This window comes from Scyliorhinus torazame, chromosome 11 (genome assembly GCF_047496885.1).
Source record: "Scyliorhinus torazame isolate Kashiwa2021f chromosome 11, sScyTor2.1, whole genome shotgun sequence".
NCBI classification, from domain to species: domain Eukaryota; kingdom Metazoa; phylum Chordata; class Chondrichthyes; order Carcharhiniformes; family Scyliorhinidae; genus Scyliorhinus; species Scyliorhinus torazame.
The window spans coordinates 207,722,723-207,794,811 of NC_092717.1; positions in this window are offsets into that span (position 1 = coordinate 207,722,723).

Below are 72,089 nucleotides of genomic sequence, written 5' to 3' on the forward strand. Positions count from 1 at the left end.
GACCATCATAGAACTCAGCAATGTTTTGAAACTAATGGAATAAAAATTAGACAGGTCCATAAGAAACAAAAATACTCACTGCCCAACTACTAAGCAGATGGTGAAAAAGACAATCCATCCCCTTTTTTTCTGAGATTGACCCTTAAAATATCTTTCCAAATATTTGTAAAGATGGAGGCCGCTCTTCCACTTCCAACGCTTGAGCAAACAGCTCAACCTCTGCCTCATCTGTGCTGCAGGAGCTGTGCTCCTATGTGGAAGATAATGATGAATGCACCCTTCAAAATAACCCCATCAATACCACATATGTTATCAATGTTATGTTCTGCAGTCTCAGAACAAAAGAATGTGAAGTTGTAGTTTGTGGGGTTGAGTGCAAATAACCAACGCAGGTTTATTGATTTAGCTGTTAACTCTACAAATAATGTGGCGATGCTGATGTTTGACTGGGGTGGACACAATAAGAAGCCTTACAACACCAGGTCAAAGTCCAACAGGTTTATTTGGAATCCTGAGCTTTCAGAGCATAGCTCCTTCTTCAGGTGAGTCACCTGATGAAAGAGCTACACTCCGAAAGCTCAAGATTCCAAATAACTCTACAAATGTTCGATCTAGACTGAGGCAAAGTCCATGAAGCAGCCGATGACATCATGAACTATACACTTGACTAGACTTTTAAAGTGGCCATGCAACAACACAACAGCAACCCCAAATATATAAAGATCAATTCATGTTAAGTTTATTTTTTGCGTATTCCATTCTATCCAGAATATTTTTGTGAAAATTTATCTTTTCTATAATTTTTAGAAATGATCCTGGTCCTGCGAGTGTTTTAACCTCGACAAACTAGCAGGAGAGTTAAAATAACAGGTGATAAGTGCAGAATGTGCTGCCACTTATTTTTAAAAAAAGCTCACTATTCGAGTCTTCTGCCAAACCAGATGTTCCGATCGCAACACAGGAGAAGGAATTAGTTTTCGGAGCCTTTCTGAGAACATCAAAGCATAGATGCCCATAAGAACTTGAGAGAGACTCAAAGTCAGTTACCTGGAACTTCAATCATGTGTCATTCCCTTCAGAACTCCTGAACAGCAGGTGGCAAAAAATGTCAGAGGTATGCACAACAGCCTTGTACATTGCCACAACAGGCACATAAGAGCAGTAAAAAAAAGGTTTAATTTTGTGAGCGCTGTTGAAAACTATGTTGAAGGTTGCAATACCTGGTGGCTGCAAGTCCTTGAGTTTTTTTGAGCCTCTAAAGCTGAAGAATATAATCACTCCTCCAGAGAGATCAATCTGATGCTGTTCTGAAAGTTATGCATTTTATAGAGCTCTCATTCTTGGATGCCTGTCAGACCTATTGAGATATCTGAAGTGGAGCCTCAACATGCCAAAATGATGTTCAATAACTATGGACTACCAGTTTGCTGTTAATAACAAAACAGGCAAAATGCAAATGGTTCCTCATGCAATATGATATACAAACGCAATACAGGTGCATGTGATTTTGGAAACGATAATTTGAAAAATGTGATTCCTTTAGTGATTATGATGAATGGCAGCAGATCATAATGTACATGCAATAATGAACCTTTAATATTTCTAGAGAAGCTAATGAGCCATTTAGGCAGCATAATGCCATCTGATTTGACAGTGCAGTTGTGAAATGCTGGACAGGTTCCTCATTACAGAATCCCCTCTCACAAATTCCTAACCAACAAAAAATAGCACTTCACAGCAAAGGATCTTTAATCCATTTTTGGAGGAATAGTGGGTGGGATTCTCCGAAATGGAGGCAGAGTGTTCGCGCCGTCGTGAACGCCGTCGAAGTTCACGACAGCGCAAAACGGCCCCTATCCCGACCGATTCAGGGCCCGATAATGGGCTAGGAGCGGCGCCGAGTTACTGGCGCGCTTAAATGACTTGGCGCGCATGCGTGGTTGCCGTCCTCTCCGAGTCCGCCCCGCAAGAAGATGTCAGACGGATATTGCGGGGCTGCGGAAGAAAGAAGGTCCTCCTTCAGAGAGGCCGGCCCGATGATCGGTGGGCACCTATCGCGGGCCAGACCCCATTTCAGGCCTCCCCCGGTGCAGGATCCCCCCTCCCCCCGCCGCAGGCTGCCCCCCCAGCGTTCACGCGCTGTTCCCGCCGGCAGCAACCAGGTGTGGACGGCCCCGGGGGGAACCCGCCGTTTTGGGCTGGCCGCTCGGCCCATCCGGGCCTGAGAATAGCAGGGGTGCCGGGGTATCACCATTTTGGGTGTCTCGGGCGATTCTCCGGCCTGCGCCGCGCGGAACTCGACGGGGCTGTTCTCGCCGCTTGGGCGTAGGACCGGCGTCGCCGGAAAATTTGGCGACCCAGGCGATTCTCCCAACCGGCGCGGGAGTGGAGAATCACGCCCAGTGTGAGGTTGCCAAGAATTCACCTTCCCCCATTTGAATGTTTTTTCAATTTATAAATTATTCTTTTTGTTCAATACCCCATGTTTAATATGTAATTGGTTGCAAATAAACCTTCTGTTAGCTTTTTTCTCTGAAAAGTCAATTCACAACCAAACATCACCAATGTGACAATGGACTAATCCACTATCAAACACCCCCATAGAGACATTGGACTAATCCACTATCAAACACCCCCATAGAGACAATGGAGCAGGAAATACTGTGCCTTCAGTAGCAATTTTTGCCACTCTCTTAGACTACGTTAGGTAAAGGTAAAGTCACCATAGTCCTAGATGACCGTAGGTTGCTTTCCCTTTCTTTTTTTAAATAAATTTAGAGTACCCATTTCATTTTTTCCAATTAAGGGGCAATTTAGCATGGCCAATCCACCTAACCTGCACATCTTTTGGGTTGTGAGGGCGAAACCCACACAAACACAGGGAGAATATTGCAAACTCCACACGGACAGTGACCCAGAGCCAGGATCAAACCTGGGACCTCAGCGCCATGAGGCAACAGGGCTAACCCACTGCGCCACCGTGCTGCCTAGGTTGCTTTCCCCTTTGAGGGGGAGAGCTGACTGGTGGTGATTTAACCTGAAGATCACCACACCGCAGGCAAGGGACAAGGTTGAGAAGGCAGGGCCTTCATGAATAATCTTAAAACTACTTTAGCATCCATGCAAAGTCTCTTTTTATTTCTTTTGTTTTTAACAAGAAATATGTTTCTATTTATAAATTGTTGTATAGTAATCAACAGTGCTTCCTCCAGGTTTGTTTAAGATGTTCTGGACAGTTTTTAATTTACGATTCACATTGACTTTACTTAGACAAGCTAATATATTCCATGCATTGAAGCAAGTTATGAATTTATTATTTCCAATGACTGGGAATAGCCACAGCACATGTAGTAAAAGTTCAATACTGGAATATTTGTTCAGTTTTTAACAAATTATAGTTAATCCTTACGATCGATTGGATGTAGTTTTAAGGTGGAATGATTGGTTTGGTATCAACAACAACAGAAGTTTATAACCTTCAAGTTATTTGAAGCCAGGCTTACCATTGCAGTTTAGAATATTTGGCTTATTAGAGAGATGTGTAAAATCATACTACCGCCATGAATTTGTATTACTGTATCCAATTAGTTGTTTAATGAGCATGTACTTCATGAATGATTGCACTTGTGCACATTAAATCAAGGCTGATTATGCTATTTCAATCTCTACATGTGTTTCTTGTTTATTCTTTTCTTTCAGGCAAATACGACTTCCCTCTGCCCCCCTTTTTGCAGGTTCAACAATAGGAAGCCTCAGAACAGCATTAGTAGGTGGGTTTAAACATACAAACATTGAAAATGGGACAGGCAGAGGCCTGTGGCAGTATCCACTTATATTAAAGGCTATTCAGAACTGATTTTATATTAAATCATATATTCACTTTATATTAAAAGCTGATCAGAGCTGATGTTATATTAAATCACGTATTTAACCCGATATTAAAAACTGATGGCTGATGAGTCCATTATCAATGTAAACCATTACTTATCGCAATAATATTTTACAATATGTATTATCTTTGTAAGAGTCCAGATGCAGTGAACTCATTAAGTCTTGTGGCCTTGTCTGGAAATAAGCCTTGCCACTAAGGGAGGCTACTGCTTGGCAAGAGACCCTGCCAAGAAGGGAGGCTGGTGTTTTTCTGGAGATAGCTACCGGAGGTATCAACCTCGTATCTTTAGAAACAGGTGCCCTGACAGGTCCCCCTGAAATTAAGGCCTTGTCAACCAAGAGAGAGATTGTTCTTGTCTCGAAATAACTGTGGGGAGTTAACTTGTTTTTCAAAAGAAGGGGCTATGCTAAAACTCCCCTCGAACTCCCTAGCTCTCCCTGAGTGTAAAAACAACATAAATATTCAAGCAAAAGCTGCGAAAGTTAGAGTTTCACTTGGAGAGCTGTTTAGGATATTACTGGGTGTTAAACTGCAATCTCGACTCGTAGAATTCTGCTTGTGATTGAGCATCGAATTCCGAGACAACTAGTCGTTGTGAGTATGAAATGTTTGTAGCTTAATCAATGATGTAGTTAAGAAGGTCACAGGCTAACTCATCACGTATCCTGTATCTGTCAAACTGTATCATTTATCAAAACACTTGTATTACCCTTTTTTCTTTAAATAAATTATGTATATATTTTACCACAGAGATCCGTGTCTATTTCAATACATAAGAGTGACATTTAACTAAGACTCATCATAATCTCACCCTCTGAGGCTATCTGGAGGGTCACTTGCCCATGCCCAGCTCTCAAGAATTAGAAATATTTAGTCACGTTAAGGATAAGATAGTCATCTAAGGCACAGTCTCTCCTGTACACTGAAGGTAGTGAACGCAAGGTACATTGTGTGTACTATAATTAGATCTCCCATATAAGGAGTCTTACTTTAGATATTCACAAGACCTTGTCTAGTAGCTTACAACCTCGACTACTCAGGCAGATCTTAGATAAATACTCCTCAACCATCACATCTGGCGCCACAGCGTAAGGCCGAGATTTAATCTTGGGTCTTAACAAATAGACACAATAACTCTGTTGCTAAGATATAGGTAATTTATAACCTAAACTAAAACAGTGCACTTTGACCCTTAAGTAAGGTCAGAACAATATACAATGAAGTGCTAATACCAGCAAAATCAAACCGAATATATTTTTTAAATACTTTGCCTATGGCAGCTCAAGGCTATAACAGAATGTTTCCTGGGGAAAAACTATAGACAGGATTGTCAGTTAGAACAGCAGCCAAAAGCCTTCGACTGCAAACCAGTGCTTATCAGACAGGCTTTTGAGATAACAAACAGCCTGTACTGTAATTCAACACTTTTCTTTCGAGTCAGAAAAATTCCAGCGTTTTAAATTACTCAAAAGGAAACTAGAGAATTGTTCAATTCTCTACCTCCCTGATAAATGTTAATTATTTTAAACAAGCTGTTGATTGGAATTGCCAGAATCTTAAGTTTGAATTACTTGAAATAAGTTTCATTTCATTCTATTTGTAAATTAATAGAAACTTAAAGAAACACCATTACATTATTTTAAAAGTGTAAATCGGGAAATGAAGTTGGTTTTACTACGGTATAAATCACCGCAGCTAACTCCTACCTCCCAAAAACTGCCAACAGTTTTGTGAATGTAAGAAAACTTGTGAAAAGACAAATTGTTAAGATAAAGAAATTAATTAAGTTGCAAAAGGAAGTTATATAAGCTCTTGCTAAGCAAATCATAAATTAAGTTCTGAGTTAAGATCAGAACTAAACTTGCATTTTGCCAATAATTAAATTTGAATTTTCAAACATTTTAAGTTTTAAAAGAAAACTGTTAAAACCTTTTTCAAACTTTGCCAAGTAACAAAAAATTGCCATTGGTTATAAATAGGCAAATAGTTATTCTTAAGTGACTTTAATATCAGTCACTGACTCAGCCCACCATCTGCGCCTGCTGGATGCAGCACACAGGTCAACAAACCCCGGCTGCTAAATACCACGCAGTTATTCAGGATTGCGGAGACCTTGAGGAACTTTGCCAGCTGTCGGCTACTGACCTAGGAGGACATAGGGATGTCCCCTCCACCTCTGGGACACAACCCAGGGGGGGAACAGGAGCACCAGTTGCCCTTTGTACCCCAGGCAGGAAACAAACGTCTGCCGGAAGATCCCCAGGAACTCCTGCACGAGTTCCAGCCCCAGGTTCCAGACAGCAGCCTTTTAGACAAACCCCCTGGAAGATACCAGGATGATAGAAATCCACAAAGGCAACAGCAGCAATACCAGGATCGGCCTAGAACTAATGGCAGTACTGGATAAAACAGAGGCCAAGGTAGAAATTCTAAAGGTGGCCGCGTTCCAGCCAACATCCGAGTGTATACCACCTTTAAGAATCACTATTGATTAACAGGCAGGTCCGCTCATAAATTCTCTCAAATTGCCCCCGCTCAATTCCCATACATAAATGCCACCCTGTATCTTAATCCAAAATTACTAACCGCTACAATAGGTACTGGGGCGGAAATGCCCCTCATAGATGAAGGATTTGCCCACAACCATTCCTTAAACAGACCGATAATAGGGACCAGAAGTGTAAAAGGCATAACTTCAGGAGTAAAACAAATACCATTGGTACAGATCACACTTCTTGCTAATAATCAAGTAATTAGATGTCAAGCCGGACTATGGCCAAATTTAGACAAAGATCAAGATTGTGACATTATGCTATCCCAAGACATAATTCAAAAGTACGACTTACTTCAATTAGCCCCTCAGGATAGCCCAGACAAGCAGACAAAAGCACAATTTTAAAACTTAGTTATCAGACACTGGGACTTATTCCAAAAACATCAGAATCACTACGGACTGCATAAAATTAACCCAGTCACAACCGGAGTCAACGACTTCCCAGTTCAGAAACAATGGTTCATCCGAGACCCGGAGTTCAGAGCCGCACTCCAAAAAACAATTGACTCCCTATGCCAACAAGGCGTTCTGGTTAAAAGATCATCTCCTTATAATTCCCCTATGTTTGGAATTCCCAAAGCTAAAGGAGGAATCAGACTTTTAGTTGACTACCGAGAACTAAACCGCATTACGATTCCAAACGCAGCCCAATCCGCTAGCATACAACAAGTTACACAACAAATTAGCAGAAAAAAGTACAAATCCACTTTAGACTTATCCAATGGCTTCTGGTCACACCCAATCCTCCCCGAGGAGTATGATTACACAGCATTCGCTGGTCCTAATGGCCACCAGTACATCTGGACCTGACTACCGCAGGGCTTCCACAATTCGCCTCAGCTCTTCACGGCAGGCGTCATTTCAGCAGTAGCGCCCATACGTCATAAGTACGATATCGACGTCTATGTAGACGACGTGTACGTGACAACTGACACCCGTGAACAACACTTAGAAGCCCTGGACGAAATCTTTACCCTTTAAAAATCCATGGATACATAGTCTGCCTTAAGAAATGACAATTGCTCAAAAAATCAGTTGAATAACTCGGTATCAATGTCACAGACACTGGCCGAGGCCTTACTGATTCTTTTTCCAAGAAACTCTCGGCTATTAAAAATCCTACTTCCCTTAAACAGCTACAATCTATACTGGGACTGCTTAATTTAGCACGGACGTTTGTACCAGCATTCGCTCCACTTTCAGCTCCCTTGTATGAGTACTGTACCCCGACAAATAAACCTTTCTGCTTCCCGGAGCATGCAAAGGGAGCTCTTACACAGCTAATTCTTGCAGTAAAAAATGCCACTGACCTGAGCTCAAGAGACCCATCCAGGGATATCTGTCTTATCCCTTGGATCGCTTCCCGAGCAGCCTGTGCCGCCTGCTTCGATGAGGGGGCCACGACGCCGTTCCAATACCTCTCCCTTAACTACTCCCCCTGTGAACAGAGATTGACCGCCATAGAACGCTGCATGGTCCTCATCCTACATGCCGTAAGATCCTTGCGGAAGGTTCAGGCTAATGCACGCATTATAATTAAAACGGGTTTTCCCAAACTAAGATCACAGGAAGGAATGCCAGGGAATGAGCGCAAGGCAACCCAGGCCAGATACACTAAGTGGCACCATCTTTTATACGATACCTCCCTGAGCTTTGAATATAATGAAAAATACTCGCAGGATATACTCCATTTTCCCGGTTTTGAAAAACTGGACAAAGAAGAGGACCCGGATATTCCGAGTCTCAAACTTACAGTAACTCCCCTAGAGGACTTTGACCTTGTCATTTACTGCGACGGATCGGCAATGCCCATCCCTGACAGACAAGGCAGTATGTGCACAATAGCTGGAACTGGGATAATTCTAGGTTCTCATTTAAATGGAACCTTTAACCCCACCAAATCAATTTCAAGGACCGTGGGTCCCCATAATGCCCAATATGCAGAAGCACAGGCATTATTATTAACCTTACAAGAAATACCTTCTAATAATACTAAAACATGAATCTGCACTGACAGTGCCTATTGCCAGAAGGCTGCTAATACTTTCTTACCAGTATGGAGAAAGAATACCTTTAACACAGATAAAGGAAAACCAATAGCTCATATATCTTTATGGCAAAACATTGCCCAGCAATTAGACAACAAGTGTCATGTTACTATTATGCATGTCCCAGGCCACACAAAAGGAGGCCCCACAGCATTGGCAACCAAATGGCAGACAACGCTGCAAAACAAGCAGTGACCCTAGAAGAAATAGAGATAGAACATGTAAAGGTCCTGGTAATTACAAGACAAATGTACAATGACAATCAGGATGATGAGTTACGCCTACTTATTTCCGGGAAAACCCCGCACGGGTACCTATCGAACTATAACTATCATTGCGCCGAAATGGGAAGAGCCTTGGTTACTATTCCAGGAAAGGAGGCTAAGGTTATCCCACCAGCAAAGAAATGCCTAAGTTTAATACAGGAGGCCCACGTTAGCCATGGCTCCGGCCATCCTGGAGCCAAGGCAACAATGGCTAAACTACTGCTCACCTATTGGTGGCCTTATATATGAACTGATTGCAAAAATTAGTGGCAAATTGTCCTCAGTGCCTCCAGACTTCGAAATGAGGAGGAGTCACCAGATCTAAATTCATTTCAAGAGCAAAACCAGACGACCCCCCGCCGTGTTGCAGGCTGATTATGTGGGACCCTTTACACCCTCTACTGGGCACCCTCCTCATACAGGACAAAACCAGTACATCTTAAGTAGTTGTTGACACCTTTACCTCCTACATGTGGTTGGCGCCCATTACTCGCTGTACGGAAAGCGCAACTGTCAATGCATTCAAAAACATCTTTTTTCCCTGTGCTGGTTACCCCCTCCATCTCCGCACAGATCGTGAATCTGCCTTTGTTGGAAAGGCGTTCCAGAATATGTGTACTGACAGAGGTATTAGATGGGAACACAGCACTCCTTTGCACCCGTAGTCAAGTTGGTCGGTGGAGCGGCGTAATCAAGATGTACAGCTTTGCATGGCTAAACTGCTAATGACACGAGGACGCAGTTGGGCCAAATTGGTGCCGGAAGTACAGCTGGCAGTCAACAATCCACCCCTGAGTCACGTAGGACCTAAAAAACATGTCACACCTTATTTTTTAATGTTCAAGGTACAAATGAATACCGCCCAGCAGGCATCTGAAGGAGTAATTCCTCAGTGCAACCCAGAATTAGCCCAAGAAATGATTGGCTTATTGTCTCAAATGCAGCCTCCTAAACCGCCAGAATCCAATGAGTGGTCACCTCAAGAAGGTGACTGGGTACAAGAAAAGAAAAATCCTCAGAATTCCTTACTTAGACCTAAATGGAACCCACCCATTTGTGTCAAACAGGTCCAAGGTCGGACGCTTCTAGTTGACCAAGGGACGAACGGTACCAAACTAATATCCATTGATAACTGTCGACCAGTTCCCAAAGCCTTTGAACCACAGGTAACAACAAAATGACAAGTTGGTATGCGCGATATGAGGTTAGATCCCATAACGAGCCAGAATTAGATGAACCTCCAGAGGAAATACCTCTGACTCCAGTTATTACTACACCTGGGAAGACCTGTTTTAAAGGTCACCCTCAACTTTTAAAGTTTAAGGCCAAAGTACAAAAGATCATACGTTCCCAAAAGAGATGGTCCAAAAAGCAGAAATGCCAATGTTGCTGCCTTTCCGCACTCGGCATTACTTTTTCACTTATCCTTTTTAGCCTCATATTAGGCACTATTACGGTCTCCCTCACTGCAACGCAAACTTTTGACCTAAACTCTAATACCGGTCAGGACCTTAACTATACGGAACTGAATGATAATGACAATAATAACAGGCAAAGCCGACACCTAATATCATTGGAAGAACCAAACTTCATGGTCTCCGTACCTTCAGAGATGCCGATTCAACAATCATGGGTCAAAGATGGTATTATTGCCGATACTGACCTCCATCCCACAGTAAGGGTGGCAGGAACTATCATAGTTCCACACACCTTAGTCCTAGACACAGATGTCATTACAGCCCAACTCTTGCTCAAAGAATATAGACATAAACTTGACTTCCAAAAAACAGTGGCATCTGCTATCAGACAGCTGAAATTAACCTCTCCCCAGCTGAAGCTTGCTCAATTCACTGACCCAGAAGAAGACATTCTTCAGTATGCACACTGTTATATCGTCACGCTGCCCGAAGCCCGACCACCGGTCACAGTAAAAGCGGACCAATGAACTCCGCTACTACCCTTAGATGAATACGCATTTTCAGACAATGGACGACGATCAGTCATAAATTTCTTCTCTCTCCACACAGAGAAGGTGCGGTGCCAAATGGCATATTTACGCAATTGTGGAATTAATTCCTACTGCTCCTCTCCAGGCTCTAATAGGGCCCACATTCAAAATTTCACCAATCACTCGACCCCTGACTATCATATGCCTCAACTCATGGCTGGTGAACATATTATTTGTTCCACTTCCTTCTAAGGACCCTGGTACAAAGAATCCAGAGACCCCATTAAAGATTCTATTAATTTCCTGAAGTCACTATCACGAAATTCGTCCAACAACAACCTTCCCGATACTTGCCTACATATCCTCCAAGGCACTAATCACTCAGGTTCATGCCAAGATTTCTTTCAACCTATCACTTTTCGTGATATTTGCAGGCACCCCTTATGGGTTGCCCTCCTCAATCAATCCTTATCAAACCAGACAATTGGCATGAGATTGAACAGAAAATGTATGGGAGCTTGTCCACTAGTAAACAGTACCATTACTAAACCCTATTGGCGTTGTACTAATAACCTCACAGCGTCTATCTCAATAGATAACAGTAACCAGAATATCACCTTCAGATCTCTCTATCTTGTCCTATTAGAAAACGAGACCCTCCTACACTCGCTTCACCAAGCATTAACTCTTATTCCCTTTTGGAACGCTACCCTGGCAGATAACGCAGGAAATTCAACTGCAGCAATTGACTGTGCCTGGCTCCAACAGCTTGATTGCCACCTCAGGAATAAACTTCCCTCTTTCATCTCTAACTTCAAACGTGACGTTGATCTTCTTGAACTTCCCTCAGGCCTCGCACATATCGCATACAATCTCACCGCGCCTCAGCCCATCGCCAGCCGCGAATGCGGATCTATTTCCGCTCAAATAGTTACGGGGCAACAAATCTCAGTCGACCTTTTCTCCAGGTTTTTATCCTGGAATAAGGAACTGATGAACAACCAGCAGAATATTGCTCACCATATTATTTCCCTTGGAAAACACTCGGCTCAGGGACTTGCCCTCTCAGCAGCAGCTATGTTACATTTAGGGGCCAAACTATCCATCACTAAAACTTATATGCAACTACTTAGAATTATTAATGCTTTCCAGATGGGCCATGTCCCCTGGGAAGAATTGGAACAATCAATCGATGAATATATGTCTTTAGACAAATACGTGGCTGGTTTACAAAGAGGAGGAACAACTGTAAAACTTTATAACGTCATTACTTTTAATCCCGAAGATCCGGCTGGGGATATATAAGGTGGTATGGTAACTAGATATTACCAAAGACATTGGTATAAGATTCAGCTTGTATTCTCAATACCTATGTTTCATGAAAATGGAGTGTCATTATTTACCTACTTTTTGGCAAGCATTGGCATTCTCCACTGTAGGGCCAAACACTGTACCCTGATACTGATAAAACCCGACTACAATGTTGGTGTAAGTGAGCTGCCCCTTAAAAACCAGACGGCCTTATTACACGCCTCAACTAACATTACCTGGCTCACGGCTAAATTACGCCCTCAGGGATCCTTCTACATCGCTGATGACTGGACACCAGTTAACCTCTGCGATACCAGTGCACATGGTTGCCCTGTAATAGCCACGCCCATTACACAGGCATTCCGCTCTTACTTCTCCATGGCCAACGGCTCAACCATTATAGCCACACCAAACTTTCGCAAGGATTGCTCACTTCCAGTCGGCACCTGACTAATTACCCCAACGATTAACCATACCAGGTGTTGTGGCTATTTATTACCGCCAGTCACACAACATAAGCAGTCTACCTACTGCCCCCCAGCGGTAGATCCATTCCTAAGGCTACTTATTTCACAAATGCTGGATGCCGCAATGGTCATCATACAGGAGCCATTAGTCCTTACATATACTAATTGGGACATTGAGAAACAGATAAAACACCTCCAGGCTCACTTGGAGTCAATAGACTCTTCCTATATGGGAGCCATGAGAGAATTCTTTACTGTATTAGGCCGGAATCATGAAAAACGCCTTCCCCAAACTACCACATGCATTCTCCTCTATTATTGATTTCGCCGTCAACACGGCCGCCAGAATGCTCAACTGGTTTGGTGATATGGTAGGAATGGGAAAATACCTAAAATATGGTTCGATTGGGGTTGCAGGCATAGTACTGATACGTTTCCTTCGCCCCAACAGATAATTGACACTTATGGATCAATACCAAAAGAGAGACGTGGACATAATTCAAGAATTCACTTTTCAATCCTACTTCTCTTCCCAGTCATTACCGGAATTTAATGAAGAAGCTCTTGTCAAGCTTCAATAAATACTGACGCCATCACAGGAGATATGTATCCACGATGTATGAGCTCCAATGGTTCCGTTCCAGGCACTCTTTACTTCCGAGTCAGGCTGTCATTGCGGTTCTCACTAAGCCTCTCACATCCAGATCTCCAGACTACAAGCAACCTGCTTGCAGTGAGACACTTGTGTATTCCCTCTGCCCTTATGGCCTCATGCCCATTTTGTGACTTTTGTTGCCCATCTTTTGATCCTTTCTCTTGCCACTCACGTCATATCCACTCCTGGTGCTACGCCTTGTGTTGCCAACCTCTGGACAACACTACGGTTATGGATTGGCTTCCTTATAAAATTCCCCTTAAATCTTTTTATCAGGGTACATCCTACACCCTTCCAGCCCCACTTGACCGTTTTGCATTAGAGAACTCACCTTTAATACAAAGGAGCATCCTTGGATATTACCTTACCCCTCCACGCGCTGTGCCTTTCATGCCACACGCCTCGCACGATGTGGCATCTACCTCTGCTTTATTGACAGATCATCGTGACTCTCCGCCGAGAGAAAAGCCTAGCAGTGGACTTAGACTGGATATACTTCCAAGACTACAAGACGTTGATGTCAATATGGCAGACAGTAACATCGATGTGTCACACTCTGACTAAAAATTATAAGATGAAAGAACAGTTTTTCTGACCCTACCACTTGCCCTTTTTGGATTCCTTGGGCACTAGTATTTCCACCGGTCTGCTCAGCAGCCTAGGTGGCCAAGAGGAGGATATGACCAGCAACTTGTGAATTATGACTTGCAGATTATTTCCCCCTGACTTGCAGATTATGTCCCCCTAGTCTGCCTCACCTTTCTGTAATACTTTCCCAATTTCCAAATATATAGTATTGACCTAACACTTTCTCAATTTTGTATTCTCCATTGCCATATGAACAAAGAACTTTGATGTTATTGAAGGAGGATATATTGTTTATAATGTGCCTTATTAATACTAGATTGGCCCAGATCACCTTGGAGCTCCAACCGCCAAAGCCAAAATTTGAACCAAAGCAGAAGACCAACCGAAAACAAATCTACAAACCATTATGTCTGACAATCCAACCTTCTGCTCCCCCTACTGCACCGTCCTCCAGCAATGGGGCTCAGCAAATCAATACTGCTCAATCCAAACCGATCAACAAAGCCAAGAGACCCTCTATACTCTGCAAAAGCTGCAACAATTATTGCTTGAGCATCGAGCCCCTTATGCGGAGAAATGATAGACCAATTCCTATACCCATGCTGGACCGAGGGCTGGACCTCTTGCCTCACCTTGATGACCACGCCAACTGATGGTCATCTAAATTTCAACTTGTATACACACCACCTGGAAAATTTGTAAAAAGACCCTGGACATAGAGACACATTAACCTTTTGCAGATCTAACAATGGCACCTTCACTTGCAATAAAGTGCAGTTCCATGTTGGAGTAACTAAAGGAGAAACTTCTAACTCCTTCCAGGGCGACCAGAAGAAACCTTTTTGCAAGGGCTTATGAGTAAGGCCTTCCTGAAAGCCCATACTAGCCATTGTAATCTAACCACAGGAATGCCTATCTTTGCCCACAATCATCCTGTGAAGGAAAGACACCTTACACAATCCCAGTGTGTAACCTGTTCCAACCAGAATATTTACTGGAACCAATGTCCTAGGGGGTGCTTTTGCTAACACTGTTGGGGAGGTTTTAAACTAATGTGTCAGGGGGAACCAGATTAGGAAGTTAGAGGTCAGTAAAGAGGCAGCAACTAAAGCCAGGAAGGTACAAGATAATAAACTCAATGTGACTAAGGGGAAGAGTAGACAGGGAAGAGATGATGAATGCAAAGGGACAGGTGGTCATGGGTGCATTTGTTTCAATGCGAGAAGTGTAGCAGGTAAGGCAGATGAACTAAGGGCTTGGATTAGTACCTGGGAATATGATGTTATTGGTATTACTGAGACTTGGTTGAGGGAAGGGCAAGACTGGCATCTAAATATCCCAGGATATAGATGCTTCAGGAGGGATAGAGAGGGAGGTAAATGGGGTGGAGGAGTTGCATTACTGGTCAGAGATGATATCACAGCTATGATTAAGGAGCACAGTAAGAAGTCTTACAACACCAGGTTAAAGTCCAACAGGTTTGTTTCGATGTCACTAGCTTTCGGAGCGCTGCTCCTTCCTCAGGTGAATGAAGAAGATACCTCTTCATTCACCTGAGGAAGGAGCAGCGCTCCGAAAGCTAGTGACATCGAAACAAACCTGTTGGACTTTAACCTGGTGTTGTAAAACTTCTCACTGTGCTCACCCCAGTCCAACGATGGCATCTCCACATCATGATTAAGTAGGGCACGATGGAGGATTCGAGCACTGAGGCAATATGGGTAGAGCTAAAAAATAGGAAGAGTGCAGTAACATTGTTGGGACTTTACTACAGGCCTCCCAAAAGCGAGCGGGAAGAAGAGGTACAAATATGTAGACAGATTATGGAAAAATGTAGGAGCAATAGGGTGGTCGTGATGGGAGATTTTAACTTCCCCAACATTGAATGGGACTCATGTAGTGTTGGAGGCGTAGATGGAGCAGAATTTCTAAGGAGCATCCAGGAGAGTTTTTTTTAGAGAAGTATGTAAATAGTCCAACTCGCGAAGGGGCCATACTGGACCTGGTATTGGGGAATGATCCCGGCCAGGTGGTTGAAGTTTCAGTTGGTGATTACTTTGGGAATAGCGATCACAATTCCGTAAGTTTTAGAATACTCATGGACAAAGACGAGAGTGGTCCTAAAGGAAGAGTGCTAAATTGGGGGAAGGCCAAGTATAACAAAATTCGGCAGGAGCTAGGGAATGTGGATTGGGAGTAGCTGTTTAAGGGTAAATCCACATTTGACATGTGGGAGTCTTTTAAGGAAAGATTGATTAGAGTGCAGGACAGACATATCCCTGTGAAAATGAGGGATAGAAATGGCAAGATTAGGGAACCATGGATGACGGGTGGAATTGTGAGACTAGCTGAGATGAAAAAGGAAGCATACATAAGATCTAGGCGACTTAAAACTGATGAAGCTTTGGAGGAATATCGGGAAAGTAGGACAAATCTCAAACGCGCAATTAGGAGGGCGAAACGGGGGTCATGAAATATCTTTGGCTAACAGGGTTGAGGAAAATCCCAAAGCCTTTTATTCGTATATAAAGAGCAAGAGGGTAACTGGAGAAAGGATTGGCCCATTCAAAGACAAAAGAGGGAATTTACGCGTGGAGTCGGAAGAAATGGGTGAGATTCTTAATGAGTATTCACCAAGGTGAGGGACATGACGGATGTTGAGGTTAGGGATGGATGTTTAAATACTCTACGTCAAGTCGGCATAAGGAAGGGGGAAGTTTTGGGTATTCTAAAAGGCATTAAGGTGGACAAGTCCCCAGGTCTGGATGGGATATATCCCAGGTTACTGAGGGAAGCGAGGGACAAAATAGCTGGGGCCTTAACCGATATCTTTGCAGCATCCTTGAGCACGGGTGAGGTCCCAGAGGACTGGAGAATTGCTAATGTTGTCCCTTTGTTTAAGAAGGGTAGCAGGGAAAATCCAGGGAATTATAGACCTGTGAGCTTGACGTCAGTGGTAGGCAAACTGTTGGTGAAGATACTGAGGGATAGGATCTATTCACATTTGGAAGAAAATAAACTTATCAGTGATAGGCAGCATGGTTTTGTGCAGGGAAGGTCATGTCTTACAAACCTAATAGAATTCTTTGAGGAAGTGACAAAGTTAATTGATGAGGGAAGGGCTGTAGGTGTCATATACATGGACTTCAGTAAGGCATTTGATAAAGTTTCCCATGACAGGTTGATGGAAAAAGTGAAGTCGTATGGGGTTCAGGGTGTACTAGCTAGATGGATAAAGAACTGGCAGGGCAACAGGAGACAGAGAGTAGTGGTGGAAGGGAGTGCCTCAAAATGGAGAAAGGTGACTAGTGGTGTTCCACATGGATCCGTGCTTGGACCACTGTTGTTTGTGATATACATAAATGATCTGGACGAAGGTATAGGTGGTCTGATACCTAGTCGGCATAAGGAAGGGGGAAGTTTTGGGTATTCTAAAAGGCATTAAGGTGGACAAGTCCCCAGGTCTGGATGGGATATATCCCAGGTTACTGAGGGAAGCGAGGGACAAAATACAAACTTGCAAAAAGTTTGCGGATGATAATAAGATTGATGGAGTTGCAGATAGCGAGGAGGACTGTCAGAGAATACAGCAAAATATAGCTAGATTGGAGAGTTGGGCAGAGAAATGGCAGATGGAGTTCAATCCAGGCAAATGCGAGGTGATGCATTTTGGAAGATCTAATTCAAGAGCGGACTATACGGTCAATGGAAGAGTCCTGGGGAAAATTGATGTGCAGAGAGATCTGGGAGTTCAGGTCCATTGTATCCTGAAGGTGGCAACGCAGGTCGATAGAGTGGTCAAGAAGGCATACAGCATGCTTGCCTTCATCGGACGGGGTATTGAGTACAAGAGTCGGCAGGTCATGTTGCAGTTGTATAGGACTTTGGTTAGGCCACATTTGGAATACTGCCTGCAGTTCTGGTCGCCACATTACCAGAAGGATGTGGATGCTTTAGAGAGGGTGCAGAGGAGGTTCACCAGGATGTTGCCTGGTATGGAGGGTGTTGCTATGAAGAAAGTTTGAGTAGATTAGGATTGTTTTCGTTGGAAAGACGGAGGTTGAGCGGGGACCTGATTGAGGTCTACAAAATTATGAGAGGTATGGACAGGGTGGATAGCAGCAAGCTTTTTCCAAGAGTGGGGGTATCAATTACAAGGGGTCTCGATTTCAAGGTGAGAGGGGGAAAGTTTAAGGGAGATGTGCGAGGAAAGTTTTTTACGCGGAGGGTGGTGGGTGCCTGGAACGCTTTGACAGCGGAGGTGGTAGAGGCGGGCACGTTAGCATCATTTAAGTTGCATCGAGACAGATATATGAATGGGCGGGGAACAGAGGGAAATAGATCATTGGAAAATAGAACACAGGTTTAGATAAAGGATCTGGATCGGCGCAGGCTGGGAGGGCTGCAGGGCCTGTTCCTGTGCTGTAATTTTCTTTGTTCTTTGTTCTTTGTGCCCTCCCATTTGTCTGCACTGTTTGATCCAAGCATGGGAATTTACTATGGAAATAGAAATTCGTTTTAACTACGACCCGAGATCCTCCGACCCAATAATTTCAGATCCCCAAGTACCAAACCTACCTGAACGACCCCAGGTCATCAACCCAGACTTTTGCTGATTGGGTAAAAAACAAAGAAAACTTGCTGCCAGGAACTGGCCAAATGGATTTAGAGCGCTGCAGAAAGCCGCACTAAGATAAGAAAGTAGTGATGTCCACCAGAGATAGGATAGATGGGAGTTACCCCACCTAGGAACTAACTCTAACTGACTAGACCTGCCTTATCTTTCCAGATTGACCAACCTAGCTATGTCTCCATATACTTGGAGGATACTCAGCCTATGGAGAAAGATCATGCTTATTACTCTTGTATAATCTATCATTTTAATTCTAATTAGCATTAGAGAACCTTAGGAATAGCTTGCCTTATAACAGGAAACTGTAACATTATTATTGAATGCATTAACCTTAGATTACAGATTTTCCTGAACAAAGTACCCACAGTCCATATGTTGCTAAAAGAAAACTGCCCATAACACTAATCCCAGAATCACACTCAACATGAGGACAACTTACAAAGTAAAACTCCTCTTGGGATTCTGTTGTTATCTTCTCTTATTATGGACCCTCAAAAGATGGACTGAACTGCCTATTTGGAAATCTGAAGCATATATCATGGGAAAAACACCCATGAAGGACTGGTAGCAGAATCAACCCTTTCCCAAACAGTTAGAAGGAAAAGAGAAATGCAACAAAGATGGACATTCATTCAATATGAACCATGACCATAAAAAGTGAAACTCAAGGACATTCATCAAGAAAACTATCCGAAGAAAATATTAGCCACTAGACTTATTTTGTTCAAGAGGAGGATGTGGTGGTATCCACTTATATTAAAGGCTGATCAGAATTGATTTTATATTGAATCATATATTAACTTTATATTAAAAGCTGATCAGAGCTGATGTTATATTAAATCATGTTTTTAACCCTATATTAAAAACTGATGGCTGCTGAGTCCATTATCAATGTAAACCATTACTTATCGCAATAATGTTTTACAATATGTATTATCTTTGTAAGAGTCCAGATGCAGTGAACTCATCAAGTCTTGTGGCCTTGTCTGAAAATAAGCTTTGCCACTAAGGGAGGCTACTGCTTGGCAAGAGACAGTGCCAAGAAGGGAGGCTGGTGTTTTTCTGGAGATAGCTACCTGAGGTATCAACCTCACATCTTTAAAAATAGGTGCCCTGATACGCCTCCCTGAAATTAAGGCCTTATCAACCAAGAGAGAGATTGTTCTTTGTCTCAAAATAACTGTGGGGAGTTAACTTGTTTTTCAAAAGAAGGGGCTATGCTAAAACCCGCTTGAACTCCCTAGCTCTCCCTGGGTGTAAAAACAACATAAATGTTCAAGCAAAGGCTGCAAAAGTTAGAGTTTCGCTTGGAGAGCTGTTTTGGATATTACTGGGTGTTTAAACTGCAATCTCGACTCGTAGAATTCTGCTTGTGATTGAGCATCGAATTCCGAGACAGCTAGTCGTTGTGAGTATGAAATGTTTGTAGCTTAATCAATGATGTAGTTAAGAAGGTCACAGGCTAACTCATCACGTATCCTGTATCTGTCAAACTGTATCATTTATCAAAACACTTGTATTACCCTTTTTTCTTTAAATAAATTGCGTATATATTTTACCATACAGATCCGTGTCTATTTCAATAAATAAGAGTGACATTTAACTAAGACTCATCATATTCTCACCCCCTGAGGCTATCTGGAGGGTCACTTGCCCATGCCTAGCTCTCAAGAATTAGAAATATTTAGTCACTTTAAGGATAAGATAGTCATCTAAGGCACAATCTCTCCTGTACACTTAAGGTAGTGAACGCAAGGCACGTTGTGTATACTATAATTAGATCTCCCATATAACGAGCCTTACTTTAGATATTCACAAGACCTTGTCTAGTAGCTTACAACCTCGACTACTCAGGCAGATCTTAGATAAATACTCCTCAATGGTCACAGGCCATTCAGCCCTTCGAGCCTGCTCCACCATTCAATATGATCATGGCTGATCCTGTGTCTCAACACTATACTCCTGCGCTCTCCCCATAACCACTTGACACCTTTAGAGTCTGTTTGTGCATGTGGCATGCATAAGATTGCTTCTTACTGACATCTCTCAATAAGTGAGAGTATAAAATATACCTTCTTATGAGTGCCCTGATTACAAATATTTGTCTGGATTATGTCCAGAGACCATAGTCACTATCACATATGAATGATGATGGTCTCTTTTGTTTGCAATCAATATTTGGATTGTTGAGTGAGACAGAATAAAACTATTTCCATCAAGTGGGAGGATTTTCAACTTGCCACCCAATCTTATTGCAGGTTGTAATCCATTCTCGTTTTGGTCACTCTTCCATTTGTTCGACCCCTTGCATATAAAGGCTGCCCACATCCATGCTTCATCTTAACATATTTATGAGCACCGTTTTAGGGCTTAACTACAATTTGACAGTGGCTGTTGTCCAACAGCTGAGCTTCTGCAAAGCATGATGGGAATAGTAGCCAAACGTACAGAACACAAGACCGGTGAAGCAGCTTGTTTTGCGGGTGATGCACTATCAATTATGACGAGACGAGAGTAGAATGTAATCGAGGCTTTATTACACTAGAGATGTGTGGCTTCCTACAGCAGCTTACGAAATGGCTGCTTTCAGAGAGCACACACATTTATACTCCGCCTCCTGGGCGAAGCCAGCAGGCAGGAATCTACCCCCGTACCTGTTAGTACAGGGGCCTTACCGTAATACCCATATATACAAAATAATACAACAGTGTGGACTACCACATTCACCCTCTGTTAAAAATGAGTCCAGCGGGGGTGGTGGAAAACTATATACATACAGATTGGTTTCAAAATTACAGCGAAGGTTACAAATTTAGACGATCGGGTGCCTTGATCTGTCGTTGAGAGCACCGCAGTGCTGGTGGCGACTCAGGCGTCTACTTGGTCTTCGGTGACTCCGGGAACGTGTCAAAATCCTCTTCATCCCCGGATGGGAGCAAGAGGAAGACGGATTGTCCTGGAGCAGGGGCTGCGGTGGGGTGCCCCGGGGAGGGGAGTGCGGCGCCAGGGCGGGGTGGGGGGGTGGGGTGCCCTGCTGGTGCCAGATCCCTGAGGGAGACTGTGTCTTGGCGGCCGTCGGGTTACGCGACCTAGGCGTACTGCGGGTTCGCATGGAGTAGCTGTACTCTCTCAACCAACAGGTCCACCTTGTGGGGCCGCACGTGCTTGCGGAGGAGAACGGGTCCTGGAGCTGCCAGCCACGTTGGGAGCAAAACCCCGGAGGTGGACTTCCTGGGGAAGGCAAAGGGACGTTCATGGGGGGTTTCGTTGGTCACGGTGCACAGGAGCGACCGAACGGAGTGAAGTGTGTTGGGGAGGAGCTCCTGCCAGCGGGAGGCTGGGAGATTTCTGGACCATAGGGCCAGCTGGACGGCCCTCCAGACCATCCCATTCTCCCGCTCCACCTGCCCGTTTCCCCTGGGGTTGTAGCAGGTCGTCCTGCTCGAGGCAATGCCCCTGTTGAGCCGGTACTGGCGCAGCTCCTCGCTCATAAATGAGGATCCCCGGTTGCTGTGGACGTAGGCGGGGAACCGAACAGAGCGAAGATGGTGTTGAGGGCTTTGATGACGGTGGCAGACGTCATATCAGGGCATGGGACGGCGAAGGGGAATCGGGAATACTCGTCGACCACATTAAGAAAGTACGTGTTGCGGTCGGTGGAGGGGAGGGGCCCTTTGAAGTCCACGCTGAGGCGTTCAAAGTGGTGGGAGGCCTTCACCAGGCATGCACGGTCTGGCCGGTAGAAGTGTGGTTTACATTCCGTGCAAACCTGGCAGTCTCTGGTGACAGCCCTGACTTCCTCGATGGAGTAGGATAGATTGCGGGACTTAATGAAGTGGTAAAAGCGGGTGACTCCCAGGTGACAGAGATCGTCGTGCAGGGTCTGGGGTCGGTCCATGTATGCGCAGGCACATGTACCTCGGGACAGGGCATCGGGGGATCGTTGAACTTACCAGGGCGATACAAAATCTCGTAATTATAGGTGGAGAGCTCGATCCTCCACCTCAAGATTTTATCATTTTTGACCTTACCCCGCTGTGCGTTGTTAAACATGAAGGCAACCGACCGATGGTCAGTGAGGAGAGTGAATCTCCTGCGGGCCAGATAATGCCTCCAATGTCGCACAGCTTCAACGATTGCTTGGGCCTCCTTTTCGACGGAGGAGTGCTGCATTTTGGAAGCATGGAGGGTGCGGGAAAAGAATGCCATGGGCCTGCCTGCCTGGTTGAGGGTGGAGGCCAGAGCGACGCCTGATGCATCGCTCTCGACTTGGAAGGGGAGCGTCTCGTCGACCGTGTGCATCGCGGCCTTGGCGATATCGGCCTTGATATGGTTGAAGGCCTGGTGAGCCTCGGCCGTCAGTGGGAAAGTGGTGGATTGATTGAGTGGGTGGGCCTTGTCCGCATACTTTGGGACCCACTGGGCATAATATGAAAAGAACCCCAGGCATTGTTTGAGGGCCATGGGGCAGTGGGGGAGGGGGAGTTCCATGAGGGGGCGCATGCGATCGGGGTCGGGCCCTAGAACTTCGTTCTGAACCACATAGCCGAGGATGGCTAATCGGTTCATGCTGAACACACGCTTCTGCTTGTTGTACGTTAGGTTGAGGAGCGTGGCAGTGTGGAAAAATTTGGAAAGGTTAGCGTCGTGGTCCTGCTGATCGTGGCCGCAGATGGTGACGTTGTCCAAAACGGGAAAGTGGCCCGCAGCCCGTACCGGTCAACTATTTGTTCCATCTCACGTTGGAAAACCGAGACCCCGTTGGTGATGCCGAAGGGAACCCTAAGGAAATGGTAAAGGCGGCCGTCTGCTTCAAACGTAGTGTATGGGCGGTCCACCTTACGGATGGGGAGCTGGTGGTAGGCAGATTTCAGGCCCACTGTCGAGAAGACCTGCTACTGTGCAATCTGATTGACCATATCAGATATGTGTGGGAGGGGGTTCGCGTCGAGCTGCATGTACTGATTGATGGTCTGACTGTAGTCAACGACCATCTTGTTTTTCTCCCCGGTTTTCACCGCTACCACTTGGGCTCTCCAGGGGCTGTTGCTGGCCTCGATGATACATTCCCGCACAGGGAGGGTGAGCCGTGCGGTCGGGGGCATAAGCCTGTACGTTGCATGAGGCGACCGTGAGCGAGAGCGCTAGTTTCTTGGTCGCCGCGAGGTCAAGCGTGGCCCCTTCTAAGAGGCGCTGGTAGATGTAGTCAGACCCTATGCCCGTAACAAACGCGTCTCCCATTAGCAGGTTCGAATGCTCAGTGGCCGAAATGGCCTGGTAGTCACAGTCTCTCACCAGGGCGAGCAGGGTACGCCAGAAATCTTCCACAGACTCACTGGGAAGTTGGTGCTGCGTGGATAGGAGGTGCCTGCCGTACATCTTGTTGGTCTGCTGAGCGTAATTCTCCTTCAGTAGCATCATGGCCTCTGCATATGTAGGCGCATCCTGGACGAGGGGATAAACGTTGGAGCTCAGCCGCTTGTCAGAATCTGGAGCTTCTGTGCTTCTGAGATTGGGTCTGGCGCAGACCCGATGTATGCTTCAAAATTGATGCACTATCAATTACGACGAGACGAGAGTAGAATGTAATCGAGGCTTTATTACCGCCAACCCCACGCCTGTGCTGCGCGGCAGCCAACCAACCCCGAGGGACCAAAGTGCTACTTCTGCGGACAGACAGAACACCCCCGGCAGCGCTGCCCGGTGCGGAGCGTGCTCTGCAAGGCCTGCGGCAAGAAGGGACATTTCACTGCAGTGTGCCAGGCCCGCTCAATCGCCGCTATTGTCCCGGCACCCCCACGTGCGGCCAGTGGGCGCCGCCATCTTCCTCTCCTCAGACCACGTGTGACCCGTGGGCACCGCCATCTTGCACCACTCACAACACGTACGACACGTGGGCGCCGCCATTTTGCCTGCCCCAGGACATGTGCGGCCTGTGGGCGCCGACATCTTACCCACCTCAGGACCCCTGCCCGTCGGGCACCTCATCGGGCTGCTCATCGCCTGCAACCGCCGGATTGCCTGCAGCTGCATCCTCAAGCAAACAACGGCAAAAAGGACTTTGAACATTGGCTTACGAAATGGCTGCTGTTCGGAGAGCACACATATTTATACTCCACCTCCTGGGCGGAGCCAGTAGGCAGGGATCGACCCCCGTATCTGTAGTACAGGGGCCTTCCTGTAATACCCATATATACAATATAATACAACAGTCGTGACTACCACAGTGAGCAGGTGTGATGATATGATACCTACTCAGCAGACAGATAAAGAAAGCAAGGCCAGTAGGTGTGAGCTATTTTTGCAAGCTGACATTGAGAAACACGGGTAACAGGTCATTGGTGTACATGGCAAAGGAACTTTCTCAATGCTGGAAGAAACTGGATAAAAGCGAGAAGTTAACACCCTCAGCGTCGAGACCTGCGGACCAAACATCGCTTAAGAAGACCGCCCTGAGTCCAGGATTCAGACAGGAAGATGACCAGTCCAACTTAAGAAGGGTGGTTGGTCACCTCACCTAGCAATGGGCAGTATTTGAGTCCAAGTCATGAGAGTTTTGCGGTTCATAGTAACAAGAAATCACTTCAACCAGTATATTAAAGACAAGTTCAGTGTTTACGTAGTGTTTTAAACAGTAACAAAGATTCAGTTGTACAAAATATCTTGTGTCAGTGTTTCTTTGTCCATCACGTCAGTTGATACCTCAATCTGAGGGCAACACAGTTTTCTCTTCATTTATAACTCCCTTTTTGAACATTTGAATCCCATATGACTTCATCCCAGATGGAGTTCTGTCCTGAGAGAGAGGACACCAGCTTGAGAAGTCTTATCAAGATCTTACCAATGACATTACGGATATCAACATCTAAAGACGTAAATAAATGCGGATTTCTCCGGCCATTGGAATTCTCTATTCCTGTCAGAAGTGCACCACTGCCTTGAATTCCACAGTGACATGAGGTGGCCGGAATGGGAAAACCACATTGACAAATGGCAGGGGTAGAGAATCCCACTGTCAGCGAACAGTGCACCGCTGAGAAACACGTGACTGGGTGAGGCACGATCAATTTGGCTGGAGACAAAATTGAATTCAAACTGAGGCTTTATTAGTCTCTGAAGTGTGGCCTCCTCCAGCAGCTGATGAAATGGCTGTGAGCTGAAGGCCACGCATATTTATAATCCGGCTCCTGGGCGGAGCTAGCATGCAGGGGCCCAGGTGAAACTGGAGTGCAGGTTCTACCGTACAACCCTTAATATAGGAACACAGTGGTTTACCACACTGGGGCATTGGAGAACGCAGCCCCGTGTTGTCAGACTACGGGAAAAATAATGCAGCAGTCAAGAATTATTTTTTTGACAGTATGCATCCAGTTATTATTCAAAATAGAACAAAGGCTTGGCTGTTATATTCAAAGGGATCAAAAATCTCCAAAGCAGCTCTTGTCTACCTGCCACTCCTTCAGTTCTCAAAAGGGATCAGTTGATTTGAGTACACATCATTATGGGCGGCACGGTAGCAAGTGGCTACACTGTTGTTTCACAGCGCCAGGGACCCGGGCTCGATTCCCGGCTTGGGTCACTATCTGTGTGGAGACTGCACGTTCTCCCCGTGTCTGCGTGGGTTTCCTCTGGGTGCTCCGGTTTCCTCCCACAAGTCCCGAAAGGCATGCTTGTTAGGTGAATTGGACATTCTGAATTCTCCCTCTGTGGACCCGAACAAGCGCCGGAGTGTGGCGACTAGAGGATGTTCACAGTAACTTTATTGCAGTGTTAATGTAAGCCGACTTGTGACACTAATAAAGATTATTAATATCATCACATCCAAGCCTCCTGTTCACACATTATAATTGATAATATTCCTTATGGTGAGCGGCGATTTGTGCTTTTACAGATTGAGCACCATTATTTCTTTTGGTGGGGGGAGCGTACAGAATCACAGAGTCTTTACAGTACAGAGGGAGGCCATTTGGTCCATCGAGACTGCGCCATCAAAGTTCTCTCAAGCTCCCCTCCCTCACCTTTTCAAGCCAGAAATGAGAGCCTCCTATAAATTAGATCCCCACGTCCCTGCAGTCACAGTATTCAGGGCGGGATTCTCCGACCCCCCTACCGGTCGGCAGGCCCCACCCCCGGTGATTCTCCGGCCCACGATGGGCCGAAGTCCCGCTGCTGGAATGCCTCTCCCGCTGGCGAGAATCAAACCACCTCTCTTACCGGCGGGACAAGGCAGCGGGAGTGGGCTCTGGGGTCCTGGGGGGGGGGCGTGGGGCGATCTGGCCCCGGGGGGTGCCCCCACGGTGGCCTGGCCAGCGATCAGGGCCCACCGATCCGCGGGCGGGCCTGTGCCATGGGGGCACTCTTTTCCCTCCGCCTCGGCCACAGCCTTCACCATGGCCGACGCGTAAGAGACATCCCCCTGCGCATGCGCGGGGATGACATCAGCAGCCACTGATACTCTCACGCATGCGCTGACTTCCGCTGCCCGGTGAAGTCCTTTCGGCCCCGGCTGACATGGCGCCAAAGGCCTTTCCCGCCGCCTGGCATCGTGCCAACCACTACGGCGCGGGTCTAGCCCCTCAAGATGAGGTCTTGGCCCCTAAAGGTGTGGAGAAATCCGCACCTTTGGGGCAGCCCGATGCCGGAGAGGTTCCCGCCACTCCACCCGCCGGGACCCCCCGCCCCGCCGTGTAGGGGAGAATCGCGGCCCAGGAGTGCAACTGCATTTTAAACTATGTTACTCAACCTTCAGATAAGCTGCTATTTCCATGATGGCTAACAGGTTTCTCACAGTACAACTTATGTTGCAGATGACACTGCCACTGAGTTTTCTGTAGGGAGCTCTGAAGTTTCTCAATGATGAGACTGCATGAAATGCTTCACCTTATTAATGAGCATCTGTCTGAGAGCCAATCCCATTAGGTAAACATTGGAGCAGAATAATGTCTGAGTTGGTCATCCATTCTGATTGTTGTGTGCTGCCAGCTCTAAGTGCTCCTCCTCACATGCTGTGTACTTCACAAAGAGCTCCATCCTCTAGCTGATTCTCTTATCTAACTTGGTGCAACCGTGTTCAGGAATTTGTGACAAGTGCCTTTAAGATGGCCCAGCTCTCTGCTCATTTCTGCTGGCAGATACATTATCTCAGGAATTAAGCCTTTTATCAAGAAAAAAATGAGTCCCCATGAAATGTTTGAGCACATAATGCTGATGACAATATTGTATCCCAAGCTGTGGCTACTGAATTCGAAGGAGGAATCATGGAGATGTTTTACAGGATAATTGCAATGATGTGCTACCACCAACAGCCAATTTCATCCTGGCCCGCACTCTCTATTGCTTTGATTCTTTGGCTTAAGGAGCCACCTCCTCGTGACAATTCAAGAATCGCAAATTGGCAGGTCGGCCACCAATCTATTTCCTCTCACTCTAGTTGTGTGGATCTATTCACCTTGACAAGCTTTTAGTGCTTATCTCAACATCGAGTGACACATTCACGTCTAGCCTACAGACCACCTGTGTGAGTGGAGAAATACTTGGAATTCAAAAAATTAACAGGGAATAGAGAAACCCAAGAACATAGGACCAACTGATAGATCTCTCATAGGGCCAGCATGAATGCCAGGTGCAAGGTGAGGTTTTTTAGTTCTGTTTAACTCTTTCATTTACCTTCATGATAAGCAAAAAGGGCCCCTCTTTCATTTCTGATTGCGTGAAAAGGGAACAATGAAATTACAGTGGAGGCAACATGATAATATTTGGAGAATTTCCACTTGTTGAATGGTTCACAAAGTTACAAGAAATAGGGAGGGGTGTGGCTCAGATCATGGCCGCCTGGATTCACCATAACTTGGGCCTACACAGTGCAAGATGACTGCGCGGCCAATCATAGTTTTGCTGAATGGGAGGAGGTGAAGTTAGCAGAGAGGGATAGGAGAAGTTGGCCAAATGGAGGAGACCCGGGCACTCAGAGAAATGTCACCTTGATGAGCGCTCTGCACCTAGGCACACTCACCAAATCACTCACCTCCACTCACCCTCATTCTCGGACTCCCTCTCCCTCAGCCCTCACCACTTGGTCAACCTTCACTCACTCACCTAACCCCCAATCACTCACTCAATCCTGATGGAAATGCATGCTCACCTCACTCACTCAATTTCACTTACTCAACCTCATTCACTCATGCACTCACTCACTCAACCATCACTCGTTCGACCATCTCTCGCTCGTCATGCACTCAGATCCTGCATGGACCAGCTGGCAGATGTATTCGCGGACATCTTCAACCTCTCCCTACTCCGTTCCGAGATCACCACCTGCTTCAAGAAGACCACCATCATACCGATGCCAAAGAAGAACCAGGCAATGTGCCTCAATGATTATCGCCTGGTGGCCTTGACATCGATCATTATGAAGAGCTTCGAAAGGTTGGTCATGAGGCACATCAACTCCATGCTCCCAGAATGCCTAGAACCACTGCAATTTGCACACCGCCGCAACTGGTCCAAAGCAGACGCCATCTCCATGGCCCTACATGCATCCTTGGAGCATCTCTAGAACAAGGCCTCTTACATCAGACTCCTATTTATTGACTCCAGCTCCGCCTTAATCATAATCCCAGCCAAGTTCATATCAAATCTCCAAAACCTAGGACTTGGCTCAGGAAGCTAAGGAGATTCGGCATGTCCGCATTCACTTTTACAGCACTTTTACAGGTGCACCATAGAAAACATCCTATCTGGCTGCATCATAGCCTGGTATGGCAAGTGCTTGGCCCAAGCCCTTAAGAAACTTCAGATCATCAACACCGCCCAGTCCATTAAACAAAACCGCCTCCCATCCATTGACGCTGTCCACACCTTTCGCTGCCTTGGGAAAGCGGACAGCATAGTCAAAGACTCCTCCCACCTGGCTTATTCACTCTTCCAACTTCTTCCATTATGCAGGAAATACAAAAGTCTGAGAACACGCACTAACAGATTCATAAACAGCTTCTTCCCCGTTCTTACCAGACTCTTAAACCACCCTCTTACGGACTGATCTGATCTCTTCACACATCTTCTCTGCCGAATAGTACTACACCTGATGCCTATGTCTATGTATTTACATTGTGTATTTTATGTTTGCCCTATTATTTATATACTTTTCATTTAACGAATGATCTGTCCGAGTTGCACGCAGAACAATACTTTTCACTGTACCTCGGTACACTTAACAATAAATAAATCCTATCCAATCCAATCCACTCACACTCACTGATTCATCCTTACTTGGGGTTACGGGTGATGCTTGGATGAGTGAGGCCTGAGGCTTACCGGCTCCTGAACATGAATTCTCCACTGCCAGGTGCAGTAAGACCTGGGAAGGAACGCGGAAGAGTAGGGAGGTGGACCTGGGAGAAGTGGGGAACAGCAGCATTAGCACATTTATTTTCTACCCTGCCACATGCGGAACCCCTCAGGCATCATCTCACCTCCCCACTTTTGAACCCCTCAGTAAGCCCCAGTAGTCCATCCTTCTCAAACTCAACACTCGTCTGACTTTGTTACAGGTGCGTTACCTCCACTCCTTTCATGCAGAATTGGCAGCCATGCCTTCTCCTGTCCCACACTCTTGAAATTGATCCATTGATCCAAGAAATCTGCACCTCCCTCTCTTCTATTGTGGACCGCTGAAAATTCAGCTCTTTGACCAAACTAATGCCTTAGATAAAGAAAGAGTCTATCCTCAGCCTCAGAATGAGCAATGCCAAAAAACACCCATTGTTTTTAGCTGCTGAGATTTAGCAATGACTGGTCTTATGGTTGAATGACCTCTCGTCTTATATCTTTCCTTGGCGCAGTTTCCATGGGCGTCATTCTCCGACCCCCCAGCGGGTCGGAGAATGGCCGTTGGCCGCCCTGAATCCCGCCCCCGCCGGTTGCCGAAGTCTCCGGTACCGGATATTCGGCGGGGGCGGGAATCGGGCCGCGACGGTTGGCGGGCCCCCTCGCTGGATTCTCCGGCCCGGATGGGCCGAAGTCCCGCCGATAAATTGCCTGTCCCACCGGTGTGGATTAAACCACCTTCTGAACGGCGGGACAAGGCGGCGTGGGCGGGCTCCGGGGTCCTGGGGGGGGCGCGGGGCGATCTGACCCCGGGGGGTGCCCCCACGGTGGCCTGGCCCGCGATCGGGCCCCACCGATCCGCGGGCGGGCCTGTGCCGTGGGGGCACCATGGCGGAGGCGGAAGAGACTCCCTCCACTGCGCATGCGCGGGAAACTGTCAGCGGCCGCTGACGCTCCCGCGCATGCGCCGCCCCGAGATGTCATTTCCGCGCCAGCTGGCGGGGCAACAAAGGCCATTTTCGCCAGCTGGCGGGGCAGAAATCCCTCCGGCGTCGGCCTAGCCCCTCAATGTTGGGGCTCGGCCCCCAACGATGCGGAGCATTCCGCACCTTTGGGGCGGCGCGATGCCCGTCTGATTGGCATCGTTTTGGGCGGACATCGCGCCATTTCGGGAGAATTTCGCCCCATATCTTTTTTTTTCCTGTAAAGCACCTTGAGACACTTGTCACAAAAATGACACTGCACAAGTACAAGCTATTGACATTTCCATTACCTTTATCAAATTGGAAAACAGTAAGTGAGAAGACTGCACTTTTCACCTGAGGCAATATTTGTATTACACTAGCTGCTGGCTGTTCAATTGCAGTCCATTTCGGGATACAGTGGTGGCTGTATTGTTACCAGTGCTTCAAATATATGTGCCTAGGATGGGTATAAGGCTATAATTCTGTCTGAAGTGCACCACTGCATTAAACACACGAGACAATAGATCAGCTCCAGGCAGACCCAATTAGAAATGGTGGTGGACAATCAAACAACTAATTAGAAGATGAAGCTCCACAAATACCACCCCCCCCCCCCCGCATCCTCAATGAAATGAAATCCGCTTATTGTCACAAGTAGGCTTCAAATGAAGTTACTGTGAAAAGCCCCAGTCGCCACATTCCGGCGCCTGTTCGGGGAGGCTGGTACGGGATGGTACGAGGCTGGTACAATGATGAGGGAACCGGAGACATACTGGGTGGCAGAGGGTGGGCTGGATGGCATCCAGTGAATTGGCATGTCAAGTGGCGGTGGGTGTCCAGTTTGTCAAGCCTTCTTCAATCCGTGTACCAACCAAGTACCTTCTAAACCTGTGACCTCTACCAGCTAGGAGGTGCTGCAAGGGCAGTGGAATGTTGAGAACACCAGCACCTTCAAGTTCCCCTCTCCACCGCAGACCATCATGACATGTGACTCCTTCAGAGTTGTTGCATCAAGAATCTGGAACTCCCTACCTCACGGCGCACTGGGTGTACCTACATCATATGACCGACAATGGTTCAAGGAGTTAGCTCATCACCTTCTCAAGGGCAACTTGGGATGGGCAACAAAGGTTGGGCAAGCTGGCAATGCCCAAATCCAAAGAATGAATTTTAAAAATCTCTGTTCATGTTCTTTTGTTTCTGATGGGCTCAACAGAGCAGAGAGGCTATGTAATGTTTGGAAATTCCAGAAATGCTACAAGATATTCAAAACCTCAACATGCCCCTCCAGTGTGACCAAAACCCAGGAGCCAAATTTTCAAATTGGACCTGGAATCTGACAACTCGATGAATTCCACGCCCTGACTCTGTGCCTGTGTCTGTCACGCAATGGTATTTTTAAATGTTAAAGCCTTAAATGCTAACAAACAGGAGGAGAGCACAGTGCACAATTATTGGTGCTGAGCACCTTAAGGAGGTGGGAACCACCTGCAGCATGTCAACAGCAAAATTAAGCAGCAGCCATGACTTACCCTTGAAAAGAATAGCAGTGCTAACTTGAAGGAAAATGGCCGTATAACCAAATTGAAGATAACTGAAAGCAAGATTGCCCATGCAGACATTTTTCATCCAGAGTAAAACAAATTGTGACTCTGATATTCACTAGACTGTTCACCGGAATCCTATTTGATATCTATTCTTGTGATTTTATACATAATGAAGTGATTTTTAACTCCTTCTGCCCCCTCCCCCAAGCAAGCACTTTGAAAATTTGAGACTGTCCCGGAGGTGTTAGCTTCCAGAGATGATATATTGCCTTTTCATCCTCAAGTTTGGCTGACAGCTATTAAAATACTAGAACTGCTGATCCCCAGCGAAAACATTGTTTGAATGTCAGCTCAAATTCTCTGATCTCTGCTGTCAATTTCACAGCTTTTGTTTACACGAGTCAATTGGTTTCAAGAGTTTGTAGTTAGCAATTTTTGAAACTTCAAAGGACTTGGATGATTGGCACTTTTATTTGCTTGAAGTGCAGACTTTCTTTTTCAAAATATAGGAGAGAATTATGAATGTATTCTTTTTTTTTCATTTCTTTACTACCAATTCAACTATATGCTAAAGGGTTTGTTGGTTCTACAAAGCGTACAGTGGGTCAATGGGCATTGAGGCACCATAGCTTGACATAGGTAGCACGAGGGGACATGGGGTGGGTGGAAGGGCAGAGCTGTGCATAGGTATATGAAGAGGACTTTGAACTTCTCTTTTAAAGGCGTTCATGGTTCTTCTGATGGTCTTTGAATCACAACTTTTTAAAAACGTAGTCCGACTCCATGATAATTGTGGAGGAGGAGAAGGAGCTGCCCATCGCCACAACGGTGCTTGGCCAGGTTGACAGTGACAAAAGTCTCACAGCTCAGGAATGGGGTTGGAAATCACGGAATTAGGACCGGTCCACCATTTTTAAAGAGCTCCTGAGCCAATGCGACTAATTGAAAATGCAGGCTGACATCTGGAACTGTGATTTTTAAAGTGCAATGGCATCAGGTCGAAGCCCTGAGAGTAATTGTAAAGCCGGTCACAGCAGTCTCAGCCCTTTAGTGTTACAGCTCAGGAAACTTGCAATGCTGCAAAAATCCACACATTGCAGGGTTTTGTCGGGGGTTAGGATGGGAATCAGGCTAGATTGAGCCGGGAGCTGCAAAATCCGAGCACATCCATCATGCCAAGTTCTTGAGTCAAACATCTAGCCCAAGTTCACCCACACAATCTGTCGCTAAGTCTCATAAACCCCTCCAATGTTTGGCAACTACATGCAAATTGCTAACACATTATAGTGCATCCTGCATTTTAAATATCTAAAAGATAAAAATTAATTGCTTAGATAAAGGAAGCAATGTACTTTCAGACTAACCAGTCCAAAAACACGGACATTCATCACTATACATTATGGAGAATGGCAGTGAGTTGAAGTCTTCAGTTCCAAGTCAAGGTTTCACTTGAATTTAGATTCAAAGTAAGTTTGGTTGTCACAATTTATGGCATCTTCTGATCCATTTAATTGAATTACCTGTAATTTATTGCCAGCCATCTGTTCTTGCACAATAATTACTGCTTCAGCAACATCAAAAGACTAGCAAAAACTATTTAGCTTGTATCATTCAAATCAAACAACCTCATTCTTTCATAATGTTGCACACAATCTGCTTCCCATTTTCTTTCATTTCAATCAAACACTGAGGCCCAAATTACTTGAGGTCTTAGTTGTCACGCATTAGAATGGACAGGCTCAAAGATGGAAGTAAATTTGTTCTTGGACTGCATGAGGACAAATCAGAAATGCTGTGGGGCCCAATGAGTAGGCCCGTCGCTGCCATCTGTTAATTTCTAATAAATGTAGGCCCTGAGAGAGATCAAGAGTTAATCCTTACACTCCTACATATGGCTGGAATTTTCTGCCAGTTCACACTGGCGGCGCACCTCCACTGCGGGTTTCCCGGTAGCAATTTATCATGGCCAATCCACCTAACCTGCACATCTTTGGACTGTGGGAAGAAACCGGAGCACCCGGAGGAAAGCCACGCAGACACAGGAAGAAAGTGCAGACTCTGCACAGACAGTGACCCAAGCTGGGAATCAAACCTGGGACCCTGGCACTGTGAAGCCATAGTGCTAACCACTATGCTACTGTGCTGCCCACATGATGCAGCACCTCGTGTGGGCCTCATGAAGGGAAATTATGCTTGACAAATCTATTGGAATTTTTCTAGGATGTAACTGGTAGATTTAATGAGGGGGATCCAGTGGGTGTGGTTTATTTGGACTTTCAGAAGGCTTTCAACAAAGTCCCACGTAAGAGATTAAAGTGTACAATTAAAGTGCATGGGATTGGGGGAAGTGTACTGAGATGGATAAAAAATTGATTCGCAGACTGGAAACAAAGAGGGCTGGATTCTCCCTTTCAGCGGCTAAGTGCTAGCTCGAACTGAGAATTCGCGGATGTTTTACGATAAGAAAAAATCGCTGCTGACCCCTCACCCATTCCAGGACTGGTGAGGGGCTAGCAGTGGCGCCGGGTGAAACTTCCGGTTCCCGTGCCGAAAATGGGGGAGAATGGTCATGTCCCTTGCCACGCATGCACACGGCGGCGACCTGCAGCGGTGCGCCATATAACATGAAGCCGGCCGTGCGTGGACCCGACCCACTATCTGCGAACCCACAAGCCAACCCCTGACCACCCTCAACCAGTACCCCCAGCCCTTGCAGAAGCACATCCGGCCAGCGGCGCGGATCCTGGCTGGGTGTGGCAGCGCAGGACACAGTTCGCAGACGCCATGTCGGGTTTCCGACTGCTGAGACCACACATGTCCCGCGGGGTCGGGAACTCGGCCCATCGGGGGCGGAGCATCGCAGGGGGCGCCGGCCGATGATGCTCCAATGCCGTTGCAACGGCGCATGACGTGATGATGGCTGACTGGCGTCAAACCGCCGCCGGCACGGGCCCCGATTTCGGCGTTGGATTCAATTCTCCGCCCGATCGCCGATTACGATATCGGTGTCGGGCAATGGAAAATCCCACCCAGAGTCTTTTTTCAAGTGGCAGGCAGTGACTATTGGGGTACCACAGGGAACGGTGCTAGGACCCCAACTATTCACAATATAAATTAATAATCTAGATAAGGGAACTAAATGTTCCCAAGTTGTGTGAGTGGGCAAGTGCATGGTGAATGCAGTATAAGGTGGATGAATGTGAGGTTATCCACATTGGTAGCAAAAGCACAATGGCAGATTATTTCTGAATGGCTCTAGATTGAGAGAGGGGAATATGCAATGAGACCTGGGTGTCCTTGTACACCAATCACTAAAATGCAAGTGAAATGAAATGAAATGAAAATCACTTATTGTCACGAATAGGCTTCAATGAAGTTACTGTGAAAAGCCCCTAGTCGCCACATTCCGGCGCCTGGTACGGGAATTGAACCATGCTGCTGGCCTGCCTTGGTCTGCTTTAAAAGCCAACAATTTAGCCCAGTGAGCTAAACCAGCCCCTGTGCAGCAGGAATTAAAGAAGGTAAATGGTACGTTGGTGTTCATAACAAGAAGATTTGAGTGCAGAAGCAGGAATATCTTGCTGAAATTATACAGGAGACCATATCTGATATATTGTGTGCAGTTTTAGTCTCCTTATCTGAGGACGGATGCTCTTGCTATGCAGGGAGTGTGCAGCAAAGTTTATCAGATTGATTCCTGGGATGAGGAGAGATTGAGTTGGATGGATTATATTCGCTGGAGTTTAGAAGATTGAGGGGGGATCTCATAGAGTCCTATAACATTCTAACAGGACTAGACAGGGTAGATGCAGGAAGAATGTCCCCAATGATGGGAGAGTCCAGTGTTACAGTCATGGGTGGAGTAGTGTGAATCACACCGGAGGAGGTCAGAAACCTCACTTTAATCCATTAGCAAGCACTCACTCCGGACCTTCCCCCCTCATTCAATATTCACCAAACACGGGCAGGATATCATATTGGCATCAATTACAACAGCTCAACATAAACGTGAACCTGGCTGCCTCACCTGCGAGGGGATATTGGAGGTGAGCATTCAGGCATACATGAATCTCCAAGATCTTCAATGCTCCAGGTGTACCGGACAAGAGGTACACAACAGTGAAAGGTTCAATTCGGAGTCGGGGCTGGGGTTCAGTCTCTCACGCTCGGGGGAGGGGTTGCTAGCAGCCTTAACTTCCCTCATTTTGGGGTGTCCCTTGCTTTAAGGATTTTGGAGGGTCACATATAGGTGTTCCTTCCTGCGCCCTCCTTGCTGGACTTGTGTTCAAATCACCTCTCAGGGGGTGCCCATCCTCAGTCAGAGCTGGAAGTGGGTGGGGAGAGGTGAATACTGAGGCTCACCACTGGGAGAAACTGGGAGTTTTTATGGATGCGGTTCCATGAGAGGCCAGGCTGCTAGAACAGACTGGGGGCTCAGGAATGGGTTGCATCCCTGCCTCATAAGGAATGAAGTCATGCTCACTTGGGGACGCATAACTGCAGCGTGAGGAGAACTCCACACTCAGGCAGCACTCTGAGGACAAACGGGTTAAGCTCTTTAGAATTTCGAATCCACTTGAAGGAGTGCCACATCCTCTCGGATAAGGAGGTCAGGGAGGACGGCGAGTAGGAGCTGCAACGGGTCTTTACTGAGTCATTAGTATCGCTGATGAGAGACTTGGCGCTGTCACTCTCATGCTGCACAGGGATGGGCACCAAGTGTACATCAGTGTTTGTGGAGCATTGCACAATGAAATGATAGGGTGGAATATCTGCTTGTGATAAAAGTGATGTTTATTTGTAAGTGGTATATTAAAGTGTTGACCTATATGAGCTAGTGCCTATGCTCACCCATGCTCACTAAGTGCCTACAGTTTCTTACTCTTCCTCACCCTCCTTCCGCATTGATGTGTTTCCCCATGATCTACAGCTGAGGCTGAGGTAGCCTGCTGCCTACCATGCCGTGTTTCTTGAGATGATCTTGGTGGGCATCCCCTGGAGTTTTGGAACTTGAGGGTCCTTGCCTACTTAATAATAATAATAATCTTTATTGTCTCAAGTAGACTTACATTATTAATGCAATGAAGTTACGGTGAAAAGCCCCTAGTCGCCACATTTTGGCACCTGTTCGGGTACACAGAGGGAGAATTCAGAATGCCCAAATTACCTAACAGCATGTCTTTTGGGATTAGTGGTAGGAAGCCGGAGAACCCGGAGGAAACCCACGCAAACACAGGGAGAAAATGCAGATGCCGCACAGACAGTGACCCAAGCCGGGAGTTGAACCTTGAGCTGAGAACCAACTGTGCTAACCACTGTGCTACCATGTTGCCCTCTCAAGCCTGTTGTTTTTTTTATTCGTTCGTGGGATGTGGGTGTCGCAAGCTGTGCCAGCATTTATTGCCCATCCCTAATTGCCCTTGAGTGGGAAATTAAGAGTCAACCACATTGCTTGTGGCCTGGAGTCACATGGTTTCATCATTAGACTTTTAACTCCAGATTTTTATTGTATTCAAATATCACCATCTGCAGTGGCGGGATTTGAACCTTGGACCCCAGAGCGTTACTCTGGGTCTCTGGTTTACTCGTCCAGTGAAAGGATTTCAGAGAAATTTACAAAATTCTGACAGGGTTAGACAGGGTAGATTAAGAAAGAATGTTCCCGATGGTGGGGGAGTCCAGACCCAGGAGTCACAGCTTGAGAATAAGGGGGAAACCTTTCAGGACTGAGGTGAGGAGAAATGTCTGCACCCAGAGAGTGGTGAATCTGTGGAATTCACTGGCACAGAAAGTAGTTGAATCCAAAATGTTGTGTGGTTTCAAGAAAGAATTAGATATAGCTCTTGGGGCTAAAGGGGTCAAGGGATATGGGGGGGAAGGCGGGATCAGGGTATTGAACTTGATGATCAGATATGATCATAATAAATGGTGGAGCTTGAAGGGCCGAATGGCCTCCGCCTTGTAATACTCTTTGATTGGGCTGATGTTGAATCTTGATATTGTAGTGTGAACAAAGAACATTTGTTTTATAAACAAAATTATTTATTCCAAACACTTCACTAATGAATTACTAAACTGTCTAAGATTAATACAGTTGGAAATAGTGGTCGAACACTAACTTAAACTAAGATACTACAGAGCTACTCTAATATGTGACTGCTACAAACACCTTACCAACACCTTCTCCTGGAACACATGGTGTGTCCGGGTCAGGTGTCTGCATACTCACACCACCTAGTGGCCGGATGCTGGAACTACAACAGTTATACATATATTATTATTTACATACAGATGATAATACAGATGACAGTCTACTTATCATCACACTCCTGCTTCTGTTTTCTATGTAATAATAATATTTATTCGTGTCACAAGTCAGCTTACATTAACACCTCAATGAAGTTACTGTGAAAATCCCCTAGTTGCCACACTACGGTGCCTGTTCGGGTACACAGAGAGAGAATTGAGAATGTCCAATTCACCCAACAAGCACATCTTTCAGGACTTGTGGGAGGAAACCGGAGCACCCGGAGGAAACTCATATGGACACAGGGAGAATGGGCAGACTACACAGACAGTGACCAAAACTGGGAATCAAACCCGGGTCCCTGGCGCTGTGAAGCAACAGTGTTAACCACTGTAGTACTATGTAACAAAAACTGCATAATTAAATTATCTTCATCTTCCAAGGTTGCTTGCTGACCTACAGAAGTTCTCACAATTAAGGGCAGATTGAATCTGAATAATCCTGTTACTAAAGTACAGTGTTCAATACTCTCAATTCCTTGAGGTAGTTTCTGATGGGAAGAAGTCAGTCAGTGAGTGAGAGGAGTTAGAGTAACAGATGTAATGGCATAGATAATCTTAACTGTAGCCTTGTAGCAAATCGTATGTCAATGGGGATCCAGCAGGTTAATGTTGAAATTGACAATCTAAAAATAAGCCAAGGGAGCATCATTAGGAATGGGTATATGGGATGCCAACGGTAATTGGAAGGAAATTGTTGTAATGGTGTTACAGAGAACAATGATGTTTGCAATACGGTGCAGAATCGGTCTGCAGAGAGATTAGGAGAAGGCAATTCACTGTCATTTTCTCCTTTTTAAAACCAAAGGCTTCAGCAACCATGATAGTGGCAATGTGCATACTCGTGAAACCTGTAGAATTGATTGTATTTAAGTTTTCAAAGCACACATTTAATTTTTATCGTGCGTAGCTGGGAAAATAACAAATGGTTCAATGTAAATTATTACAAAGCAAGGTTTAAATGTAGCCTCCTGACCTAACAATTACAAAGCTGGCTTCCCACACAATCGGATTAAGCTGTAGGGATCTCTCTGCCACCCACACCCTCTTGTCACTGCTGGTTTGTGTTCTGAAGCTTTCTTGTGTGGGGCAATATCAGTTGTGTGCCATATAAATTGTATAATTGACTATTTTTCAAGGATATACATTTAAGGCAATCCCAATCCTGTTTTAGCTTTGAGCAGTAATCCACAATTTATAATTTGCCATCAGCTCAAAAAACCTTGGCGTGTAGCCTTTTGGTTCAACGTTTTTGCCTCTTCCTACGAAGTAGTTTTAAACAGTAGTACTTTGCACTGCTTACTTCGGACTAGATTTTCTCCTCAAAAATTCTCTCAGCAATTTAGTTATGCCTTCTATTTAACTGATTCGGTGAATTTGCAGATTACTGCAGAAAGTTGGGTTTAGCTCGCACTCTTCCCTGGAGCCATATTTAACGTTATCCGTGTGGGGTTTTTTTTTGCTTAACATATAAAGTTCGGAAAAGTTCAAGCGGGTAACACAAGCCAGAATCTGTACACACTCAGTAATATCACTGGGGCTCGGAGACTCAGCAACCTACAATGGGTTGGCATCGCCTCCCAAGATCCAATAATTGCAAAGAGGAAACTGCTCCTGAATGAAACTGCACCATCCACCAAACTGGGTAAGGACAAGCAAGAGAAATCCTTCTCCCTTGCCTGAAATAAGCGTTCAGGTCATTTGCTAACTCATTTCTATGCCGAGGAGGTATGAAGCTCAACATTCAGGGCTCCTTGAATCTCACCATTTGTGCAGAAATAATTAAGCAGCAGAGGGGGAGTAGTGGAATCCAAGTGTCTATCACATTGCCACTGTAACACAAAGGCAAATGGGAATAGGCTGCCTGTTGCTCCTTTCATCATTCATTTCTCTCCGAAACTCATCTTGTCAATTTTGGGGAAAGGCAAAACTTAAGGAAGTTAGCCGCAATTACTAATGAGGTTCATTTCCAATCGTTCTGTTACATCTGACTCTCCAGAAGCTGCAATATTGAATATAAGTTATGCAGAGCAATGCTTTCATTCAGTATGCCAGGATCTGCTGCTCAAGTTATTTTATTGCTTTGTGAGGTTCATTAGTACTGAAGAACCAAATATCCAATCCTTTCCGCAGTAGGTTTTGCGCACAAATCCCAATTAAAAAACTTGTTGGTGTGAATCTGCATGAACTGAACGCCATCAAGATTGGCTGGTAGCACACACTCCAGTCAGCGCGAGTTTAGCTAGTTTCTGTCGGAAAACATTTATTTTCGAGCACTCATGCCTTTGAAAGTAAAATCATGATAAGTATCCTGTAAACATTATGAATGATAATGGTCATAAATAATTCAACACGCAGTATGTTTTCTATGCATCTAAATTGACTGAATTATTTTGAGTCAAATTTATATGGTAAAGTATTCACATCACAGATCTAATTCTCGTAGAGATTTAACATGCTAATAAGTGCAGATTTACATAGACTTTGAGGTTCTTTTTCTGTTCTTTTTCTGTTCGCTTTCTGGAAGACAAAAACCCAAACTAAGGTGCATGCTATCAGCATGTCCAACGTGTCTTTCTTTAAAGGTGAGTTCATACCAACAACTGGACTTTCCATTTTAGGTGGGATACGGGAGCCGAGTTTGTTTTGGTGTCAGAAACTGGTTGCTGGTTGTCTTGAGGGAGATAGTTTGTGCCAAAGCCTCCAACGTATCACAGGGGCCCGAAATGACGGAGGGCAGCTGAAGGCCCAGGACATATGAAGGGGAGAATGGATATTCTCCTCCGAAAGGCTGTCAGGAGGATGCCATTTCCCACTGCCTCCAATCCCTCCTCCTCTCTTACACCCTGCTCTTCCGCTAAAGATCTGTCCTCTTCTAAAGAGCTCACCGTCCTCAAGGTTCACAACTCTCTGGGGAGCCCTGTTGTGGCGAATGCAGCAGATCATTACATTCACCTGCAACCCTTGCAGCAGGGTATTGGAGGACACCACCTGACCACACCAGGCACTGGACTTATTGCCCTCCGAGCTGGCAATGCCCAGTCAGTGTGGTCCTGATCTGTTATCCAGCATCGGTAAAGAGGGCATCAGTCCTGGCGGCATGGTGGCGCAGTCAGTAGCACAGCAGCCTCATGGCGTCGAGGTCCCAGGTTCGATCCCGGCTCTGGGTCACTGCCTGTGTGGAGTTTGCACGTTCTCCCCGTGTTTGCGTGGGTTTCGCCCCCACAACCCAAAAGATGTGCAGGGTAGGTGAATTGGCCATGCTAAATCCCTTAATTGAAAAAATGAATTGGGTACTCCAAATTTATTTTTTAAAATGAGGGCATCAGTCACTCGAGCGATACACCAGTGTGTAGCCACTTGTTGGGTTCACAGAGGTGTGTGACCATCTGCCATTTGGCCATCAGCTTCAATTGGCCTGAATTTGCAGCTGCAGCCTTCCTGGTGCTTAGGTAGAGTAGTAACAGGAGGGACTGGAGAACCTAGTGGAGTGGTGTAATAACATCAATCTCTCCCTCAACGATAGCAAAACTAAGGAGCTGGTTATTGACTTCAAGAAGCAAAGTGTCGTACACACCCCTGTTAGCTTAGTGGGTTAGACAGCTGGTGTGTGATGCAGAACAAAGCCAGCAGTGCTGGTTCAATTCCCATACCGGCTTATAACAGGCGCCAAAATGTGGCGACAAGGGGCATTTCACAGTAACTTCATACTTGTGACAATAAAAGGTTATTATTATTAATGTATGGAACAATCAGTCTGGACAGTATGCAGAACAATACTCTTTACTGTACCTCAGTACACGTGACAATAAACAAAATCTAAATAACAGCTGTGCTCACTACTCCAAAGTCCATGTTAAGGCAGGTGATGCTGTTGCTCTTTTTAACCTTAGTCTATTTGCTCTGTTTACGTCACCTTTGCTCATGAGTCGCCAGGTATCTTTATGATACCGCCACATGGTTCAAGTTCAGGTTATGATTAATAACACAGCACACCGCTTAGTAAGGATTAAAACAACGGTCATTTATTATATACAACAAGCAATATTAATACCCTAATACTACTTTCTATATAATAAACCTATCACTACTGGCCAATACTTAACTTAGGAAGAGCCCACCAGGTCAGGGAAACGACTGGCTTGTCCAATCAGATCTGGCCCGCGGGATTCAAAAGGCTGCTACAGGTCAGTGGCTAGGTGTCTCTACCGGATAGCGATCGCTGGATTCAAACTTACAGTTGCCGGTTGCTGTTCCTGCGAAGGTCTCGAGCAGGCGAAGAGGAGAGAGAGCGAGATCTGAACTTGGACCCCCACTTTTATAGGGCCCAGGGGCTTCCCGCCTCCCGGGGCAGCCCTTGACCCTGAGTCCCAAGTGATTGGATCCGTCCCCAATCTCTGGGGTCGATGTGTCCAATGGTGAGGCGATTCCTCGATCGGGGGGTGGTCGCTCACCTGTCTTTGTTTCGGCCACTGCAGGCGCCGACAGGTCTGGCCCGGTATTCAATTGCTAATATGTTACAATTGTTCCCGGGGATAGCCGATTTAACTGTGGATGTCTGAATAGATGGGCTGCAAACAGTCCCGAATGCAACTGCGAATACCTGGGTTGATGGGCTGTTGATAGCCCTGAGTATCGATCTGGGCTACCTTCCCAGAGCCGAATATGCAAAACTGTCTGCAGCTGCCTGCTTGTGTCTTCTTGGCTGCTTTTCCCAGCAGTCTTTCGGGTTAGCCGTTTTAAACTGGGTTTTGGCCAGATTAATCGGAACGCAGCCATTTTACATGGCTACAATGTCAGGTAGGTGACAAATTCCTCAACTAGCAAACTTCTTAATTCAAATTTCTTTTGGATTTTGGATTTTGTTTATTGTCACGTGTACCGAGGTACAGTGAAAAGTATTTTTCTGCAAGCAGCTCAACAGATCATTAAGTACATGAAAAGAAAAGGAAACAAAAGAAAATACATAATAGAGCAACAGAAGGTACACAATGTAACTACATAAACACCGGCATCGGGTGAAGCATACAGGGGTGTAGTGTTAATGAGCTCAGTCCATAAGAGGGTCGTTTAGGAGTCTGGTAACAGCGGGGAAGAAGCTGTCGTTTCTGCCGTGATCTGCAATGTTGTAACTTTAACATCAAAGGATTTAGTCCTTTGAACTTTGCAAAGCATTTTAACGTACCATTTTAACCATGCCTTCCCATGCCTTGCCCCAGGCACAGCCTTTGCCTCTGTGAAGCTGGCCTGACGCAGACAGCTGCTAAACTCCATCTCCGCCTTGAATTTTAAGGGGGTTTCAGCACATCTACTTCTATTTAGCCCATATTGTTATTTATTGGCCTCATAATGGGCTTGGGTAGGTTCAGAGGCCCACACTCTCCCCTACCCTCAGGAAAATCTGGGAGTACAGAAACGGAGGCAGGAATTCTGGGATCAGGAAGAATTAAGTAAACAATATCATATCTCAGACATAAAGGGTGCGATCTAACGGAAAGGTTTCTAAGTGTGGTAGTGAGCAGGAACAGTGGGTGTTTCCCAATGGTTGGCTCGGTGAGGCTGTCACCGGTATCTAGCGTTAATTAGGTAATTTAATGATGTCCGACAGGCTTCACACTGGAAAAGACCATACCGCCAGCTGATTCCCCATCACCGCACTCGGCAGCTTCCCGCTAACAGGGGGGGACAAATCCCCCAGAGCAAACCCCAGAGAGCATGCAGCCATGCCAATGCACAGACCAGCACCACAACTTGGGGATGCTGACCTTGCCAGACTGATGGACACGGTGGAGTCCAGATGGGATACCCTGGTAGGATTCTCTGATCCTGAGGCTAAGCGTTGGCGCCATTGTAAACGCCGTTGCATTTTACGACGGCGTCAACAGGCCCCCAGGAGCAGCGATCCTGTGACCTACAGGGCGCCAGCACAGCACTGGAGTTACTCACGCAGCTCCAGCTACTGATACCAGCGTCAAACGGGTGCCACGGGTCTGCACATGTGCGCTGCGACCGGTGCAAACTCGCACATGCGGCTGCGACCGGCGCGAACCCGCGCATGCGCGCTAGTTGCCTTCTCCACGCCGGCCCTAACACAACATCACGTAGAGCTACAGGGGCCCGGCGCAGAGTAAAAGAGGCCCCCAACAGGAGGATCCGGCCCGCCGATTGGTAGGCCCCGATCGTGGGCCAGGCCACGGTGGAGACCAGGCCGCCCTCCGCGGGATGGACACAGGTCCTGCTGTGTAGGACCACATGTGAACGGCGCCAGCGGGACACGCCCTTTCTCGGCGGCCACTTGGCCCATCCCACGCGGAGAATCATTGGTGGGGGCACATAGAGCAGCCCCCGACCGGCACTGCACCAACTGCGCGGCGCCAGTGGCACCGATTATCTGGTCACCGGAGAATTGGCGGACCAGCGTCACGTGAATTGCGCCCCCCCCCCGCCCCGGCGATTCTGACCCGGCCCGGGGTCAGAGAATCCCGCCCCTTGTTTCCCCGAAGGAGTCAGTGGGTTAACCACAGGGCAACCAGTGCCGCCTGGGAGGCAGTGGCAGCAGGCCGTCAGCTCGGGGAGTGTCACCAGGAGGACCGCCACCCAGTGCCGCAAGAAGATAAATAAACTCCACCGGGCTACACGGTTGACATCGGCTTCATGACAGCGGTCCAGCTTGCCACCCCCCAGATGCCCCCCACTCCAACGACTCTGCGCTTGTCACCATCCCGCACCAGCAAGATAACGAAACCGTGGCCCCAGCACACCCTGGCACCCACCAATACACACCACCCATGCCCAGCGTCAGTACTCATGCTTGTCCCCTGCCATGCATCCCCCCCCCCCAGTGAAGCCTGCAGTGTGCAGCTCACAATGCACCCTCTAATGTTGCCACATGAGAATTTGACCTGTAACGGACAGGAGAGGGCCCAGATGGGTGGCAGGCTGCCGGACGTCAGAGTCCTCACTCAACGGGGGTCCTGAACGTTGCGGGGTTTGGCCGAGGACAGATTGGTCACCAACGTCGAGCTTGGCCTGTGCCGCAGGGGGTGTATCCACCATTCCCCACCCAGATGACATGTGAGTTGTTCATGCCAGCATCATGGGGCAACATGATAGCATAGCGGTTATCACTTCACAGGGTCACAGATTCAATTCCCGGCTTGGGTCACTGTCAGTACGGAGTCTGCACGTCTCCCTGTGTCTGCGTGGATTTCCTCCGGGTGCACCAGTTTCCAAAAAAATGATCCAATCCTCCCACTGACCAGGTGTGCCCCCCACCACTTTGTGTCACTGTCTAAGAGAACACCTGGGAGGAGAGCTTCGAGGATGTCACCATCAAAGTGTCACAGCTATCATCCCTATCCTGCACCAGCGCAGAGACACACAACCTGCTGGGCGTAACTGGTGGACAGGCTTCTGGGGCACTATCTGGTGAGCATCACACAGTTCCTGATTCACATCAAGAGGAAGCAGGAATGTCCAGGGGAGATAGAAGTCGGAGGTCTGCTGCATCCCAGGACCCAGCTGAGTCCCAGTCAGATGCTGAGCTTCTGGACCAGCCTATCGCAGAGCTGATGCAGTCCCGAGGCTGCGGCTGTGAGATTCAGAAGGAGAGGTCTGCGATGCCCCAGCAGGTCCGCAGCCGAATGGAGGAGTCCCAGAGGCTATGGACTCATGAGTTTGCGCCGGCAATGCGTGCCACTGAGGCCAACATTGCTAGGCTGGCAGTCCTGGCAGAAGCCGCAATGCCAGCGGTACAACTGTCAGCAAATTATGGCAATGTTGGACACCTTCCATACCCCCTGTCTCTCCCACAGCAGCCACCACACCAGTTTCACGATGTTTAAAAGCACAAGTGAACCATGCTGTCAGGAACTCGGCCCATCGAAGGTGGAGAATCGCGGAGGCCTTGGAGAATACCAGGTCAGGCCCACTGATGATATGCAAACAGCGTCCACTGTACGTGCAAAGTGAAACGCATTCATGTCGTTTTCGAAGTGATGGAAAATCGTGATTTGGCGTCAAATTGGCGCCTGCCGCGATTTTGTCATTGGAATATATTCTCTGTCCAATCGCATTTCCCGATTTCGGCGTCGGCTAATGGTTAATCCCGTCCATTATGTTTGCAGAGCCCTGAGATGCAAAAGGAAAAGGCTGTTTGAGTTAATGAATCTCAAAAGATTAGTATGGGGGTGAAGCAAGTAATTATGAAAGCTAATCGTATGTTATCATTTATTGTGAGGAGAATTGAAGATAAAAGTAGCGAGGGTATGCTTCGGTTGTACAGGGCATTGTAGAGCCCACAGCTGGGCTATTGTATACAGTATTGGCCTCATTATTTAAGGAAGGTTGTAAATGCGTTGGAAGCAGTTCAGAGGTATTTATTAGATAACACCTGGAATGGGTGGGGGAAGGTTGGACAGGCGAGTCTTGTATTTGTGGTGAACGTATTGTACTAACCATTCACCACTGTATTACATTGTATCACGCTGTGGGCTCCACCTATGGACCAGTGTACTGTACTGCACGGAATGTATCATGTTGGTGCCCTTGTGGGCTCTGCCCCTGGCACCGCCCCCTTGAGGGGAGGTATGAAGAGCAGCTGCTCTGTAGGCGGCTCTCAGTGCAGAGCAGTCGCAGGCAGGCACTGTTCTAGTTGATTAAAGCCACTGTTCACTTCAACTCTCTGTCTCGTGTGAATTGATGGTCGCATCAATTTAATCAACGACAACATCGCGATGGAAGCAGCCCTTAAACCTGACTAACTGGAACTCGACACACAGGCCGCGGAAACCAAAGGGATTTTTTTCACACTGTCTCCGATGTTTCGAGGCCTACCTCGCCGCCTCCTCCTGGCCCTCCGTCACCGACGAACAGAAGCTGAGCCTCCTCCACGCCCGGGTGAGCCATCGAATCTCTGTATAACTTCAGGAAGCCTCCATGTACGCAGACGCCCTCGCGATGCTGAAACGCCGATACGTAAGGCCGGTGAACGAAATGTACGCGCGGCATCTCCTCACCACACGCCACCAACGCCCCGGGGAATCGCTGGAGGAGTACCTATTTGATCTCAAAGTCCTTGCGCGAAGCTGCAACTACAAGGCCGTCACGGCCTCCCAACACATGGAACTCGCCGTCCGGGATGCCTACCTGGCTGGAGTTAGGTCTAACTACGTCAGACAGCGCCTGCTCGAGAAAGGCACCCTCGACCTAGAAGAGACGGTAAAACTAGCCACCTCCCTAGAAGTAGCGTTTCAGAGCCTCAACGCGTTCCCGTCTGATCATGCGACCCCCTCGTGGACCCCCCACCAAAGAGTACCCTAGGCCTTTGCCGCGTGGCTGCCCGCTCAACCCGGGGGGGGGGGGGTACCCTCCTATTTCTGTGGCCAGCACCAGCACCCTGCGGCAAAAAGGGACACTGCGCCAAAGTTTGCCTGGCCAGGTCCAAATCCTCTAAATCGCAGGCTCGACTCTCAGACTCACAGGCCCGACAGACCCTGCAGTGTGGCTGCGTGCCTGCCGGCTCCGCCCCCTCCGGACACGTCATCTGCCTCGTGTTATGCGTGGGGGCAGCCATCTTCAACCCCGCACAATACGTGCGACTCACGGGGGCCGCCATCTTGGCCGCCGTCTCCCACGCGGCCCTCCACGTGCGACTCATGGGGCCGCCATCTTGGATGCCATCTTCCTCGCCGCCCGACACATGCGACCAATGGGGGCAGCCAGCTTGGAACCCCCCCATCACCTCCGACCACGCCGGCTACCAGCAACTCTGTGCGGTCACCCTTGACCAGTCACGACCAAAACACCTGCGGAATGATGACCATCCGGGTCAATAGACACGAAACGCCTTGCCTGTTTGACTCCGGGAGCACGGAGAGCTTCATTCACCCAGACAATGTAAGGCGCTGTTCGCTCCAAATCTTCTCCGCACTTCAAGCAATCTCCCTCGCTTCCGGGTCGCACTCAGTGCAGATCCGGGGTGCATTGCCGCGAACCTCGCGATATAGGGTGCCGAGTACGCCAATTTTAAACTATATGTACTCCCCGATCTCTGCGCTCCTCTCCTGTTGGGACTGGACTTCCAGTGCAACCTCAGGAGCCTAACCCTGAAGTTCGGCGGGCCCCTACCCCCACTCACCGTATGTAGCCTCGCGACCCTGAAGGTCGACCCTCCCCTGCTCTTCGCAAATCTCACCACCGACTGTAAGCCAGTCACCACCAGAAGCAGGCGGTACAGCATCCAGGACAGGACTTTTATCAGGTCTGAGGTCCAGCGACTCTTGTGGGAAGGGATCATCGAGGCCAGTAATAGCCCCTGGAGAGCCCAGGTGGTGGTCGTCAGGACCGGGGAAAAGAACCGGATGGTTGTAGACTACAGCCAAACCATAAACTGGTATACGCACCTCGATGCGTCCCCCCTCCCCCGGATAGCGGATAGGCTAATCAGGTCGCACACTATCGAGTCTTCTCCATGGTGGGTCTGAAGTCTGCATCCCACCAGCTCCCAATCCGCCCGGAAGACCGACACTACACGGCCTTTGAGGCAGACGGCCGCCTCTTCCACTTCCTCCGGGTCCCCTTCGGCGTCACAAACAGGGTCTCGGTCTTCTAAAGAATGATGGACCAAATGGTGGACCAGTACTGGCTGCGGGCCACATTTCCGTACTTCGACAACGTCACCATCTGCGGCCACGACTAGCAGGACCACGACGCCAACCTCCAGAAATTTCTCCAAACCGCCCAAGCCCTCAACCTCACTTATAACACGGAGAAATGTGTTTTCTGCACAACCAGACTAGCCATCCTCGGCTACGTCATGGATAAAGGAGTTCTAGGGCCCGACCCCGACCGTATGCGCCCCCTCCTGCAACTCCCTCTTCCCCACTGCCTGAAAAGGTGCCTCGGGTTCTTTTCATATTATGCCCAGTGGGTTCCCAACTACGCGGACAAAGCCCGCCCACTGATCAAAGCTACCGTCATCCCACTGGCGGCTGAGGCCCGCCAGGCCTTCAGCCGCATCAAGGCAGATATTCCCAAAGCCGCGATGCGCGTGGTGGACGAGTCCGTCCCCTTCTAGGTGGAGAGCGACACGTCAGAGGTTGCCCTGGCCGCCACCCTCAATCAGTCGGGCAGGCCAGTAGCATTTTTCTCCTGTACCCTCAATGCCTCCGAAATTCGACACTGCTCAGTCGAAAAAGAAGCCCAAGCCATCGTGGAAGCTGTACGGCATTGGAGGCACTACCTCACTGGTAGGAGGTTCACCCTCGTCACCGACCAACGGTCGGTAGCCTTCATGTTCGACAATACACAGCGGGCAAGATCAAGAACGATAAGATCTTGAGGTGGAGGATCGAACTCTGCACCTATAATTACGATATATTTTATCGTCCTGGGAAGCTCAACGAGCCCCCAGATGCCCTGTCCCGCGGCATGTGCGCCAGCGCGCAAGATGACTGACTCCGGGCCATCCACGATGACCTCTGCCACCCGGGGGTCACCCGACTTCTCCACTACATCAAGGCCTGCAACCTGTCCTACTCCACTGAGGAGGTCAGGGCCATGACCAGGGATTGCCAAATCTGCGCGGAGTGTAAGCCGCACTTCTTTCGACCGGATAAGGCCCACTTGGTGACGGTATCCCGGCCCTTCGAGGGCCTCAGTATCGACTTCAAAGGGCCCCCCCCTCTACCAACTGCAACACGTATTTCCTCAACGTCATTGACGAGATCTCCTGCTTCCCCTTTGCAATCCCCTGCCCCGACATGACCACAGCCACCATCATTAAGGCCCTACATAGTATCTTTACTTGCTCGGTTTCCCCACTTACGTCCACAGTGACTGGGGCTCCTCGTTTACGTGCGTCGAACTGCGTCAGTACCTGCTCGGTAAGGGCATCGCCTCGAGCAGGACTACCAGTTACAACCCCCAGGGAAACGGACAGGTGGAGAGGGAGAACGCAACGGTATGGAAGGCCGTCCTCCTGGCCCTACGGTCTAGGAATCTCCCTGTTTCCCACTGGCAGGAGGTCCTCCCCGACGCGCTCCACTCCATTAAGACTCTCCTTTGCACAGCCACGAACGAGACCCCACATGACTGCCTGTTTGTTTTCCCCAGGAAATCCACCTCCGGGGTCTCGCTTCCGTCCTGGCTGAAGACACCGGGGCCCGACCTGCTCCGCAAACACGCAATGAGCCATAAGTCCGACCCCCTGGTCGAGAGGATCCAGCTCCTCCACACCAACCCCCCAGTACACATACACAGAACACCCCGACGGCCGACAGGATACGGTCTCCCTCCGGGACCTGGCACCCGCAGGTTCCCCTACCACCATCCCAACCTACCCCCCCACAACCTACACCGAACAGCGCCCCCGCCCCTACATGGCCTCCACACCCACTCCTATATTCCCCCCCCACCTTCGCCGACCCACAGAAATGAAACCCCTGAAGGCACGCTCCCAGAGTCCACGCCTGTGCCCGCACCGACGAGTTCACCACCCATGCCCGCACCGACGAGTTTGACACTCGTGCCCGATGCGAAACCAGAGCTCCGGTGATCGCAGCGCACGATCAGGGCGCCGGACAGACTGAACCTGTGAGCCCTTCACCCCCGCCGGACTTCAATTTTTTTAACAGGGGGTGAATGTGGTGAACGTATTGTACTAACCATCCACCACTGTATTACATTGTATCACGCTGTTGCCCATGTGGGCTCCACCTATGGACCATTGTACTGTACTACACGGAATGTATCATGTTGGTGCCCTTGTGGGCTCCGCCCCCTTGAGGGGTGGTATAAAGAGCAGCTGTAGGCGGCTCTCACTTGCAGAGCAGTGGCAGGCAGGCACTGCTTTAGTCGATTAAAGCCACTGTTCACTTCAACTCTCTGTCTCGCGTGAATTGATGGCCGCATCAGTATTCACTAGAGTTTTAAAGAGTAACAGTCAACTTGATTGGAACATGTAAGATCCTGAGGGGTCTTGACAGGTGGATGGGGATAGGATGTTTCCATTTGTGGCAGATTCTATAACCATAATCTATGACTGTTTAAAAATAGAGGGTTGGCCATAAGACAGAGGTGAGGAGATTTTTTTTTCTCTGAGCAGGTTGAATCTTTGGGATTCTTCTCAGAAAGGCGGTGGGAGTTAAATATAGGCAGAAGTAGCTACGTTCTTGAAAGGCAAGGGGGTGAAAGGTTATCGGGGGTAGGAGTTAAGGATACAGTCAGATCAGCCATGATCAGTTCAACTTGTTGGGGACTGTATGGCATACTCCTAACTTGTACCTATGTTCATTGCCGAATGGGTTGGATTTTCCTCAGGGTTTGCATTGCCACGGAAGGGGAGATATAGTTTGGAATATTTCAGTCCCATGACCTATATTTATTTCAATCCAATTATTTGAAAATTCCAAAGGCTGGAGGCTCACAACATATTTTATCCATTGAGAGGATCTCATGGGGGAAAACAGCACTGTTGTCTCCAATGCTGGTTTTGAAATGCACACTTGCCTCCGAGCGGGCGAAACAAAAACAAAGAAGAGAAATTAAAGGAGATTCTGAAACTTTGTTGTAATGACAAAGCTTGAAAATAATTTAGAACATTTAGCCATCAAGAGAACAATGGCAGCACGGTAGCATTGTGGATAGCACAATTGCTTCACAGCTCCAGGGTCCCAGGTTCGATTACGGCCTGGGTCACTGTCTGTGCGGAGTCTGCTCATCCTCCCCGTGTGTGCGTGGGTTTCCTCCGGGGGCTCCGGTTTCCTCTCACAGTCCAAAGATATGCAGGTTAGGTGAATTGGCCATGATAAATTGCCCTTAGTGTCCAAAATTTCCCTTAGTGTTGGGTGGGGTTACTGGGTTATGGGGATAGGGTGGAGGTGTTGACGTTGGGTAGGGTGCTCTTTCCAAGAACTGGTGCAGACTCGATGGGCCGAATGGCCTCCTTCTGCACTATAAATTCTTTGAAAAAAAAATAATAGGCAATAAAAATGATCGGCATACTTTGCAAGAAATGGAAGAACTGGGCTTGATTTCAAGTTTCAGAGGACACAATCTAACAATGGCTTCAGGCAACTATTATCCTTACAGGATTGTAGAAAACTGCAGTAAATTGGCATTTATCCTCAGCACAGTTGCAAGCTCATTAGATAAAAGCACATATACTCAGTGCCCAAGAGCTTGGAAAGGCCACAGTGGCATAACAAGGAAAATGTACACTGGAAAATATATTAATCGGCATAAAGGATTCGGATTGGTTAAGAAAAATGAGGAGAGTGTTAAAATATGTTTTTAAATGAAGAGGAGTGAGAAGGTGGAAGGGATGATGGGTCTTGTGGACATAAAGTCTGGGATTTTCTGCAAAGCAGGCGCTGTGTCTTCAGTGGAGGGCCCAGTGAGGTGAGTAGATGGAATTTCTGTCGTTTGATGTTATGGCAACCAATCAGGAAATTGTAGGAAAAAGTGTTTGAATATTTGAAATGGACTTTCAGTGTTTTAGTCATACATGTTTAATAATAGAGCAATGAAACTGTTTCTGCCAACGTAATGTACAGGCACTCTTGTCTCTACATCGGGAACATAAGAATTGCTGGAGAAGAAAAGGCAAAGGTCCGCCTCTTTCACCATCTACCGTCCTGGGAGTCTCATGGTACAACAAGAATGAAATTGTTGGTTGATCAGAGCAATCGATGGCTCGGATTGTCCAGCGTTGGTTGCATTCCCTCTCCCTGCCAATTTCTCTGTTCCCCGACAGAATTGCACTTTTTCAGCAGAGACGTCCGATGCTGACTGAAACAGAAATGGATCAGCGCGGTTTCTCCGGGGTAAGTCCAGTGAGCACAGGAGACAGTGAGCCTTTTTATTGCTGCCAAGTCTTTTAATGCATGAGTGTGGGTCAGGGAGTGGGTGTCTGAGTGAGTGGTTGAGTGCGACATTTGGTCTGGTTGGGTTGGTACAGTTGGTCGGGTCGAGGAAGGTAGTCGGGTTGGTGGGGTGGTTGAGTGAGTTTAAGGGGGTGATCAGTTTTGGGACAGGTCGGGGGGTTTTTCAGCTCAGGTTGGGGGCTGCGGTCACATGGGATTTGAGAGGATGGATGAGTCGGGAGTGGCTGGATGGGGGTGCTGGTGTGTAGTCACATCAGGTCCAAGGATGGTTGGGTGGGGGGTATAGTCAGGTCAGGGGAGTAATCGTGTTGGAACAGGGGCCCATGATCTAGGGTGTTGGGGGTGGGGTGCTGGGTAGTCAACTGTGGTTCTCAGTTCATTTACGCTGGCTAATCTTTGCGTTTCCTGGGAAAGTATCCAGGTAAGTCCCCCAAATCCAGCCCATATCTCTGACAATGAACTCATGGTGGGAGACTTCCATGAAGGGCCCTGGGTAGTGGAAATCAGTCCACCATGCACATCTTTGCCTGATTTGCAGGCAGCGTGCACAATGCATAACGTCCTGCCGCACTCGACGGTGCCCGATACCTTCGATGTGCCCCCTTGGGTTGGGTCCTGGGTGACAAGGGTTATATACGGGGTCGTGGCAAATGACACCTGTCTGGAGGGTGGGGACCGGGAGACCTGTTACAACACCACCCATGCAGCAACCAGGAGGGTCATTGAGTGGTGCATCGGTGTCCTGAAGATGCACTTCCAATGCCTGGACCGCTGTGGCGGGGCCCTCCAATATGGCCCTTGGGCCCTTGGAGGGTCTCCCTCATCATGCTGCCCTGCTGTACCTTGCATAACATTGTGCTGCAGAGGGAGTCATGCTGCATATCTCGCCCTGTGACCTTGGTAGATCCGGTTGCCTTCCAGGTGTTGCAAGTTGCCACCCTTTTCTGCAGGCTGCCCAGGTTGGTGGTGGAGGGGGGAAGCAGAGGTGTTGCGATCTTGCAGCACCTCCCTTGCGGGAGTCACATGGCCTGGGCCCCATTAACCTCCCCCTCCCTCGGGGTGCCTGATGAACACTGGGTTAGTCTTTGCGATGGTGGTGCAGCTGGAGTGAGCTCTGAAGGCTCCACCGTCCCCTGACGCTGCCATTACTGCCTGCTCTCATCTTGACCAGGGTCTCGATGCCCTCAGCCGTGGAACACAGGGCCTGGGCAATATCCCACTGGAACTGTCGCACATCCCTCTGCGACAATGCCATGTCACTCTGTGCCTGGTTCAGGTCAGCCATCACCCGGCCTGTGATGATATGCATAAGCGAACATGTAAATAGTAATGTAATGACCTCCGACCAGCAGGTGGCAGTGTAGAACTACCATGTAACTTTGTACCTCAGGGAGTCGGGGGATAGTCATGTCAGTGGATAGTCATACTTGCAGTAGCTCTAGGATAATTTATCATAATTAGTAGTTTGTAATATATTTCTCATAGGTATCTGAACCACGCATTTATTTTATAATAAAATATTTTAACTAGTCAAGTTCTATTCTGCATAATTCCTACCTGCCAAGCACCAGAACGTAACACGGGCAATGCTCTTGACACCTTCAGTGAAGGCTACGCTCTGGAGTACCGCACAATGTCCATGTGGGCCTGGTCTCGAACAGGGTCTCAATGCTTGCGGCCATGGAGCACAGCGACTGTGCCACGCCCCTCTGGGTCTGTGACACATCCTTCTGGTACTGTGCCACATCGCTCTGTGACTGTGCCAGGTCCCTCTGAGACTGGCTCAGGTCAGCCAGGGGCAGGCCAATGCCCTTGACGTCCGCAGCCACGGTCTACTGGACCACACTCTGGAATGCCGCAGCAATGTTCCTGTGGGTCTGGTACATGGCTGCCTGTGACAGGGCTGCTCTGTTCCACACCTCAGCCACCCTCACACAGTATACCCCAGACCTTGGGCATCTTTACCCATGGCCCTGACCCTCGCACCCAAGGATTCCACTGTGGACACCATCCATTCAGTGTTGGCCTGGGTAGCACACATTGTCGGCACCGCCTCCTGCTTCTGAAGCGGGTTGTACTCCTCCAACTGTACCTGCAGGCATTGGAAGGTTGCTGACACCCCCTCCTGCAGAACCTGCCTCTGAGTCTGCAACTCCAACATTGATGGGACCCTCTTCTGCCAAAGCTCGAGACCCATCTGGACTACAACTAGTTCCTGAGGTCAGGCCCCGCGCCGACTATCCGCCTCCTCATGGGTTCCAACCTTCACCTGATGTACCACAGCATGTGTGATGTGCACACCAGAGAGTATCCCAGGAGCCTCTTCACTAATATGACCCACCGAGGTGAGAATCTCTGGGATGGAGGAGGGTCCAGGTAGCAGCAGTGATGAAAAGTCGGTGTTGTCCCCGGACTGGTGTTCCAGGGTGTTGCGGGTTTGCGGCTGGGGGCAAGGTAGTCCGGACGGTCTGGCCTCGTCAGATGGTGATCCTGCAAGACAAAAAAACAAGGCACATGGTGAGATCTCGGGTCGGAATGGTGTGGGGGAAAGGGGTGACTCTCTTGCTATAGGAACATCTCAATGCATTAGGGGTTCACTTGGTTGTCCCATGCCAACCTCCGCCTGGGAGATTGCCCTCTCTCCCACCTCCCCTATCCAAGGCATAAAACCTCCTGCTGGCTCGCATCCTCTGTCTGTCCTCACAGGAGATAATTTAATTTCTGATGTTCACTGCATCCAACATGACCTCGAGGGATGCATCCAGGAAGCTGGGAGCAGCCTTCACACATCTTGATCCCATTTTGCAGTTGTTTCCTGCTTTCCCAGTGGTATATCTAATGCTGCACTCAGTGCTGATAATTGGGAGCCCTGCAAGGTTCCTGTAAATAGAAATATTGCAGTGCTAGTTTAGGTGTGTCTCCCTGCCCTCTTTGATTGGTCAAGATAATACCATCGTTCAGTAAAAGAGCCTCAGTAAAGCCTGTGTTAAGGTACCGGACCAGACCCCAACATTTGTCAGGATACTGGACAAGAACTCCAAACAATTTCTGTCTTCATCACACCCGCTAATTACTCCAATAGCTCTGACTGGAGAATGGGCCTGTAATTTCAGCAAAGACTAAGCCCAGAAAATCCCACCCTTGTGTGGTGAAACATTGCTGCAGTTTGGAGATGCTCTATTTCAGATAACGACATCGTTAAGTGCTTAAATTCAAGAAATAAAAAGTTATGGCACCTTGCCATGACATCCGGACTCCTCCAAACACTTTCTAGCCAATAAAGTACTGAAAATCGTACTGTGGCCACACTTGTAATGTAAGGAACACTGCAGAGAATGTGCTGCAGCAAGTTCCACAAACAACAATGAAATAAATTATTTTGGGAGTGTTGCGTGAAGGATCGATATTGTCCAGAACACCAGAAAAATTGCCTGCTTTTCTTTGAATGGTGATTTTCATCCACCTGCGACGCCAGGCGGGTCCCCATCAGCTTTGCTTCCGAAATGCGGTACTTTCGACACCGCAGGATTCCCACACTGAATTATCAGCTTGGATTGCGTGCTCAAGTCTCTTACAATGCGACATGAATACACCACCCTCTGAATCAGATGTGAGTGTGCGGCCACTGAGGTAGGGGTGACACTTAGTAAAATTTAATTCATGTCTCCCTGTTCAGAAGTAGATGAAAGACTCCACATCATCATACACACAAAAGCAGGAATTCTTCTGATGTTTGGGACAATGTTCCCATCTCAAACACAATCAGCGACACACATGTTAACACAAGTTATCATGATTATTTTTTCAGATAATGAGGAGACTGTGCTACCTCGCTCTGCACACAACGACCATTTAAGAACAACACATATTTTCTCCTCCGCACTGTGGTTTGTGGGCTCTAGGAATATGCAGTGCAAAGGTTAATCAAAGCACTGCACTGAAATAAAACATGGAAAAAAAAATCTGTTTTCTCATCCAATGGCTATGATTTAATTTTAACGATGTGAATGATTTCAGTTTTTTTTGCAGGAGAGAGTTTCGCTGCAGACTTCTTTTCATTTGCAGTTTATGTCACTTATCATTAATGTTTATGTTTTTCATGCATGTGGTAGTATGTATTAGGAGTCATGTGGGACTGGAAGCCCTAATGTCATTGGCTGACAGATCCCGGGTCCTGGTTGGCCGTTGACCTCTAGCTCCGCCCTGAAGGCGGAGTATAAGAAGCCGGAGTCCTCCCCCGCAGGCCATTCTACTATCGAGCTGCGGGGGAACAGACACGCTTAATAAAGCCTCATCGACTTCACTCTATTCGTCTCACGGAGTCTTTGTGCGCTACAATTTATTAAGCGTGCCTAAAAAGGACTATGGAGCTCAGGATCATCCCGGAATGCCTGAGGATCAGCCCCCATGCAGTGAACGCGGCAGCAGCCTTCAAGCACTGGCAGACTTGTTTCGAGGCCTACCTCAGAACGGCCACCGGCCGGGTCACAGAAGACCAAAAACTACAGGTCCTGCACTCGAGGTTAAGCACGGAGATTTTCTCCCTCATCGAAGACGCGGAGGATTTCCAGACGGCGTTCGCAGCACTGAAAAGTCTCTATGTCCGCCCAGTTAACCAAATCTACGCTCGCTACCAGCTCGAGACGAGACGGCAAGGTCCCGGAGAATCGATAGACGAATTCTACGCCGCGCTGCTGATTTTGGGACGAGCCTGCAGCTGCCCTTCGGTGAACGCAAATGAACACACGGACATGTTAATGCGCGATGCTTTTGTGGCAGGTATGAATTCCTCCCAAATCCGCCAAAGACTTCTAGAAAGAGAGTCGCTAGGACTCTCAGAGGCCCGGGCCCTAGCAGCCACCCTAGACGTGGCCGCGCGTAATACCCGCGCCTATGGCCCCGACCGCGCGGCAGCCCATTGGGCTCAGTACGCACCCGTCACGACAAACCCACCCCCCCCGGACACCCCACAGGCTTGCGCGGTCCAAACGCCAAGTCGCACCGGGAGCGCCCGCTGCTATTTCTGCGGCCAGGCGAAACACCCCCGGCAGCGCTGCCCGGCCCGCGCAGCAATCTGCAAGAGCTGCGGGAAAAAGGGCCATTTCGCGGTTGTGTGCCGGTCCCGCGAGGCCGCCGCTGTCCCGGGAGAACAGGGAGCCCTGCAAGCCGTTTACGCTCCCCAACCCTCCCCCCGCGCCCCATGTATGACCCGCCGGCGCTACCACTTTGGGTCCCGACCACCGCTCTCCCCGGAGAAGAGGGAGTTCTGCGCATCTCTAACGCCCCCCAAACCCCCCCCCCGCGCCCCACGTCTGACCCGCCGGCGCTACCAATTTGGGTCCCGACCACCGCTGTCCCCAGAGATGAGGGAGCCCCGCGCGGTTCTAACGCTCCCCAACCCCCCCAGCGCCCCATGTGCGACCTGCAGATGCTGCCATTTTGGGTCCCGGCCACCATGAGGGGAGGAAGGGCGCCGCCATCTTGGACCACCCCAGACCTGTACGACGCGTGGGGGCGGCCATTTTGTCCACCCCCGTCGCCATCTTGTGACCCCCAGCCATGTGCGATGTATGGGGGCAGCCATTTTGTTCATCCCCGACGCCATCTTGGACGGCAACAACGGACCCCACTCCACTACTACAACCACGTCTCGCTTCAATTACGCTCGATCAAGCTCGGCCCCGGACACTCCAGACGACGACGACAACGGTGCTAATAAACGGCCACGAGACACCATGCCTAGTCGACTCCGGGAGCACGGAGAGCATTATCCACCCCGACACGGTAAGACGCTGTTCCTTGACCACCTATCCCAGCGCACAAAAGATTTCCCTAGCTGCAGGATCCCACTCCGTACAGATCCAAGGTTTCTGCATAGTTACCCTAACGGTGCAGGGGAGGGAGTTCAAAAACTACAAACTACACGTCCTTCCCCAACTCTGCGCCCCCACTTTACTGGGATTAGATTTCCAGTGCAATCTACAGAGCCTTACGTTCAAATTCGGCGGCCCAATACCCCCACTCACTATCTGCGGCCTCGCAACCCTCAAGGTGCAACCCCCGTCCTTGTTTGCGAACCTCACCCCGGATTGCAAACCCGTCGCCACTAGGAGCAGACGGTACAGCGCCCAGGATCGGACCTTCATTCGGTCCGAAGTCCAGCGGCTACTAAAGGAAGGCATAATCCAGGCCAGCAATAGTCCCTGGAGAGCACAGGTGGTAGTAGTGAAGACAGGGGAGAAACAAAGGATGGTCATAGACTATAGCCAGACCATCAACAGGTACACACAACTAGAGCGTACCCTCTCCCCCGCATATCCAACATGGTCAATCGGATTGCCCAACATAAAGTCTTCTCCACCGTGGACCTCAAGTCCGCCTACCATCAGCTCCCCATCCGCCCAAGTGACCGCAAGTACACAGCCTTCGAGGCAGACGGGCGATTATACCATTTCCTAAGGGTCCCATTTGGCATCACAAGCGGGGTTTCGGTCTTCCAACGGGAGATGGACCGAATGGTTGATCAACATGGGTTGCGGGCCACGTTCCCGTATCTCGACAATGTAACCATCTGCGGCCACGACCAGCAGGACCACGACGCCAACCTCCAAAAATTCCTCCAGACCGCCAAAGCCTTGAACCTCACGTACAACGAGGACAAGTGCGTTTTTAGCACCAACCGGCTAGCCATTCTGGGCTACGTAGTGCGCAATGGGATAATAGGCCCCGACCCCGAACGTATGCGCGCCCTCATGGAATTTCCCCTCCCGCACTGCTCAAAAGCCCTGAAACGCTGCCTGGGGTTTTTTTCATACTACGCCCAGTGGGTCCCCCAGTACGCAGACAAGGCCCGCCCCCTAATACAGACCACGACCTTCCCTCTGTCGACAGAGGCTTGCCAGGCCTTCAGCCGCATCAAAGCGGATATCGCAAAGGCCATGATGCGCGCCATCGAAGAGTCCCTCCCCTTCCAGGTCGAGAGCGACGCCTCCGACGTAGCTCTAGCGGCCACCCTTAACCAAGCGGGCAGACCCGTGGCCTTTTTCTCTCGAACCCTCCACGCTTCAGAAATCCGCCACTCCTCAGTGGAAAAAGAAGCCCAAGCCATAGTGGAAGCTGTGCGACATTGGAGGCATTACCTGGCCGGCAGGAGATTCACTCTCCTCACCGACCAACGGTCGGTAGCCTTCATGTTCGATAATGCACTGCGGGGCAAAATCAAAAACGACAAGATCTTAAGGTGGAGGATCGAGCTCTCCACCTTCAACTACGAGATCTTGTATCGTCCCGGAAAGCTGAACGAGCCGTCCGATGCCCTATCCCGGCGCACATGTGCCAACGCACAAATTAACCGCCTCCAAACCCTCCACGAGGACCTCTGCCACCCGGGGGTCACTCGGTTTTTCCACTTTATCAAGTCCCGCAATCTCCCATACTCTTTAGAGGAGGTCCGTACAGTCACAAGGGACTGCCACATCTGCGCGGAATGCAAACCGCATTTTTTCAGGCCGGATGGTGCGCACCTGATTAAGGCTTCCCGCCACTTTGAACGCCTTAGTCTGGATTTCAAAGGGCCCCTCCCCTCCACCGACCGCAACACATACTTTCTTAATGTGGTGGACGAATACTCCCGTTTCCCATTCGCCATTCCCTGCTCTGACATGACCGCGGCCACAGTCATTAAAGCCCTGAACGCCATCTTCACACTGTTCGGTTGCCCCGCATACGTCCACAGCGACAGGGGGTCCTCTTTCATGAGTGACGAGCTGCGCCAGTTCCTGCTCAGCAAGGGCAAAGCCTCAAGCAGGACGACCAGCTACAACCCCCGGGGGAACGGGCAAGTAGAGAGGGAGAACGGCATGGTCTGGAAGACCGTCCTACTGGCCCTACGGTCCAGGGACCTCCCAGTTTCACGGTGGCAGGAGGTCCTCCCGGACGCTCTCCACTCCATCCGGTCGCTATTATGTACGAGCACTAATCAAACGCCTCATGAGCGTCTCCTTGTCTTCCCTAGGAGGTCCTCCTCTGGAACGTCGCTGCCAACCTGGCTGGCGGCCCCAGGACCCATCTTGCTCCGAAAGCATGTGCGGGCACACAAGGCGGACCCGTTGGTCGAAAGGGTTCACCTCCTCCACGCGAACCCGCAGTACGCTTACGTGGAGTACCCCGACGGCCGACAGGACACGGTCTCCCTGCGGGATCTGGTGCCCGCCGGCAACACACACCCCCCCCCCGACACCATTCACCCAACCCCCCCCCCTTCCTGCAACCGCCGCACCCCGCGACCGCCCCCTTCCCAGGAGGATCGGTTCCCCTTCCCTCAGGCCCGACCAAGAATAAAGCCCAAGCTGAAACCGTAAGGCTCCCGGAGACGACAATACTGGTACAAGCACCACCACCACCACCGGGGCCGAGGCGATCGACACGGACGACCAGACCGCCCGACCGACTCGTGGCGTCGATCTAAATCAATATATGGACTTTTCACAAGAACATTTTGCTTTTCTCCCGATACCTTCTGTAAATAGTTGAAACAGGACAAAATTGTACATACTGTATTGCTATATGAATGTTTTCCTCCCAGGACCAGCCCTGTAGACCCTTACCACCATGCGAAGCATCACCCCGCCGGGTTCATTTTTGACAAGGGGTGAATGTGGTAGTATGTATTAGGGGTCATGTGGGACTGGAAGCCCTAATGTCATTGGCTGACAGATCCCGGTTCCTGGTTGGCCGTTGACCTCTAGCTCCGCCCTGAAGGCGGAGTATAAGAGCCGGAGTCCTCCCCCGCAGGCCATTCTACTATCGAGCTGCCGGGGGAACAGACACGCTTAATAAATCCTCATCGACTTCACTCTATTCGTCTCACGGAGTCTTTGTGCGCTACAATGCACAAACGAAAAACTGAGGAAAAGATGTCTTCTAATATCAGCCATGGGCAATGTTTCTCACAAAATTGGTTTTCAGTCCTTAATTTATCAGTGGTTCTGATTTGCAATCACCTTGTATCTGCTTTGTTATCATTAGACACGTCAGGTTCTTTTATATGAAGTATTTAAATGTTAATGACCATTCCTGTCTTTATTCTAGGCATTGCTTTGTTGTCTCCTGTTGAATTTTTGATGTTGAATTTCGTATTGGGAGTGGGGGTGCCATCAGCAGCTCTGAAAACAGGAACAAATCCACTTTGGCTGTCAACAGGGACCCGCGGCCACATTTTTTGGCTTCTAGCCACTCCCACCTGGGCTGGTGTCCCTATTAAGGATGGTTGCCTGCCCTGAAATGCTGCCAGTCAGAGAACCAACGGCTTAGTGGTTTCAGCAGTGCCACCTGAACCGATGGCCATCGTTGGGATTACACCTGGATGGGATAAAGAATGTCTGAATATGAATGCCCATCCCACCCACCCCTCCATCACCCCCAATTCCACTGGGAAGCCACCAAATATCTCTTGGAGGTTTTCCATGCAGCATAGAAACCCCTGCCATTGATAAACTGTAAGCAGGACCAAATCATTAATTGACCACTTACGTGGCGACGTTAGCCTCAGGGCTGGTGTGACGTTTGTCGCCTTGTCCACTGCTGGTAATATGGTCTGTGGTAGGAAGTCTACAGACACGCCGCCCCTGCCTTTCCGCACCATTGTACGGTTGCACTTCTTCTCAGCCTTTCTCCAGGGGGCGAGTGAAATCCACCCTTTGTTTCAGAAGATTCCCATTCTAGGGTATAGCTGTACATGTGCGAACGGTCTCTGAACTTTACCCAAATGAACATTCTTCACGTGTGAGCCTATCTGAGTGCATGACAGCCCAGAGATATTGAAATAATTTGTGTAGCACAGTGGTTAGCACTGTTGCTTCACAGCGCCTGGGTCTCGGGTTCGATGCCCGCTTGGGTCACTGTCTGCCCGGAGTCTGTCTGTTCTCCCTGTGTCTTTGTGGATTCCTCCGGATGCTCCAGTTTCCTCCCACAAGTCCCAAAAGACGTGCTGTTAGGTGAATTGGACATTCTGAATTCACCCTCTGTGTACCCGAACAGGCGCCAGAGTGTGGCGACTAGGGGATTTTCACAGTAACTTCATTACGGTGTTAATGTAAGCCTACTTGTGACAATAATAGATATTATTGTTGTTATTGTTATTATTATTATTACAGTTGTTTTGTGCCTGAGATTATCTGACCTCACGCCGAGCACAGTTTCATCCAAATGTTCCTTACTCTGCAGAATGCAGGGTAACAAACTAGAATCATACATCCATTGAATTATAGAATAAAGCAAGATGGAGGAAGTCCACTTGGCCCTTCAAGTCTGTGCTGGCTCTTGATAAAGCTATCCATGAAATGACTGAATTCTCTCATCCCTGTGCATTCCCGAAAATCTGACCTGCATCAAATCTAAGACCTTGAAATCTCTTCTAAACTGTGGTGTCCAGAATTGACCACTACTCCAGCTGAGGTCTACCATGTGTTTGAAAGAAAGTCTTGCTTGATACTAAAGAAAAAGACGTGCAGCTATATGTACCTTTTCATGAACTCAAGACATGCATACTGCCAATTACGTGCTTTTTGAATGAGTAAACACTGTTGTAATGTGGGCAACATTATTAATAAAGTCAAGGCCCTCGATTTTTAACAACCTGCTCAACTTGTCCTCCCATGTTCAATAATCTGTGGGTTATTACCAGAGCCACGAGCAAATTGGCGTAGGGTAAATAGGATAGTTGAATGTGTGGCTCAAAGATCGGTGTGTGAGAAATGGGTTTTGATTCATGGGGCACTGCCACCAGTACGGGGGGGTGGGGAAGAGGGAGCTGTACCATTGGCCCTCCACCTGAACTACGCTCAGATCAATGTCGTATAACTAATCATATAACTAGAAGACAATCATTTAGGACTTAGAGGAGGCGCAATTCATTCACTCAAAGAGTCGTGAATCTTTGGAAATGTCCACACTAAAATGATGATGGTTGCACCGTAATTAAAGTGGGAGAGAGAGATTTTTGGATTCTCAGGGAATCAAGGAATCTGGGGGCTGGACAGGAAAGTGGAGTTGAAGCCCAGGATCAGCCATGATCACTGTGGGTGTCCCTACAGCTCAGGGACTGCAGTGGTTTAAGAAGGCAGCTCACCACCACCTTCTCAAGGGCAATTAGGTATGGACAATAACTGCAGGCCTAGACGCCCATTTCCCATGAAAAGAATGAATCAAGAAAAGCAGGCTCAAAGGGTCACATGGTCTTTTCCTGTTTCTCGTTTTTATATTCATATTTTCAAAGATTTGAGTACGCATATCCCCCGAATTCTCTGTTCCTGCATCTTCTTTAAAATAGTATCATTTAGTTTATATTGTCTCCCTTCAGTCTTCTGACCAAAGTATCGCACTTCTCATTTCTCTCTGTTAAATTTAATTTACCCACTTTTCACAGTAACTTCATTTGAAGCCGACTTGTGACAAAAAGCGATTTTCATTTTTTTGGGGGGGCTGGCTTAGCACAGGGCTAAATAGCTGGCTTTGAAAGTAGGCCATGGCAGGCCAGCAGCGCAAGTTCAATTCCCGTACCAGCCTCCCCAACCAGGCGCTGGAATGTGGCAACTAGGGGCTTTTCACAGTAACTTCATTTGAAGCCTACTTGTGACAATAAGCGATTTTCATTTCATTTTCACTTCACCAGACTGCCTTTGCCCTCCTTAAGTCTGTGACTCGCCCCCTCATTGTTTACTACATGTTTGAGTTTTACTTCATCTGTAAATTTTGAAATTATTCCTTGTTTACCCAACTTGCAAATTGATTGAAACACATCATGCGGAATTCTCCATCCCGCTGTACCATTTTTCTGGTGCGGCGCACCCACGCCAGACTGGGGTTCTCCATCCTGCCAGCCGGCCAATGCGGTTTCCCATTGTGGGCACCCCACGCAGTCCGGAAATCCGTGGGCGTGAGTATGCCTCCGGCAAAATGGAGGATCATGCCGATGGAGAACCTAGCCCATAAGTGTGGTGATGTGCATCACTGTGGGTACACGGTGGGGTAATGTAAATACATGTAGGCTAGCTAGACACTAGAGAGAGCACAACAGACATCACACACACACTCAACCAATAAATCAGTTAGATAGGACATGACCAATGGACATTCACGATACACACAGAGGTGACATGACCACAGGAGGGCATTACACCAACCCATATATAAAGGACACCACACACATGATCTGCCTCTTTCCTGTGGAGATAGTCAGTGAGTACAGACACAGGGTTGATTCAATATCACTCCCACCATGTGGATTGCAGCAACTGGTTAGTCAGTCTGGGTAGCTAAAGTAGGATTAGCAGTAGTGTCGAACCCGAATAATAGAAGTGTAAATAGTTTAATAAACGTGTTGAAGTTATCTTAATGTCTGAACCTTCCTTTGTCAAGTGCACCACAAGGAAGCCGCTTGTGCTACACTTAGAGCATAACAAATCAATAAGATCGTGAGGGGTCTTGACAGGGTGGATGTGAAGCAGGTGTTTCCTCTTGTGGGAGGATCTAAAACTAGGGGCCATTGTTTAAAAAGTAAGGAGTCACCCATTTAAAACAGGGATGAGGCAAAGTTAGTTCACTCAGAGAATCATGAGTCTTTGAAACTCTCTTCTGGAAAATGTTGTAGAAGCAAGACTTTGGATATTTTTAAAGCAAAGGTGGATAGATTCTTGGTAAGAAAGGGGGCAATAGGTTATAGGTGGTAGGCAGAGTGCAAAGTTGATTTTTTTCCCAGATCAGCCATGATCATATTAAATGGCGAGGAGGCTCGAGGGGCTGAATAGTCTACTCCTGCTCCTTGTTCGTATGTTCGTTCATCCAAGTCATTAATATATATCAAAGAGAGTAGTCCAAATGATAACCCTGAGGGAACACCACTGTATATTTCCCTCCAGTCTGAAAAAAACAACTGGTCGCCAAAAATCTCAGCTCTCTTTCCATTACACAATTTTGTAGTTACACCGCCCCTGTCCCTTTATTCCCAAAGGGTTTTTACTTTGCTAGGTTTGCTCTGAATGAACCCATAAACCATTAGGGAAGTTGAATGAATATTTTATCAAAAATATTTCCTATTTCAGGCGAGCTCCAAAATAGTGGGTGAGTGAGCCAGCAACTAAATAGTAGCACAGTAAATTTATGGGAACTGAAGTACTTGGTGTGCATTCACCCTGCAGTCTCACATGATCTCTGCGGTAAGGGCAATACTGGAACCTGTTTTGCCACTGATCAGTCGCGCAATGCAGGATCTGTGTTTTGGCTGTGCCAGATTACACATATGTCAAAACAAATGACAAGTCTTTATTTAGTCACTAATTAGCACTGCCGCCTCACGTGTTCGATCCCGGCCCCTGGTCACTGCCCATGTGGAGTTTGCACATTCTCCCTGTGTTTGCGTGGGTCTCACCCTCACAACCCAAAAAGATGTCCAGGGTAGGTGCTTAATTGCCGCTTAATTGGAAAAAAAAGAATTGGGTACTCAACATTTTTGAAACAAAAGTACTTAGCCACTGATCGATAATTAATCGATATTGGAATTATTGCACTTGATAATGCAATACACCTTGCAAACTATGTCAGAATAGTATGCTTTAAAAATGTGTTAATCGTGATGATACTTCAAGTAATTCAAGCAAAGATCCTCTTGCTGATTCATTTCCAACTTTTGGTTTTGTTACAGGGGAACAAATTCCTGTTATCGAGCACTGGAGGTACCTGAAGTTGTGCGGTTTTACACTGGCTTTGTCTATCGTCCTATGTTTCTGGACAAGAGTATAAACGAGATGAAATGCCGAACTGTCTTTCTTCTAAGTGTGGCTGTCAATCAATAAATTATTTGAATTTCAGAACTCTCTGCGAGGGGAGCAATTGCAGAGATGGTGGTATGATGGTTGACACGCAGCTGCCTCTGAAATGACTGAGCAAACTGCTCAGCTCAAGGGCAATTAGGGATGGGCAACAAATGTCGGCCTTGCCAGCGATGCCCAAGGAAGAATAAAAGGAGCAAGTTTGTCATTATGCATTTAGCAGCACAACTAGCCAAGGATGAAGGAACAATTTGAACTCATCTCTCAAGTGCTACTCCTCACTCATCCTAGCATCCATCTGCAGGTGGAAGTCTTTGACTCCACTAGCTAACCTGCCAGATTATTCCAAAATGTATCACCCTATGGATAGCATCTGTTTGAAATTTACTTGACACAAATTCTAATTTATGTTTCTCGTCTCACTGGCATGATACACCTTGACGAAAACTGTAGCTTTCCTATATTACGACAGTGACCACATGTCAAAAATACTTTGTCAACTGTGAAGCTCGAAGCGCTTTGGGACTCCTGAGGTTGTGAAAGGCTCTATATAATTGCAGATTCTTTCTTCACAGGTTAAGGACGATTTCTTTATTAATCTCTGTAGAGTGCAAAAAACAAGCCTATCTAAACCTTGCTTGTAACTTATCTCCTTTGCTTTGAAGAATTTTGCTGAGGTCCACATTAAAAAAACATATATCGCTATTGAATCCAATAAGAAAAATGGTTGCAGCATCTATTTCATGGAAACAATTTGAATTTAGATGGTGCCTTAAATACTAAAACAAATGTCGCAATGCACTTCATAATAGGCATATAAGAATGAAATCCAGTCTGGCAAGAAGGTACGAGGACAGCTGACCAGAAGCAATGTTGAAAAAGGTGAGCACAGTAAGAAGACTTACAACACCAGGTTAAGGTGAGTTTTGAGTGGGTTTTGAGGAAAGGGCAGTTTTATGAGTTTCTATGAGGAGCATTTTTTAAAGAGGATTTGTAACAATTTTCTGAGCATTTTGAAGACTTTGCAGTGTTATTATATAGCTCGTGGGTTCTGTACACAATGGGGTGGGGAGGGATGCTGCATGGAAGATGCATGGAAACATAGAAAATAATAACAGGAGTAGGCCATTCAGCCCCTTGAGTAAGCTGTGCCAATCAATATGATCATGGCTCATCCTCTATCCCAACGCCATACTCCCACTCTCTCTCATACCTCAAGATGCCTTATGTGTCTAGTGATCTATCTATTTCATTCTTAAACATATTCAGTAACTTGGCCTCCACAGCCTTCTGTGGTAGAGAATTTCACAGGTTCACCACCCTCTGCGTAAAGAGGTTTCTCCTCGTCTTGGTCCTAAATGACCCACCCCATGACTGCGACCCCATGTTCTCAAACCCCAGCCTGGGGGAATGTCATCCTTGCATCCAGTCTGTCCAGCCCTGTCAGAATGTTGTGTATTTCAATCAGATGTCCTCTCATTCTTCTAAACTCTTGTCAATACACGCCCAGTCAACCCAGTCTGTCCTCATATGATAATCCTGTTGTTCCAGGAATCAGCCTGGTAAAGCTCTGCTGTACTCCCTGTTTGGCAAGTATACCCTCACTTAGGTAAGGAGACCTAAAACTGTACACAATACTCCAGATGTGGTATCACCAAGGCCCCATACAACTGCAGTATGATGCCCTTGCTCCTGGACTCAAATCTTCTTGCAATGAAGGCCAAAGTATCATTTGCCTTCCGAACTGTCCGCTGCAACTCTATGTTTGCTTATAGGAGGGGTATGTACGTGTGACAGGAGATATGAAGCGGCATGGAGAGGACGTAGTGGAAAGGAAGGAACATCAAGGGTGGACAGAGGGTGAGTGGTGATGGCTGGAGGACTGAACAACTTTGTAGAGTCTTGGCCTAACATCCCATGTGCAACAGCCTTGGACAAGTTGGAGTTTATATCGGATGGAGGTCAATCAAGAGAACATATGTATCTATAAGTGTTTCAGTGGCAGCAGGGACAGAAGCTAGCAATGCTGAAGTCTTAGTGATGGAGAGAACTTGTGTTCTGAAACTCAATCAATGTTAAATGGGATGCTAAAGTTGCATCAGTGGCAAGGAAGAAATCATTGTTGCAGGGACTGATGCCAGTAGCTTGTCTTACCAGTGTTCAAGGGGATGTAGCTATTAATCATTCAGGGCTGGATTTCAGCTAATAAGAGGAACTGGCTGCATGTGCAGGAGCAAATAGGATTTAGCTGTCTGTGAACATAAATCATTGGAAGCTTGTGTACAAGCTCAGAAAGGGATGGAATGAAGGCCTTTATCCGAAGGTGGCTGGAATACATTGTGGAGGACTGAAGTCTTGTTCCACACTGTGCAGGTCAGGACAGTGTACATCAACCACTTTGCAGAATTATGACATGTATGAAAGGATTAAATTATGGGGACAGAATGCAGAAACTTGGCTTGTTATTCCTGGAAAGATTGAGGGATCATCAAACTGATGTGTTTAAAATGATAAACTGTTCTGTGAGGAGAGGTAAGAAGAGATCATTTCCTCAGGTAAGGGAATCCTGAACAAGAACAAGAACAAGAATCCTAATCTTAACGTTAAGTTTAGGCCATTTAGGAGGATTTTTAAAAATTCATTCTTATGATGAGAGTGTCACTGGCTTTACCCATCCTTAATGGCCAATGCAATCAGAAAGCAATTTTTTTCAAGCAGGGGTTAGGATAAATCTGGATCTCCCTTCCTCTGAAGGCTGTAGATGCTGAGGCAGTTGACATTTTCACGGTTGATATAACAAATGTGGGCCGGCAAGGTGGAGCAGTGGATGGCACTACTGCAACATGGCGCCGAGGGCCTGGGTTCGATACCGGCCTTGGATTACTGTCCTTATGGAGATTGCACATTCCCCCCATGTCTGCATGGATCTCACCCCCACAACCCAAGGATGTACAGGGCAGGTAGATTGGCCACATTAAATTGTCCCTTAATTGGAACAATTAAAACAAAAGAAATAGAGATAAATGGATGTGTTACGATTCCAGCTGATGTCAATACTGGACAAATCAGAGCACAGAGTGAAACCTGTTCAATAGATCCAAACTTTTGTTTGTTTTTAGAAATGATGGAGGTAACTCACTTAACAAATGACAAGAGTCTGCTGATGAAATGTTAACACTAAAAAAAGTTTATTAAACAAGAAAATGAACTATATTACATCAGATTAAAAAGACAGAATGATCTCAATACAAACACAAGAAAATGATTCAAATATTCTCTATTCATTCATCCCAGCTACATGTTTACAGACACATACAAATTCGGAAAAATAACACAGTTCACCATATCTATCTTATACTCTAATATTCAGGGTAAATATGTGGTACATGTGAGCCAACTAATATACTGTCTTCAGGCAAACCACACTCCAAAGGAAATGACACAAGCAACTAAAGCAGGTTCCATGGATTTCTCAACAACCCAACCAGGTGCATGTTATACACTGAACCAACCAGTCTCACTGAATCTGTCTTTCTCACAAGGGTTTCCAATCTCTCATATTTGAAGATCATGCCTTGAAATTGTCTCCAAATGTCGCTCCCACTGGGAGAGCTTCAACAGTAATCCACCTCCAGGGTTTCAATCGCTCCTTCTGCGATTCGTTTCCTCTGGATCTCCACGTACACTAAAGCTTCATGTTCCAGGCACACTTCAAGGTCTTCGGCTGTTCCAAGCAGACCACCATTACTCCAAAATGCCGACAGTAAGGAGTCTTCAACCATCAGCTGCCTCCTCTGATATTTTGGACTTCACTTGAGCCCACTTTGCTTCAGGTTTGCTCTCTGCAGCTCTGTCTTTAAATTGGAGCCGATTTATCTGTTTCTTACTTTTAAATTTACTGAACAGGACATTTTTCAGATTCCGGTTCTTGTCCTTTAACATAGAACATAGTAAAATACAGCACAGAACAGGCCCTTCGGCCCACGCTGTTGTGCCGAACCTTTGTCCTAGATTAATCATAGATTATCATAGAATTTACAGTGCAGAAGGAGGCCACTCGGCCCATTGAGTCTGCACCGGCTCTTGGAAAGAGCACCCTACCCAAGGTCAACATCTCCACCCTATCCCCACAACCCAGCAACCCCACCCAACACTAAGGGCAATTTTGGACACTAAGGGCAATTTATCATGGCCAATGCACCTAACCTGCACATCTTTGGACTGTGGGAGGAAACCGGAGCACCCGGAGGAAACCCACGCAGACACGGGGAGGATGTGCGGACTCCGCACAGACAGTGACCCAAGCCGGAATCGAACCTGGGACCCTGGAGCTGGACTTCCTTCTGGGGCCTCTTTCTGTCCCACTCCCTAGTATGGGATGTTCCTCTTGGTTTGGCTCCTTCTTCTTGTCTCTCTCGGTATCCTTTTCCTTGGGTCATCCTTGTTGTAATAATCAGGTCACCTGACCTACAGTTTCACATTGTTTCTCCTTTCCTCTTCTTTTCCTTCTGCGCATGTGCACACATCTGGTTCCCAGTCTAAAGAACAGAACAACCATTCATTGCACATGTGCAGACCCTTTCCCAGCACGTGTTTATACAAGGAACTGCACATCTGTCACCATCCCTCGGCTGGGGCATGCAAAGCAGGCTAGAGGTTTGAGGCATACTGGGAACCTTAGTCCCTGGCATCCGGACTCCAAATCTCAGGCTGCCGATTAAGCTAAGCATTGGAGTTCAACACAGATGTTTATTAGGTAACAGATGTTTATTAGGTGGCATTGTGGTGCAGTGGTTAGCATTGCTGCCTCACAGCACCAGGGATTTGATTCCGAACTTGGATCTGTGTGGAGTTTGTATGTTATCCCCCTGTA